Source organism: Cibotium barometz, chromosome 63 (assembly GCF_041138505.1).
Source record: "Cibotium barometz isolate CiBa-2024 chromosome 63, ASM4113850v1, whole genome shotgun sequence".
Lineage (NCBI taxonomy): Eukaryota > Viridiplantae > Streptophyta > Polypodiopsida > Cyatheales > Cibotiaceae > Cibotium > Cibotium barometz.
Genome location: NC_141108.1, coordinates 12,492,175 through 12,564,263, shown reverse-complemented (window position 1 = coordinate 12,564,263; position 72,089 = coordinate 12,492,175). Strand labels below are relative to the sequence as shown.

At 40.6% G+C, this 72,089-nt stretch overlaps 1 protein-coding gene across 2 annotated transcripts; it reads left to right on the top strand.

Moving 5' to 3' along the window:
* Positions 1-36,952: 36,952 nt before the first annotated feature.
* On the top strand, positions 36,953-61,463 carry LOC147603705 (Thioredoxin superfamily protein). Of its 2 annotated transcripts, XM_086796029.1 has the most exons (9): positions 37,034-37,064; positions 37,296-37,378; positions 38,996-39,137; positions 39,225-39,347; positions 39,783-39,826; positions 40,214-40,339; positions 43,147-43,231; positions 60,849-60,905; positions 60,994-61,463. In XM_086796029.1, exons 3-9 carry the CDS (start codon positions 39,003-39,005, stop codon positions 61,084-61,086), a joined length of 663 nt encoding a protein of 220 aa, XP_086652155.1. In that variant the 5' UTR covers positions 37,034-37,064; positions 37,296-37,378; positions 38,996-39,002; the 3' UTR covers positions 61,087-61,463. The 2 variants fall into 2 exon arrangements, with proteins under 2 accessions (XP_086652154.1, XP_086652155.1); XM_086796028.1 differs by lacking the exon at positions 37,296-37,378 and having other exon boundaries at positions 36,953-37,064.
* Positions 61,464-72,089: the final 10,626 nt, after the last annotated feature.

The window sequence follows — 72,089 nt, the reverse complement described above, 5'->3', positions numbered from 1 at the left end:
TGGCGGCGCTCGCTGTGGGCTGTTCACGCGGACGCGTGCAGGTCACCATACGGGCGGCGACGCTCGTTTCTTTTGCTGTAGCGTTGAGCTCTTTTTCTTGTGCAGGTCACGCCGGTCGCCTCTAGCTCTGATACCAGTGTAACGCCTCCGCTACGGCTGCGTCTTCCTCAAGCCGCCATAGCCTAGGCGTGGAGAAGAAGAGAGGGTGGAAGTCGGTTCACCTCCCAACCATATAATGACGAGTTAGGGTTTCTCGTTGGGTTTTATACCAAAACCCTGGCCTGTGTCCACACCTCCTAGCCCGGCCGCCCATCTTACTTAAGAGCCGTGCTAACTTAGATGTGTACACACATGGACCACGGGTAGGTGGCGGCGCTCGCTGTGGGCTGTTCACGCGGACGCGTGCAGGTCACCGTACGGGCGGCGGCGCTCGTTTCTTTTGCTGTAGCGTTGAGCTCTTTTTCTTGTGCAGGTCACGCCGGTCGCCTCTAGCTCTGATACCAGTGTAACGCCTCCGCTACGGCTGCGTCTTCCTCAAGCCGCCATAGCCTAGGCGTGGAGAAGAAGAGAGGGTGGAAGTCGGTTCACCTCCCAACCATATAATGACGAGTTAGGGTTTCTCGTTGGGTTTTATACCAAAACCCTGGCCTGTGTCCACACCTCCTAGCCCGGCCGCCCATCTTACTTAAGAGCCGTGCTAACTTAGATGTGTACACACATGGACCAAACCCTAACGCCCATTAACCCCTGAACCCCGCTAGCACTAATAATACTCTCGAGACTCCGAAAGCTATTAACTTATGCTAGGGTTCGACTTCCGTAGGACCATAGTCCTGACACTGACATACCCTTACCACCACTTGTCTTGCCCACCACAACCACCTCCACCAAAGATTACTCTAATCAATCAAGTTTTGGTCAAAGAACCACTAGAAGAAAATGAATATCCACGTGAGTTTGAACTTAATTATAGTAATAACCCAGAGACCCCTGACACAATGTTACCATTGACCTCATTGGGTAGCAAAATGCCCACACAAATTGGGAATCTCCACAACAAGTAGACTCCAGTATCTATATACAAAGTGTGGAGTGGATCATCAACAAATAAAGGACTACCTATACAAATCAAGCAGGGCAGCCAACAACTTCCACCAATCCCTATAACAAGCCTTTGCTTGCAACAATTAGGATGTTTCATAGTACTATTAAGTGTACTAACTTGTGCCTAAGCCCACCAGATGAACAAAGACAAGGTGGATGTTCTTTAGTCATTGGCTTCTACCTTTAGAAAAAGGTAAGAGGAGATGACCAAAAAGGGTAGGTAAGGGTGAGTCAATGGTCTTGATCCACGATAGTTTTGACTAAAGCACAATAGAGACATGGTCAACAGGTCGAGTCAAGAGAGTTTGCCTATACAAAGAGTCCCTTAACAAACAGCCCTGGAAAGGTGAGCTACCCTAAAATGCATGGAAGAGTGTCCGAATGTAGAAAAGAAAATTGGAAAACTAGAATTAGCAAAGGATTTAATTTGGGAAGCCTAGGGAAAACTAGAAAAAAAGCTAAGAAGTGATAAAACCCTTGAAATAGTATAGCCTGAAGGAGAAGACTTAAGACAAAAAAGGGAATTAGATATTCCAGAGCCAATTCGAGAACAAAGGGAGGAGAAATACCTTAGCTCCAGAGGATAACCTCATGAATAGAATGTTTGAAAAACAATGGAAATGGCATCGAACATCTAGTTAAGGATAGCAAGGTAGCATACGTGGGCCATGGGATATGTAGCCAGCCTAATGGAATTCTTCTTGTCACATAGAGGTGAAAATGCCTATTAGATCTTTGCTTTTCGCAGTCCTACATTGTGGAGGGATGTAAAAGAATGAACGGAAACAATTTTAGAACCACACGTTAGACCAAAACATAACCAGAGTTTGAGACCTCACAACAATTAAGAGAAAATTGTAATTCTCCTAAATTCATACAAATCCTAGTCGAGCAGTTTTTGGGACATTACTATGAAAATGATGTCACGAATGCAATCATTTCTATCTACCAGAATGAGTATCAAGCAACTACAATCCTAGATGGTGGAGTAGGAGTGAGCATTATCACCAAGAAAAGCTTGGGAAAATGGGACAAACTGACCTTTGAATGAGCAGGCCTTGTTGTAAAAATGGCTAATGGAACACATGTAAGTCCCATGGGAGTTTTGTAGTGAACTACATTAAAAATCTTTTTATTCTACTATCATCACACATTTATAGGTGATAAAATTCCTGTGCCCAAATTCTTACTTTATCATATTTATTATACCTTTTCATGAGAGAGGTGAGAGGTTGGTGCATGATTGGGCCTTAGATCAAATCTATTTACAAAAAGATGCCTAAGTTCTAAAGATAGATTTAAAAACTTGGAAGACTCATCTTATGGAGGGTTACCTCTTTGGAAATGAGTCTATCACCACTGTGATTGCACTACATGAGTGAAAGTGTGCAAGCCAAAAATTATTCCAAACAAAGGTGGGGAGGAGGAATTAATGTTTGCCTCACTCCCACCTCTAGATTTTAGTGAAAACTAAATGCACGTACTATTGATGTATTCCCTAGTCGAGGAACAAAGTACATGGAGTTGGATGCAATGGCTCACAGCGACGACGAGTCCTTCGACTTCTATCCTAGTGATGAGAGTTGGGATTGTTGCTGAAATGTTAGACAATGAATCATCGCCAAGAAGAAAACGCATTAGAAGGAAATAAGAAATACAATGGCGAAAGTGCTATTAGGCTAGGAGTAACAATATGTTATGAAGTCAGTGGAGGAGTTTTTTTAAGAACCGGGGGGAGAGCTAAAAAATATTAGTATATTTGGTAAGGAAAAACAGGGACCCCAAGCCCCGAAAAAAGTTGTACTAATACCCCTGCAACATTTTAGTGGGCTAATGTGTACACAGCTTTTAATAAAGAATATCTACTATAGGAGCAGTTGTAAGTTTTTAGTGATGATTTGTGTGCTCACTCCAAGTGGAAAGACCACCTAGCTTGCTTGAGAAAGGTATTTCTAAGATGTCGATTGTATCGAATATCCTTGAACCCATTAAAATGCCAATTTTGGGACCCACAAATTTTAAGAGTACAAAGGTTTATGGGAAACATTGGGTACTACAAAAGGTTTATAGTATTCTATGCATATAGAAAGAGAGAACTCACATTTTAAACTAACAAATTAACTCTTCCTTTAAATTGATATTACAAAACATCTTCCAACACAACCAATTGACCAAGAAACAAATTCCAATGTTGCACTATGCTTAAAACTTCTCCAATCTTGATTTTATCCATTAGACTTATTCTCATTTGTGTACTAGCATATTTAAAAACTCATCTATAAGTTTTGAGTTAAATTTGAGTTGATGATTAGCATCTTGGTGGCTAATGTCGCACTATGCTCAAAACTTCTCCAATCTTGATTTTTCTCCATTATACTTATTCTCATTTGTGTTCTAACAACTTTAAGGACTCATCTATAGGTTTTAAGTCAATTTTGAGTTGATCTGATCAACCTCTTGGTATCCCAAGAATATGTATGAATTTGAACCACAAATTGTGAGAATTCGTCGTAATCCAGATCTTCTAGTTTACTTCCATTGTTGTATTATTATACACTAAGGTATAGGGTTTAAATTTAAATATATGGTAATCCAGATCTTCTAGTTTACTTCCATTAAATTTAAATATATGGTAATCCAGATCTTCTAGTTTACTTCCATTGTTGTATTATTATACACTAAGGTATAGGGTTTGTCTATCAATAAAAATATATGGTAATCAAGGTCTTCTAGTTTACGTCCGATCTTGTATTATTATACACTAGGTGTAGGGTTTTCTATCAATAACATCAATAACACAACATTTTAGATTATCATCAATGTGCTCTCACTAGTTCATCTTCAAATGAGCTTCTAAGAGGCACCTAAAAAGAGTTTATTCACTTTCCTTAATATTCGATCAAATCCCCATCACCCTTTTCCTTTATAATGTGGCATTACCAATTTGAAAGCAACATGGATATATAAATAGGTATAGATCATGATGTCTTTACTTACCTTGAAATTATGTTTATAGATGTCTATTAGCATATTCACATGAGAAGTCTCCACAATTGAATTGCTATGCTAATAAAAAATCCATTATTGTGACTATGTTATGTGGAGGGAGGCAAAAAATGTAAGATTTTAGCTATATACTTCACTCTAGGCTTAGCAAATAGTGGGTTAATATTTACGAGGCAAAATAGTACGAGTCATCATTTTGGGGTAGAAGTTTTTTTTTTTGTCTTTTTGTGAACAAATGTGAATTTAAATAAGTGTTTACGGTGTAAGTGTGAACACACCATTTTAGTTTAATCGTACTACATTTTAATTAATCCATACTTGTTAGAGAGAGTGTGAGCATGTATGCATAACTTCTTGAAGTAAGTGGGCCACCTTGAGATGTGTGATATGCAAAATGTCTAAGTCGACTATGGTTACTACGTGTTTCTACTTTCCATTTTAAGGAGCCAGTAGGAAGGTTGAACACCGATCTTATATTGATATGCAAATTAAAACACCTCATTAGGCTCTACTTAAAGGTAATTTGGATTATGGAAGGGAAAGCTGTTGGGCCCCAAATGGATTAAATTTTACCACATGAACAACATGATTGGTAGACTATAACTATCTTTATACTCCTTGAATTGATGGTGCTTGGTTATCTCAAATGCATAAGAACACTAACAAAGTCACAAGGATTTCAACCTCTAGGTAACGGCTAACTTATAGGAGCCATGATTGGAAGGAAAGTGTCTGTCCAACAAAAGAGTATGAAGGTTTAAGAGAGACACTTGAGAGAGAGAGAGAGAGAGAGAGAGAGAGAGAGAGAGTAATTATACATATAGAATATAGAATAAATATGAGGATCTACTATCAAATAACTTCATGAAATGATCTCCCCTCCCCCAGCTCCCCCCCGCATGTTCCCTCCCCCTTCTTAGGGCAGTATATAACCATGTATGATCTCCCCTCCCCCAACTCACCCCCGCGTGTTCCCTCCCCCTCCCCCTTCTCAGGGCAATATATAACTATGTATGAGTAGGCTGGTGTTCAAAAAACCAAAAACCCATATTTTTACATTTTTTAAACATAATTGCTTAACTCCCTCTTGGATGTATACATGTTTAAAATTTGAATTTCAAACCCCTTATGTAAATTTACATACATGAATTACCATAGTAAACAACACCCTCTCCGCGGCTATGTTACATATACATAAGGTGCCCCCCTCCCCTCCCCCCACTCTCCCTCCCTCTCGAGAAGGTCACTTTATAAAACCCATGTAACCATGTGCAAGTAGACTTATATTTAAAATAACGCATATTTTTATTTTTTTACACAATTGCTTATCGCCCTCTTGTATGTATCCATGTTTAGATTTTGCATTTCAAACCCCCTATGTAAATTCACATACATGAATTATATTTAACAATTATTTGTTTAATTACCTCCTACATATGTACATCATGTAAGGCCCTCAATCAAGAAAACCCCCTCCATTAACTATCGTGCTATGTTACATATACATAAGGTGCTCTTGCCCCGCCTCCCCAACCTGAGAGAAATGATGATAGAGACCAAAACAATATTGCAAAGGTAAGGATCTATTCTTGAGAATCAGGAAGGAATAAAGTGACCAAGGTTAGTCTTGCCACCCATCTTCTTCTAATGATGCATAGTGTATGAAATTTGAGTCTTACATGATGCTTGTGGCATTAAAGGTTTATAAGGATATGGTCAAATCTATTAATGTGCATAAAGCATCAATCTTGATAAGATCTAGGATCCACTCTCTTTCTCTCTCAATCATTGTCCTTACAATTCCCACCTTGAATGTAATAGGGATCATGTATTCTCTCACAAAAATATCGAATCTATTGACACCCAAATGAGGACACAAAGCAAGCCTCATCACTTAATAATCAAGCAATAAATAGTGGGATTACTTTTTGCTTCCTTTTCGCTCAATAAATAGTGGCGTTTGTTTTTGCCTAGTGATACATAGTTATCAGAGCAATAAATAGTGGGATTACTTTTTGCTTCCTTTTCTCTCAATGTGAAGTGGCCTTTGTTTTTGCCTAGTGATACATAGTTATGAGGGGACAAGGCATATGCTCAAAAGTGATTAGGCTAGTGGATGATCATTGTTGTGTAAAAGGCATGTATAGTGACACTTAGTTTGTTAAGGGAAAAGGCATGTGCTTAAAAGTGATAAGGGTAGTGGACCATCATTATTGTGTGGCAACTGAGGTCCTGTATATAAGGGCAATAAGGGCCATAATGTATAACCATAGGGACTTAAGACATGATACTCCTCCCTAGGTAACCATATTAAGGAACTTACCTAGGGCCATAATATATAACCATAGGGACTTAAGACATGATACTCCCCCCTAGGTAACCATATTAAGGAACTTAAGACCTACCTTTCTCTCTCTCCCTCTCTCTCTCTCTCTCTCTATATATATATATATAAACGATGTGGAAATATTGGAAATTCTTAGTAATTATTATATGGCGAAGAGGGGGGCCGGATGCTGCAGCCGACGCTCAACGTTAGCTGTGCAGCAGCAGGTGGGGTGGCGCATTGTGTTTCAAGGGCGCGAAGCAGGCCTACGCCTTCACCTCCGACGCCGCCCTTCTATCATCGCCAGCAGCTTCTGCTTTCAGCTGGCCCCGCCCTCGGCCTTCTCCTCCTCCACGAAATCTTTTGACGTCCCTGGCCTCTTGTTCGGTCAGTTCTGCCCCAGTGTCGACGGGTACAGCACCGGCCTCTCCCGTAGGCGCGGAGGTCTCCAGCTGCTGCTCCATGTTCAGCAGGTGCTGCTGCGAACTCACGCGCTTCTTGCCGGAGAGCAGCTGCTGGACGGACTGCTCCGGCACATTGCTGTCGGCATTAACGCTCTTCCCGTTGCAAATTACCCCATTTAATGCTTTACGCTTCTCATTAGGCTTTCTTAATAATTACCCATTTAAACTAAGCTTCTTCTTATTAGGTTTTCTTAACGCTTTTTCATAATAATGAACAAGTTTGCAAATACCCATTTAAGCTTCCTATTTAGGTTTTCTTGAAGCTTCTTGAGAAGAATAAACAAGTTGCAAATCATGCCTTTGTTTTTTATTGCCACTTTTTTGAGGCGTTTTTATTTATTGTAAACAATAATTACTAGATAAAAGTTAATTACTCTAGGTCAACTCATATACAAAGATACTTGCATAAATCAGTACAATCAAGTAAACAATCAACCCATATACAAAGTTACTTGCATAAATCAAATACACTTAAATAAACAATTGACCCATCAATTAAGCTAGTTGCATACGTTGGTGTTTTTTTGCTAGAGACAATATTTCATTCATTAGAGACAATATTTCATGCATTGAAGTAAACAATTAACCTATGGACAAAGTTAATTTCAGGCATTGAAGTAAACAATTGACCTATGGACAAAGTTAATTACATCGATCATCACATATAAGTGGAAACAAATACATGGGATTCATCATATTTGTGCCATTGCATGCAAGGCTTCTTCTCTTTGAAATCTTGGAATTAAATTTTAATGGTATCAAAGAACTTAATGTATTTTTAGATGGTAATATTTGGGATCTCTTTAAGAGGAAATAATAAAATGTGTAATCTGTATGTACATCTACTCTTCCGTGGGCCGAATGATAGGGATTCAAATTTTAGAAAGTTATGGTAGAATGGATTGATATTCTTTTTTGCTTCATATTCTTTCCATTGCATACACTTGCATAGTGGCATGTACATATATTGCCCACCAACAGTCCGAGTTCCTAAGGTAGTGGAGCTGCCATCTTGGTTGATTCTTCATTCCAGCACTATTAGAGGCTATGTCATCACATGACCAACCTCTTATATCCTCCTACTTCTTCTATTGGGGTCTTTTGTAGCCATTCCTTAAAAGATCTCTCTAAGTAAAATTGCATCAATGGGACCTCAAGCATGTGCATGGTATGGATGGGCTCTCTGTATAGCAGGGAAGGGACTTTGCCAGCTTGTAAATGATAGCATCATAATCGTAGGTGGGAGAGGTCCTATGGGAGTTCCTCCCTAGCAATCTCTCTTTGGCCTTCAAAGAAGAGGTTTGGGGGTTGAAAGTTCATGGGAGGGGATCTCGTGCCCATTGAGCTATAGTTCTTTGATTAGGTATTGGTTAGACCTCACCCTTTTCTAGTAGCTTTTGGACTTCTTGTGGTTGTGGTGGTGCATCAAATGGTTTGTTGTTGAGGTTAAGGAAGTCCACATCCTAGGGCCCCTCTCCATGGTCCTTACTAGCCCTTTGGGATGTCTTGACATTCTTTTATTTTTCTTCATTAAGTGTTTTGGAGAGTGGCTCCTTGTCCCCCCCTTTTTTGTGTCTTTCTCACCATCTTCATCATCTTTTCCCACAACTCCTCTTGGCCTCTTGACTTGTGGTACTTCTTGTCTAGATCATTAATAAAGTCCAATGCTTTGTCACCTTCCATCTTGTGGAAGGTGGGATATGTCACATGGTCTGTGGTAAAAAAGAAGAAGGCATTGGCTTCCTTTTGCACTTCAATTTAGGCTACAATCTGATGGTCGGGGTTATAGGTTCCAACCAAGGGACCAACTTGGATTGATCTAAGCAACCCCCCCATCACATGACTGCAAGACCTTTTCTACCACTATTAACCCATTGTTCAGCATGGTCCATGATCCCATTTCCCAAAGCAGTAGGCTTAGGCATTCAATATAAAAAATCTCAGTAGGATCATCGATGTGGCAAGTGGTTCAGATCGGTAATTTGACTGTCCAACAATTTGAACTTCTAATTTTTGGATCAACAATCCGAACAACGTTAATCTAAAATGAGATCGATGATCCAAAAATGTTAATCTAAAATGAGATCGATGATCCAAAAATGTTAGCAATTTGATAATTTTGGGATCAATGATCTAAAATGAGGTGGCAATCACAAAATGGTAACGATACGAGACCATGCATCAAGCTCCATGATGGTCTGATCCCACAGCATTCTACAACATCATTTTACTAAGGTGTGTGAGCAGTTGTGAGTTGGCACTTGATGCCATTCTCCTTGTAGAGTAGCCATCAAATTTTGCTTAAAGAAATTCTCCTTCTCAATCTATACAAAACTTTTTCACCTTCTTTCCAGTCTCATTGTGTAAGATTCCTCCCTCCAGCTTTTGAGGTGTAAAGGTGTAAAAACCTCCCCTTCTGTTTTTGTAATTATTCCCCTCTCTGAAATAGAAGAAAGATCTTGTTTTACCTTGTTTTGGCCTAGAGAGAGAAAAAGTCTAGAGAGAGATAATCCTAAACAATCACTTTTGAGGGATTAGTATTTAAAGCAAATTTTGTGGTGTTAGACCTCCCACCAGCTAGAGGGGCCTATAGCTTGCTCATCAGAAGGCCTTGGTTGAGGCAGCTCAGGTGATCCATGATTGGAGCCGAGATAACTTGCATATCCCTAACCCGGGGGGAGACGGTGACCTTGCCCTTGGAAAAAGACCCCGATGAGAGTGCAAGGGGCACTGCCCTACATGACATGATTCCCATTTCGGAGGAAGGACCCAATGACAAGGCATGGCAAGGATTCCTAGTGGATGAGGCATGGGATCCATTTGGCTCGAAAGGAGAGGCGATAGAACATCTATGGAATTGGTTAAATTCCTATGAGGGGTTCCAATGCAATATGGTGGACATAGTGGAGTTGGACCTAGACCCCATTCAAGAGGTGTCAACAGGAAGAGATAGAGGTCATAGGTCTAGGGGAACCTAAGTTTTCTCGACAACCTCGCAAGAAGTCTTTGAAGAGGAGTCATCAAAGGCACCTATAACGCCTCCTAGACGCACTTGCAAGGAGAGGCGGGCCGAGCACCTCAAGACTAGAGAGGAAGCCTTACCAGTAGAAGAGATACCTGCTAGTTGGATGGAGGAACGTATGGGTGACTTCCCTTTGGACATCACCCCAACCCAAGACCCCTTATCTCCCCATCGGGTAGCACTCGTCGATGGCATGTTGATTCCTAGGTTTAAATGGAAAAGAGAATGTTTAAGAATATTTTTATGCGAATATTTTAATGAAATGATCCATGCATATTTGTTGAAGGATAATTTAGAAAAGAAATATCCATGTTTAAATTCCATTATTCGAGTAGAATTATTTATAGTTCTTTTATATCCAAAGTAGAATGAATTTTCATATTATTGGATGTTTATCCATGTGATTAGAATTCACATTTATTTTATGAGATAAATAGAGAAATATCCATAAGAAATAAATCTAGGAATAAATTCAAGCATTCTGGAGCTAGATCATGACCACTTGAGAAAGGTGGGATAGTAAGATGCCTGCCCATCTCTTGAATCGTAAATTAAGCCAAAGACTTGTGACCATTCCCATTTCCTCAGTACGAAGAAGGGATACCCGCCTGATTTAGAGAAGTTTCCCCTAAGACCTGAAATCGGCTAGAAATAAGTTAGAAATTCGTTTTGATTTGTATTTGATGGATGGATCATCCGAGATACAAGATTCGTGATTTTCATTTTGCGGAAGTCTGAGTTTTGAATGAAAGGTCTTGTGAAACCAATACTAGAGATGTTTTCTCGTGAAATAGCTTTTTGTGAGATGAAAACAAACTCAATGGAAAAATCCTACTTGCATAGAAACTCTGGTTTTTTGAAAAGGACTGTCTTATGCCAGAATGCTGGAGGAAGCATTTGGTTTATTGTTTAATCTAAGGAGAGTTTACGTTGCACAGCCAGTGGTGGCAGGGAGTCAGTGAAGGACGTCTCTTCGTGGTGGCAAAGCCTACCAAGGTCTTGACCAGCCTCAGTACGGTTAAAAATGGTGTGCTCTTGGTACAATGGGCGAGGGATTGACGAAGCAACCTCTGAGTGAAGAGCTAGGATACCTAAGAAGGATCCTAGAGGGTTCTGACTAGACGGTGCTGGGCTCGTGATTACCTAGGACACCCAGGTGTATGTCGAGGGAGATTTCAAGGAGTTGGAGCGGTGTGCTATGTATATATTTAAGTAAACTGGAAACTATGAAACTGGATCTTGTTGTAGTTCTTACTACCAACCCTAAAATCTTGCTATATACATAGAAGGAGGACCTGAAAAACAGAACCAGATCAAATAGGTGAAAGGGGAGTGTACTTCCTCTCAGTAAAGAGTAGACCAAGTGAGCGAAAGATACCAAAGTATTCATTGCTATGTAACTAGTAAACTTGCACACAATTTCTAAGGAGCAACACTCCTAGAGCTAAACCGTGTAGGTTTTGATAAGATGTTACTATTTGAAACAGACTCTCAAAGCTAAATAAGCCTATAATAGTCTTAGTAAGATTGTAAAAACACTTGTGAGTGAAGATCTAAAGTATGTTGAGTCATGTTTGAGTTAGATAGCATCAACTGAGAGTCATCAGTGTCTGATAGGGTCAGGTGAGTGTAAGAACCCATCATATCTAAGGGTGTGGAAGAATAGAGTTAGTCTTTTTGGGATGAGAGAAAGTTATTTTGAGTCTAGTCTAACAGTGAGAAGTCAGTCTAAGTCAAACAGTCAGAAGTCATTCTAAGTCAGTCAAATAGTTTGTGGGCTGAAGGAAATCTAATAAAGTCAGTTGGAAGATAAGTGGTCGGTTTAGGGGTTATAAGGCTAAAACTTTGTGAGATTTAAGATTTTGGAAGGTTTTTAAGCCTTAGAGGATACATAAGTGGAAATTTTTAAATCAGATCAATCAACTGAATCAGATAAAACTTAGGCAGTCATCATAGTAACTAAAGGTAAGTTAAAGTGAGGTTAGAGACTGTAGTGTTCAATCTTTGTAGGATCTGAAAGTGTTTGAAGGTCTATGAGTGTTAAAGGTCACAGAGGTAAGGAAATCTGAATCAACTGAATCAATTTAGTCAGACTTAAGTCCAGTAGTAAGAGTCAGTAGAGGACAACTGACATATTCAGTAGGGTCCTAAAGCTAAAGATTTGAGGATTGAAGATTGCTGGTTCTTAAGGAAAATCTGAGAGTCTAAAGGAAAAGAATCTAACAGAGGTCAGAAGATTCAATAGTTAGGTGAATCAGATTACACAAGTAGTGGAGTCAGCTGGGGTCAGTTTAGGTCCACAGGTTGTCAGAGAAGATCACCTGAGGAGATAGGGTTGAAGATCATAGTTGTTCAAAGTCATATCTGACCTAAGAAGACCTTCTAGAGGATCAGCTGATTCAAGTTGAGTTGGGTAAGGTGTCAGATTGTATCAAGCAGAGATTCAAAGGATAGTTATAAATCTGCCATGTGCCCCAAGTTGGGCAACTCATAAACCATCTGTAGCATATCTTTACTATGAGACGATGTAGTCTAAACAAGTGATGATCATGGCTAGAATGAACCCATGTTCATGACCATGTGTATTCATAGCTCAAAGCAACACTCTTTCATTTTTCTCAAATACTTACCATGTTCATGACCATGTGTATTCATGGTCATGAACCCATGTTTATGACCATGTGTATTCATAGCTCAAAGCAACACTCTTTCATTTTTCTCAAATACTTACCTTGTGGAACAATTAAGACAAAGCTTTGATTTAGCAATATTCAGAGCTAAAACACATAATGATGCCCGTAAATATAGTTCTTGCTACCAATCTTGAAATCTTACTACATACATAGAAGGAGAACCTAAACAAAACCAGATCAAATAGGTGAAAGGGGGGTGTACTTCCTCTCAGTAAGAGTAGACCAAGTGAGAAAAAGATAACAAAGTATTCATTGCTATGTAACTAGCAAACCTGCATATTCTAAGGAGCAACACTCCTAGAGCTAAACCGTGTAGGTTTCAATAACATGTTACTATTTGAAACATACTCTCAAAGCTCAATAAGACTGTAATAATCTTATTAAGAATGTAAAAACACTTGTGAGTGAAGATCTTAAGTATGTTTGAGTCAGATAGCATTAGCTGAGAGTCAGGTTAGGTGAGTGTCAGAGCCCGTCTCATAGCTGAGGGTGTGGAAGAATAGAATCAGCCTTTTTGGGTTGAGAGGAAGTTGTTTTGGGTCTACTTCAACAGTCATAAGTCAGTTAAAGTTAGCCACACAGTTTATGGACTGAAAGGATATCTAACAGAGTCAGCTAGAAGATAGCTGATATTGGTTTAGGGGTTATAAGGCTAAATCTTTGTGTGATTTAGGATTTTTGAAGGCTTTTAAGCCTTAGAGGATTCATAAGTAGAAAGATTTGAGTCAAATCAATCAGCTTAATCAGATAAGAATCAGCAATCATCATAGCTAAAGGTCAGTTAAAGTGAGGTAAGAGACTGTAGTGTTCAATCTTTATAGGATCTAAAGTGTTTGAAGGTCTGTGAATGTCAAAGGACATAGAGGTGAGGAAATATGAATCAGATGAGTCAGCTGAATCAGTTTAGTTATATAAGATCACCTGTTTTGTAGGCTGAGAGCTCCACGACTTCTCCACCAATTGTCCACAACACGACCCCTCTAAGTTTGGATTCTCTCACTTTTAATAGCCTATTGCCCCTTTTTAATGTGTCCAGCCACTTTTACTAGTACTCGACCACCCTTAAGTACCATACGTATTGGCTCCCTAAACCCCGCTCGTGCCTTGTCCAGATGATTGAGCTCTCTAGGCTCCCAGTATTATCGTTGTCGTGACAAGTCAAACCTGAGTCAAGTAAGAGTTAGTAGAGGACAACTGACATGTTCAGTAGGGTCCTAGAGCTAAAGATTTGAGGATGGACAAGAATCTAATAGAGGTGAGTAGCTTTAGCAGTTAGCTGAATCAAATTAGAGGCAGGTAGTGGTCAACTGAGAGTCAACTAGGGTTAGTTTAGGTCAACAGGTTGTTAGAGAAGGTCAACTGAAAGGATAGGATTAAAGTTCATGATTGTTTACAGTCATATCTGACCTAAGAAGACATTTTAGAGGATCATCTGATTCAAGTTGAGGAGGGTAAGGTGTCGGATTGTATCAAGTAGAGATTCAAACGATAGTTGTAAATCTGCTATGTGCCCCAATCTAGGCAACTCATAACCATCTGTAGTGTATCTTTAGTATGAGATGATGTAGTCTAAACAGAGTGATGATCATGTGGCTAGAATGAACCCATGTTCATGATCATGTGTATTCATAGTTCAAAGCAACACTCTTTCATTTTTCTCAAATACTTACCATGTAGAACAATTAAGACAAAGCTTTGATCTAGCAATATTCAAAGCTAAAACACATAATGATACCTATGAATATAGTTCTTGCTACCAATCTTGAAATCGTGCTACATACATAATAGAAGGAGGACCTGAATAGAACCAGATCAAATAGGTGAAAAAGGAGTGTACTTCCTCTCAGATCAAATAGGTGAAAAAGGAGTGTACTTCCTCTCAGTAAGAGTAGACAAAGTGAGCTAAAGATACCAAAGTATTCATTGCTATGTAACTAGCAAACCTACATACAATTTCTAAGGAGTAACACCCCTAGAGCTAAACCCTATAGGTTTCAATAAGATGTTACTATTTGAAATAGACCCTCAAAGTTGAGTAAGACTGTAGTAATCTCAATAAGACTACAAAAACATTTGTGAGTGAATATGTGAAGTATGTTCAGTCAGGTTTGAGTCAGATAGCATCAGTTGAGAGTCACGAGTGTCTAATAAGGTGAGGTGAGTGTCAGAACCTCGCGCTAAGGGTGTGGAAGAATAGATTTTGTCTTTTTGGGTTGAGAAGAAGCTATTTTGGGTCTAGTTTGACAGTCAAGAGTCAATCTTAGTCAGTCAAATAGTTTGTGGGCTAAAGTATATCTAACAAAGTCAACTGGAAAATAACTGATGTCGGTTTAGTAGTTATAAGTGAATCTTTGTGAGATTTAAGATTTTGGAAGGTTTTTAAGTGTTAGAGGATACAAAAGTGGAAACATTTAAGCTAGATCAGTCAAGTAAATCAGATAGGATCATGTAGTCATCATACCTGAAGGTCAGCTAAAATGAGGTAAGAGAATGTAGTGTTAAATCTTTGTAGGATTTGAAGTGTTTAAAAGTCAATGAGTGTCAAATTACACAGAGGTAAGGAGATCTGAATCAGCTGAATCAATTTAGTCAGTACGAGTCAGTAGAGGGACAACTGACATATTCAATAGGATCCTAGAGCTAGAGATTTGAGGATTGAAGATTGTTGGTTCTTGAGAATAATATGAGGGTCTGGAGGACAAGAAGACAGAGGTCAGCAACAGTTAGCTGAATCAGATTATAATCAAGTAGTGGTTAGCAACAACAGTTAGCTGAATTAGATTATAATCAAGTAATGGTCAGCTCTACTGAGAGTCTCAGCTGGGCTAGTTTAGGTAAGGAGGTTGTTACTGAGGAGATAGGGTTGAAGATCACGATTGTTCACAATCATATCTGACCTAAGAAGACCTTTTAAAGGATCAATTGATTCAAGTTGAGGTCGGTAAGGTGTCGGATTGTATCATGCAGAGATTTAGAGGATAGTTGTAAATCTACTATGTGCCCGGGGTTAGGCAACTCATAACCATCTGTAGCGTATCTTTAGTATGAGCAGATGTAGTCTAAACAGAGTGATGATCATGGCCAAAATGAACCCATGTTCATAACCATGTGTATTCATAGTGATGATCATAACCATGTGTATTCATAGTGTTGAGAGGATTAAGTTGTTCTTAGTACATGTGCATCCCTATGCTTTATGAGAAAGAGTATAGAGAGTGAGACATGTGTGTCCTTGCAAGAGTGCATGTGTGTGAATGTATGTACATGTATGTGTGTGTGTGTGTATATGTATATTTATGTGTGTGTCTGTGTGTATGTATATGTATATATGTATGTATATGTGTGTGTATGTATGTATGTATGTATGTATGTATGTATGTATATATACATACATACATATATATGCATATATATGTATGTATATAACATATACATGCATACATATATACATATATATGTATGCATATATATGTATGTATATATACATACATACATATATATGCATATATATGTATGTATATATACATACATACATATATATGCATATATATGTATGTATATAACATATACATGCATACATATATACATATATATGCATATATATTTGTGTATGTATGTATGTATGTATGTATATATACATACATACATACATACACAAATATATATGCATATATATGTATATATGTATGCATGTATATGTTATATACATACATATATATGCATATATATATGTATATATGTATGCATGTATATGTTATATACATATATATATATATATGCATATGTATGTATGTATATATGTATATGTTATATACATACATACATACATACAGATACATACATACATACATATGTATGTATGTATGTATATATATATATACATACATACATACATGCTAAGTATTGTTTATTTTATTATGTAAGTATTGTGCTTGTAATGTATTAAGAGAAATAAAAGCTAACCTTAACATATTTTTGTAAGGAATAAAAAGAGGCAAAAAGCGACTAGAACAAAAATCACATACGTTCCTATGCTCCCCAAACTAGGTAAAATGCAAATATCATGCAACTGTGTCCATTTCTGTAGCTCCTAGTGCACTGCAAATCACACAACCTCCTATGCTCACCAATTTGATAAAAATGCAAATTCTATATAATTGCATCCATTTCTCTAGCTTGTAGGAAAAGAGCCTATCAACCAAGGCTCCCAATCTATGCTAGTGCCAATTTGTCAAGCACTTTTAATGGGCTTATTTTTACATTGTACTTAGGAGGAAGCAATGTGCCTTGTGTTTATCCTTTTGATGATTTTTTTAGGGAATTAAGTTGCCTTGTGTTTGGAGACATATGGATGTGTTGTTCCATGGACACCATATTCTTGTGAGGTAAGAACCTCAACAAAAGAAAATGCCCATCATAGACTTTGAGTGGTCTACACTAGTTGAGAGCATCATATGCACTGGTCGATGATGCATAGAAAACCAAGTGGTTTAGTAGGCAACAAATAGATTTAAGGCTATGTGCTTTAGATACACAATGCTTACAAGGGTGGGGTTTTTTAAATCTCTCTCTCTAAGGATAGTTGAATAGGCTATCATTCAGTGGGGTTTTGAAGATATCATCAATATTAGGCAAACTCTAGTTCATAAAAATGGTACACTCATAGTGAGACGCTCTTTCTTAGAAAAGTACCTTTTTGCTTGTCTCATAAAATTGATCATCTTGATGCAGTTCTTGCTCATTGTGAGGGTTTTCTTTTTCTCAGTGTATAAATATAACAACATAGTGTAAAAGGAAATGAGTAATTTATAATTTATTCTAGAAGGTTCTCTATCTTCAAACTGCCTCTATCTTCCCAAAATGCAAATATAACCTAGTGTAAAAGTGTGTTGGTCTGAATGAAGAGAGGGCAAGAGAATGATTGATGGGGAGAGAGTTACAGATGGTGGCAAGCAAGATAATAAGCACATTGATTGGGGTTAAAGGGAAGTACGAAAGACTTGTGGAAAGCATAATTGCATTATTATATTTTACCCTTTTTATAGGAGACCCCTGTTTACAAAGGTGAAGCATATGCTGTAACCACATATGCCATATGCCATATGCCAAACATATGTTGCAACCACATATGCCATATGCCAAACATGATGCCAAGTGTCCCTAATAGGTGTCACTTTGCCACACATCACTCTTACATAATATCCTTCTAAGAGGCTATTCCCTCGCAAAAGAACTCACACACACTAGCAATTGTTCACACATTGGAAGTGTAACCTTACACATAATGCATTGCTAGATTACACAACCACCTAGCAATTATTTATTCCCACATTAGTCACTATTAATATTTAGCATTCCTCTCCATGGTGATAATGTGGCTAGAAAGCCAAATCATCATTGACTAGGTTTGCTTTTTCTTTTGGCTACTTCTTCTTGCGCCAGTGGTGGTAGAAGCAACAGAGTTTGTAGAGTCTCAGTTTCTAGCATCGAAGGAAGAACTTTTATGATAGTCATATCAAACTAAAGAATTTCAACACCGTTTTCTAGCTTGTGGTAATAGTAGTGAAACTTTATTTTCTTCTTCTTGGTTTTACATTGTGAGACGAGTCCACTTTAGCTTTGTCCCTAGAGAAGAAGGCTTGGTCATCACCCCTGGATCTATTCTTCCTTGTCTAATCCTCATGGAGAAATAATCTAGCCAAATCCTCAAAGAAAATAGGATTGCCTCTCCTCCTCTCATAGAGAGATTTAGAGAAGTGTGAAAACTCTATTAGGACTCATGTAAAGAATTAAGAATAGTGGTGTTCTTCTTATTAATTATACTTTTGTTCTTTAAGGTATGTTACCTTGGTAAGGTAATCTGCCATGGAACCTCCTCGTTTATGGTTATGTTGTCTAGCTCTTGCATTTAGTACATGATTTGTGCTTCATTACAGGACTAGAACATGGTCTCAAGGACCACCTAGGTAGCCCTTACAAAGCTACAGTTTGGAAGAAGGCTTGGTCCCTAGAGAAGAAGGCTTAGTCTCCTCTTCTTGCATCACCTCTAGATTTTTTCTTTACTTATCTACTCCTCACGGAGTAGTAATCCAACTAGCTCCTCAAAGAAAATAGGATTTCCTCCCCTTCTCATAGAGAGATACTGAGAAGAGTGAAAAATCTATAAGAAATGGGTAAGTAATTAAGAATAGTGGTGAACCAAGTTTCTTGATCAACTACCTCATCTATATTTAGCAGTTGTTATTTAAGGTTTGTTACCTTAGTAAGGTAATCCACTATGGAATATCCCTCGTTCTTGGTCAAGTTATCTAACTCCCGTATTAGGTACATAGTTTTTTCTTTATTATGGGATTGGAACATGATCTCAACAAGGACCATCTAGATAGCCCTTGTAGAGCTGCACTATCGGATCTGAGGAATAATGGATTGCTTAATTGAAAGAGAAATCATGGCCATTGCTTGGGCATCCCACCATCTTTGATCTTCAATGGGGGTGAAATGCTTGACATCACGTGTGCCATAGTTTGAGTCCCCCTTGGTGCTACCATGGAGGTGGTAAGAGTTGGTGTTATAGGATGAGGCTCTTGCACCCCATGACAATCTCCCATGGCCCATGGCCATCAATAGACTCTTCATCACATGAAGGTCCATAGTGTGAGTAGTTGGGAACCATTAAACCGATCTCAATTCTCATGAACCCAATAAACACATAAAGATCAGTTCCATGTGCTCTTTGTGACATCCTCATAGTATGGGTGCAAGGAAGAAGAAAGCCCCCCTTGGATGTGAGCTCTTGGGAAAGTAAGGGAAAGAGACATGTACTAGAGTGTGTAAGGCACATGGATATGATAGGATGTGAGGTGTGATTACCAAAAGTATACCAAAAATAGGGTACAAGACTCCAAGAGTGTTACACAAGTTGCAAAGGCACACGAGTGCCTAGATGATGCTGCAAAGGTGCAAGAGTACCTATGGATTCTTCCAATTCAAAGTTTTTCTCCTTTACAAACAAGAATCCCAAAAAATCATTGCACAAAAGCTTTGACTCGGGCACTTAAAGTTGCCAAAATCGTGGTTGGCTAAGTAAGGCTCAGATATGGGACCAGAGGTGGTGGTGTTCCCTCAACCACTAGAGGTGGTGGTGCCACCCAACTATTTCCCCCCCTAGTGGGCTGGGTGGAGCTGCGCAGGTGATGCTGCCAAAAACTAGTTGAGCTTGAACTAGGGTACCAATCATCGGGCTAAGCAAAGAATGATGATGAATAGGAATGGACAAAGCTAAAGAAAGAGCATAGGGAGATGTAACTTTGGACTAGACGTATGCCAAGTAAGGAGATGGCAAACTAGAAAGAGCAGAGACACATGATAGTTGCACAACATTGATACCACTGTTGGTCTCGTCGATGTAGAGCGGGAAAGAGTACGGCTAATAGTGATGGTGAGATAAGCAAGATAAGTAGCACATTAAGCAAATGATTAATTATGGATTAAAGGGAAGTACACAAGACTCGTGGGGGAAATCATACTAGCATTATACTATTTTTTCCTTTTTATAGGAGAGACATCCCTTTACAAAGGTGAAGCATATGCTACCTCTACAAATACCATATGCCAAACATGATGCCAAGTATCCCTAATAGGTGTCACTTTGCCACACATCACTACTTACATAGTATCCTTATAAGATGTTTGCCATGTAGCCTGTAAACGGTGCATGGGAGCTCGACTGGATGTGGAGCCCGAACGTTAAAGTGCGGAGACGATGAGTGCATCCGCCGGGGTTTAGGGGTGGGGGCACCCAAGTCGGAGCACTTGGGTGTCCGGGGTAGAATTATGGGTAGGCATGCCCCTATAAGTGCTTAGGAATGTGGTGTTATCCACACTCCCCTCTATGGCTAGGGAGCTTGAGACCCTCTTGGCTATGGAGACTCCAGGGGATGTGACATTGGTATTAAAGCGGTACTTTGACGCGTTGTCTCTTTTGCTTCTTCACGCGACAAGACTCAAAAGAGATAAGGGTATTCTTAATTGTGTTTTTAAATCGCTCTCTCTCTCTAGTATGCTCTCTGTGGTAGTAATATTCTTTGTGTATGTGTGAGCTTGGGAGAAAACTATGTGCTATTCGCTTTGATTGTGGAGAACATGGGTGTGTGTATGAAGCACAAAGGAAAGTGTGTCAATTGAGAGAAATTTAATTGGTGTAATTAAAGCCATCTGCGCCAAATTGGGTGCACAAGAGGTCATAAGTAGAAAATTTAAAAACTATGGGTGTGTCTTGCAAACACACACAAAAGGGCAAGTACAAAAGAGTGTGTGTATAGCCATAGAGCAATGTTGAGGTCAACGGCCTCGCCCACTGTGTGCGTGTGTATGCTCTCAAAAGGGGCAGCCACCATGATAATGCTTTCCAGGACCCCACCATGCGAGAGCGCCCTCTCTATTCAATGCTCAACATCGTAGCGATGTTGTAGAGGAAACACTAGCGTGGTAGATAGAAACTCTCAACCACACAGTTAAGTATCAACAATATTATCCTTTAACTTTAATTTACTAAGGTAAATTAAAGCTTGTTCCCATGCAAGAACAAAGATGAATATGTAAATGGTTAATGTGACCACCTTTATACCTAGTGCGTGGTGCTCTTGTGAATGCTTCGTGAAGAGTGTGTAGTTGATGGACATCGTTCTAAATAGGTATGGGTGACTATGTGGACTTTCAGAGTTGTTTCCAAAAGCCATGCTTAATTCTCTATGGCAAGAGGAACTGGTAATGTACATGTATGTCAAAGTTATAGTCACATCTATGCTAGCATGTTAAGCATTTATGTGTCAACAATTCTATGGTCTCTAAGCATCGGAGTATGCAAAGTGATAGTGTGCTATGGACATGCTTTGGTACAAATTTTCTACTAAATATGTAGTATTGTGTTTGTCTATATTATTCTTAGTAGATAAGAAAGAATCATAGCAACTTTTTGGCAGAATGTGTAGTATTGTGTTTGTCCATATTGTTCTTCGTAGATAAGAAAGAATCATAGCAACTTTTGGAAGTGACATATCTGCAAAGCCTATGTATGTATGCAAGTGAGCGAGTATGAGTTCCCGGCATAGACTGAAAAGATTTTAGCGTAGCGATGCAGCTCGTCTATAATATCCACGACATAGACGATACCTTTGGTTACCTTTGGGTGAACTTTGTGGCTTTAGAATTGTCGTTGCTCTTTGAATGCTGCAAATTTACTCTAAAATAACCTGGAGATGCCAAATTGGTATATTTCTTAAATTTTTGTATCTTTTTAAAGATTTGTGCACACAAACATTAGTTTCTGCGAGTTGGGATTGAAGATAGCAACCCCCTGCACTTCTGGCCTCTTTATTATAATTGATAGTTTTGTCAATTAGTTTTTTATTTTTTGCAAACATCTTTTGCAAATTTATGGCCGAGGAAATGTGCTTGTATGGGTCTAAGAGACTACTCTGAAAATACAAAGTATTTAACTTATGGTCGCATTGTTGAAGTCAAAGAAAGTATATCTTGTGGGATCATTCATCATGTGGTAGACAACAACAAAGGGAAGTTTCTTGTAGTTAGAGTTTTCTCTGCAGATTTTCGGCTTGAAGAGATGAATCCTGTTTCCATCCACCAGCAAGAGTTTAAAGATGCAATGATTACTTTGCAAACGGGCATGGATGTCTTTCTCTTGACCTTTTTTTCATTAGTGTTAACAAAATTTCTTATCTTTGTGTATTCTGGAATATGTAGCGAACTGTTATTCTTTTTCAAGTTTGTTTGAGTCATGTCTTTCCAGCTCATATATTGGAATATGTAGAGGTCTAGTCAACTCTAGTTTGTATGTATTCTAATATACATGAAGTTTATCTAGTCTAGTTTGTATGTATTCTAGTGTACGCATAGTTCATAAAACTTCTTGTCTTTGTATATTCTAGAATACATTGAGAACTATTCTTTGTTTTTAGTCTATTTAATTCTTGTCTTTTTAGCTCATATCTTGAAACACTTAGAGGTCTAGTTAAGTCTAGTTTGCATGTATTCTAGTATACAAGAAGTTTGTCTGCTCTAGCATATGCTAGAATGCATTCTAGTATACAAGAAGTTTGTCTTGTTTAGTTTGAATGAATTTTAGCAAGAAGGAAGTTTGGCTTACTTTTTATGTCTAGTTTAATGAGTTTACCATGTATTCTAGTATACAGAGAGATGGTTATAGTGTTCTTACTTTTGCATAAGTTACGCTTTGGTTCTTACTTTTAAGTTCACTTTATCAAGTCTTCAAATCCTCTTCTACTTAGAATGATTTTTTCTTTTTTTTATGATCTTTTTCTGAAGCATTTCAAGAGCATCATGATAATTTGTACAATACCAACCACTCCACTAATGATTTTGATTATGAAGAGAATAAAGGTACAGACATAGATGACTCAGAGGAAGATGTTGAAGTTCTTGAAGAGACTTCTGGGTCAAAGTCTCAAGATGTGAGTAATACTTTGCTTTCTGGACCTGGAGCTCCAAAGTCTGATCCTTCAGAATATTTTGGTCTTAATACCATAAGAAATAAAGCTAAAAGGTTTCATATGGTTGATGAGAGACCCTTAATTTTACTAGTATCTAACATAGAACGTCCTCCATTGGATCCTGTTTCAAATAAGAGACCACTAGAAGTTCGAACCATTGTCCTTGGGCATGTGAGTAATCTTAAAGTAATGATGAAGGAGAAACCAACAACAAATGTTTTACCCCTTCTTGTTCTTGTGGATAAGTCTTCTTGTGTTAATAAAGAGAGTTTTGAGAGATCAAAAATCAATCAATACAAATACTTTATCTTGGGGGGAACTCACTCTCTCATTGTTGCTAAAAAAGAGTTATGTGCTGAGTATCCTCATGTAGAGAGCTATAAGAAAGTCCTAGCATGGGTCTATGCTGGGTTAAGTGATGATGATGCAAAGCTACTTGCCCTTGATCACAACAGTGATTTCGAGATGCGACTATCCATGTCTTTCTTACAAAAGATAAGATTTTTTCACAAAACGAGTGGATCAATCATATTCAGCAAGGTCATAAAGTTGATGAAGCTTTCAAAATCAAGCTTTGTGAGCAAGTTGGCCTTGTCACAAAGAAGTCAAGCAAAGCTGGACGCTCTGGAAAAATAAATGTTCGAAGTCATGACAATTTCTTTCAGTTGGCCTTTCGTGATGGAGAGATATGGGATCTACAAGAAGACATTTTCAAGCTTTGGGAGGAAGGTAAAATCAAAGGGCAAAAAGTAAAGCTCCCACCTAGAAGTCAAAAGGGCAAAGGAACAGGGAATGAGGACACTTTGAAGCCAATTCCTGAAGAAATGTGTATCACAAATTGGCGAGCAATGCAAGAAATACGTGAGAAAAATATTATCATACCCATCTTGGCACGAGTGAAAGGAGGTTCTTTGACACTCGATATGAAATGGCAAAGGAATTAGAACAGTACGTTGCTAATTCTTCTTTTTAAATCTACTTATTTTATTTCATCTAAAGTTGTTTTTCCATTTTGTGTTTTTTTGAAATAGGCAAAAAGACTTTTTTGTACATGCAAATAATCATGATTGAAAAACTTAATTGCAAGGATTGGGAGGAGGTTCAAATGTTTCATCCCATCACTAGTCAGTCAAGCTCCTTAGAGCGTTTCATTTATCTTTTCAAAAATGCGGTAAGTAAACTACATATTTGAATGGATTTTTTTTTTTAATTTGAGTGTTTTTGAAGGTTTTGTAAAAACTTAGATTAAATATTTCAAAATTTTAATTTTGATTTTTGTAATCCAGTCAATGTGTATTCTAGAATATTTACTTATTTTCATTTAAACAAGTCTCGAGCACCTCGTGCTCCCATAAAGAGCATTCCTCAAGAGTTTGAGCAACATTTGAGTCGCGCAAGGGTAGAGAGGAAGAGATTAGAAGAGACACAAACTTTGGAGACCATTCTAGAGGCAAATATTTTCATTTCTGATGATGTGTCTGCAGAACCAGCTCAATATTTTGTTCATGAAGGCAAAGTAGAGAACATGGAATCGTTTGTGACTTCACAACATTTTACTTTAGCCATTGCTGATACTCCATATGGATTTAAGGCACCACACTCAATACAGGACAAAGTAAAGTACGGTGTAAGTGCATATAAAAGAGTCATCGACGCTTTCAAGAAGGTCACAACGGCTGAATCATGGGCATTGGTAATTTTTCATGCTCATGATCAAATCTCTACTACATTGGTAATTTTTCATGCTCATGATCAAATCTCTACTACAGAGAAAGCATTCATTTTGATAATCAAATGGTCCATCAGCTATGCATATGGTATGTTAAATTTCAAAGATTCTTTTGCAAGTTATAAAAGCTTAAGTTAAAGCCTAACTTTTTATTTTGTAGGACAAAGCCTAACATCAAAGGCTATAAGCTTGACACTTTCTTTTGCTGCCGAGTTTGCTACCATTGGTTTTTGGTCTCCTGCAAGTTTGAACAGTAAAGGAAATTTTAATTTTGCTTCGAAACCTAACCGAACAAATATTTTTGATAGACTAGGCATGTGTCGAAAGCTTAGGGATCTTTTTGGTGATTCAAATGAGATCATGAATCCTTATCAAAAACCACAACTTTTGATGATGGATTTAATTGAGCTTTTATCTTTAAAAGGAGAGTGGATCATGGATCTTTTTACGGGGATAGGTAATCATGCAACCTTAACTTTTTACATATTTTATATTGCTCGTTTAAGTGAGCTTTACCATGTTGATTCTTTTTTTCTTAGGAACAACCACTATTAGTGCTTTTAAAAAAGGAAGGAATGTTGTTGCTGCTGCTGTTGAGCTAGATCCAGTTCAAGTTCGTTTTATTATTCAATGAGTCACTGTAATGAAAGAATTACCGAACGAGTTTCAAGAGGACTGAAAAACATGGCAACAAACCCAAGAGTGGTGGATGCGTCTGGAGAACCTCAGCCTCCCTTTGGACCTGATGAATGAAATGCAATTTGCAGATCTTGAGCCTTATGAAGATCCACATACTGTGGATATTGATATTCCTCTTACGGAGTTAACACCACTTATTGTAGGACGCGAGCAAACTGATGAAGAAGTTAGTCATGAAGAGGAGGAATTTCCTGTGCTAGAATAGATTTAGACACTTGTAGTTTCAAACAATTTTTGGTATTTAACTCCTCATTGGGGGTGTTCAAGGATTTCTAGGTTTTAAGAGTGTTTTGAACAACGTTTGTTTGTATTCAAAACTAGCATCACAAATCTTTTTGAGGAGCTTGCGTTTTGATATTGGTTCAAAAAATTGGTCAAATGTTGTCACTATTGAAGCATTTATAGGAATTGTCTCATAATTAGACTTGTTTTTTTAATCAATGAAGATTAATTAATCATGACATAACTACTCTATTTTATGTAGACGGTTCTAAGGTTCCATCTATTGATAATGACATGGTATGTCATTTTGGGAAATATCAATTGTGATTTTCCTTGCTTTCGTCTTGTAACTCCGTAAAATTTAGAATTCAAGTGGTTGGGGTTATAAGAGGCCCAAGATTTATCGGATTAATTTTACAGGTGTACTCTGGAGTGAGTTGTAAAATTTTAAGATTGATTTTTAATCTCCAAACGGTGAACACATGGCTAAAATAAATTGTGCCTTATATACAACTGGTGATATTTTGTATCCCTCTTGGGTTTTGAAGGTGTGGAATCATCTAACCAAAATAAAGAAGGTTCACTATTTATGTCATAGTAGTTTTCATAATCATTGGATGGTATGGGACATCAATTGTTCTATGTAGGACTTTGTGACCTTGGTGTGGTATGGGACACCAAGGAAAACACGTAAAAGTTCACTTTCTTGGCTTTTGTTTTCATGGTGCATAGCTCACTGCATAGATTATGTTCGCATGATCTACATCATTAATAGACTTTGTTAACCGTGGTTGTGGCCATATGCTACTATGTCTAGAGAGGGTGCTGATATGGAGTGATCAGAGGGGTCTCTTAACATGGATATTGAGTTTAGAGCTAAACAAGAAGGTTCAAAAGTAAACTCAAGGTTGGGAGTTGATCTGGAGAGATAAAAAACAAACCATATAAAATTTGGTGTTAATTTAGAATGATTGCACTCAAATGTCAATCTTTATGCTAGTATAGAGTGCCCAATACTTAACTTGATCGTTCCATTTTTAGGCATGGCTTGATGTATGCACATGCATTGTCTAGCAATAATCACCTCCCTTGCTAAAAAGGTGTGGTGTTGATCTAGAGAGATTAGCCGAGGGTAGTGGTTGTTCACACACATTGGAACCACCTTATTTAAAGCCTAAACTTACGCATAATACACTGCTAGTTTACACAACCACCTAGAACTTGTTTATTCCCACATTAATCGCTATTAATATTTAACAAAAGAAATGAGTAATAAAATGGTGTGACATTAAGAATTGTCATTAATAGAAAATGCATTGATATTAGTTCTTAGAGGGGTCTTAGATCAACCATACTTGTGTGCATAAAAGAAGCAGTAACGGCATACCAAAGATCAACATTGATGTGCCAAAAACTTATATGTGATTTCATTTCTCCTTAAAGAGAAAGAATTAAACTTACAGTCCAAGGGCAAGTTATAACATCCATTCTTGCCCAAGGAGACAAAAGCAAAGGATAAAATAGCAAATGTTTCAAATGAGATTTTTAATATATGCTACTAAATTGACTCATTTAGTGATCAAAGGACCATGCATAAAATTCACATCTTAGGCTTTAAGGGTTTTCATCTAAACATGGAACATGAGATATTACCAAGGTCAACATGGGAACTAAAGACATAGACTTCTACAAGAGTATTGAAGCAACAAACAACTAACCAAAGCAATGAGGATATCAACTGCATCATTGCTAGAACTAAGAGGTTGGCTTATTATGCTACAAAGTATCAAGGACACAAACATACTATGAGCTTCATAATCATTTCAATTGCAACCTAAACATATAAGAGTCTAGACTCTAGATGTTAACTAGGAAGGGGAGATGTTAACTAACCAACTAACCAAAGCAATGAGGATATCAACTGCATCATTGCTAGAACTAAGAGGTTGGCTTATTATGCTACAAAGTATCAAGGACACAAACATACTATGAGCTTCATAATCATTTCAATTGCAACCTAAACATATAAGAGTCTAGACTCTAGATGTTAACTAGGAAGGGGAGATGTTAACTAGGAAAGGGAGATGTTAACTTGGTCAATGCTTTGACCCAAGTTAACAAGAGTCAACAAAGTTGAAGGTCAACATGGAAGTGGATTTTATTAATGCTAAGAATACAAGGATAGCTAAGAGATTAATGTGGGTAATATTTAAAAGTATTCCAAAAGGATTGAGCACATGGATGAAGAGTGCCCAAGATGGGTCCTCATAGTGAAAAGAGCCAATACTAAGGCCACATAAGGTGATTAGAGGTGGATTCATGGTCCACATCAACCAAAGACGGGTTCCTAATGCATGAAGATTGAAACCCAACGGCATGATGAAAAGCCATTTTTGGCTCAAAGGTTCATTATAATGGGTAATTGTAATGTTAGGCACCCATGATGGCACTAAGGTATGCTCAAGGATGTGCATATGCATTATTTTGATGAACTATAAGCTAGGATAATAAGGAGCTAGAGAGGCTGGGATATAGGCGAGTTTTGGGTGGTGGACAAGTGTGAATACAATACCCATAACTTAAGTTGTGTTTGAGTCAAAATCTCAAAGCTCATTATACTTTTACATGTTTTTTTCAGCTTTGTGAGGAGCTCTTTTTCCCTCTTTCCCTCTTGTGGGTGCTTCTCATTACTCTCCTTATGGTTTTTCTCTCTTGGTAATTCTTATTCCATGGTACTTTTTAGTGTCGTAGCTCTTATCATGTTGGTTTTTGCATGTTTATAGATTTTCGTTGTGATTTGAGATTGGTATGACTGTGGGAAGCTTGCATAGGGTCCTCTTAAGTTAAGGGGAAAGCTTGATTTTGAAATATCATATTAGGGTAGAAGAGTGAAGCTTGAGTATGGAAAGGGAGTGGAGCTAGGAAGATAAGAGAGATATGGGTTTATGAGAGAAAGATATGATACCGAGATGAAGTGTGGGGCTAAATAGTGGGATTGTGGAAAAGTGTTATGAGAGTTCAATGGTGGATAAATCTTCATGTATTTTTCCAATGGTAGATTAAGACATGATAACAAGATGAAGTGTGGGGCTAAATAGTGGGATTGTGGAAGGGTCATGAAAGTCAATGGTAGATAAAGCTCCATTGTATCTTGCCTTGTGTAGCTTGGAGTAGGGATTGCACAAGGAGGCATAGTCTTGAGGGTAAGGAGAGTGGAGGGCTGCCTTGCTCTCCACACAAAACTTGTTATAGTCTTGAGGGTTAGGAGAGTGGGAGAGTGGAGGGTTGGCTTGCTTTCCACACATAATTTTTGTGTGGAGAGTGGAGGTTTGGCTTGCTCTATTCCACACATAACTTTTGTGTGGAGAGTAGTAGAGGGTTGGCTTGCTCTCCACACAACTTTTGTGTGTGGAGAGTGGAGGTTTGGCTTGCTCTCCACACAAAACTTGGTGTAGACACATCACACAAAAGTATGTCACATCATCATACACTCACACTATACAAAGTGTGCCACATCATCACACACCCATAACATCATCACACACACAAAACAAAATAGTGTGCCACATCATCACACACACTATATAAATAGTGTGCCATATCATCACACACCCACCACACAAAATGTGTCACTATCATCACACACACTATATAAAATGGTGTGCCATATCATCATACAATATAAAATAGTGTGCCATATCATCATACTATATAAAATAGTGTGCCATATCATCACACAAAGTGTGTCATGTCATTGTACAACACTATACAAAATAGTATGCCACATTGTCACACACCCACCATACAAAGATCATCACACACTACAACTTAGTATGGCACATCATACACCCAAATTATCCAACGTGTGTAATGTCATCACACACATGCTATACAAAATAGTGCACCACACCATCACACCCCCACCACATAATGTTTGCCATGCCATCACACACATGCTATATAAAATAGTGTGCCACACCATCAGACTCCCACCACACAAAGTGCGTCATGCCATCATACACACAAAATAAAAAAAATAGTGTGCCACATCATCACACCCCTACCACACAAAGTGTGCCATGCCATCACACACAAAATAAAAAATAGTGTGCCACATAATCACACATAACTTAAACACCATTTCACATTCACACACCTCTTTTTATTCACATTCACATCTCATCCACACACACACACACACACACACAACACCCAACACCCAACACCCAAGTTTTAAACCAAGAGCAAGTAGGTCTATGGAACTCCCTCAAGACCATGGGCACTTGTGCAAGAAGAATACAACTTAGCACGGGCATATCATACACCCAAAGTACCCAAAGTGTGCAATGTCATCACACACATACTATACAAAATAGTGTTCGCCACACCATCACACCCCCACCACACAAAGTGTGCCATGCCATCACACACATACACACCAAAAAATTAAACAATAGTGTGCCACATCATCACATATAACTTGAACACCATTTCACATTCACATCTCACCACCACACAAAGTGTGCCATGGAAATGCCATGCCATCACACATGTCTTTTCAGTCACATTCACATCTCATCCACACACACGCACGCACGCACGCACACACACACACACACACACACAACACCCAGGTTTTAAACCAAGTGCAAATAGGTCTATGGAATTCGGTACTCGGATTCCCTCAAGATCGTACACCACCACCACACAAAGTGTGCCATGCCATCACACACACACAAAATTAAAAATTAGTGTACCACATCATCACATATAACTTGAATATCATTTCACATTCACATCTCACCACACAGTGTGCCGTCCACATTCTCTCTCTCTCTCTCTCTCTCTCTCTCTCTCTCTCTCTCTCTCTCTCACACACACACACACACAATACCTAGGTTTTAAACCAAGAGCAAATAGGTCTATGGAATTCAATACTTGGATTCCCTCAAGACCATGAGCACTTGTGCAAGAAGACTTCAACCCAATGGACTCGCCATAGGTTAGTGTAGGTAGGAAAAGAGGAGTTAGGGACACAATAATAAGAGTAGGAGTAGGTAAGACTATGGTATTTTCATCCCCCTTTACTAAGTCTCTTAAGAGTTAGAAGAGGGAGGAATAGGAAAATCCAACGGCCTCATCCAACCAACCACAACAATGGAGCTGCCCACATAGCTAGTGACTATGAACCTTGAGAAAGACACGTGCACTTATGCAATGACGAGTTTAACAATGAGGAACAAGGAAGATAGACCACAAAATCCAAGCCCCATTTTTTAAATGGACTATAAACAATGATGGGGTGAAGAAGAACCACTAGAGAGTTGTCACCTTCTAGAAGCCTCTTAGCACTCTTTATAAAAGCAACACCCATGATTGCACTTCCTTATGGATAGTAGGCCAATAATATCCCAATATAAGGATCTTTCACACTCTCAGGTCATGTGCAAATTGTCCAACACAAATGTAATCATGGCAAGCCTTCCAAATTTCCTTGGACTCATTCCAGCCCACCACTCTTCCATGAGACACCCGATCTTTACTCACATGGTAGAGGTCCTTGAGTTGCCTTTTTCCTTGGATTGTGTGTAAAAACTTAGGAGAAGATAACATTTTAGCAAGTATTTAAAGACACGGTAGAGGTCCTTTAATTGTCTTTTTTATGAGAAATCTTTGCTTGGCTTGTGTGTAACAACATGGGGTAAGAGCACCTTCTAGAAAGTATCGCAAGAGAAAATTCCTCAAGGTTTTGAGTTGATGTCAGTGCTTTGATCACCTTTTACTTTTTGGAATCTACTACAATTGTGGCGAAGGGGACACACTACATGTCATGAGAGAATGCCTCTAGCTATTGTGAAAGCACACTTAGATGGATTCAGGTCAGTCATCACAGTGGGGCGAAATGGAATCTAAGTGTGAAAGCACACTTAGATGGATTCAGGCCAGTCAGTGGGGCGGAATGGCATTTTTCTAAACACAGGTACAAAGAGAGACGAGGTACTCTAACGCTTTGCTAAAGACACTAAAATCAAGAAATACTGGTATAAAGGTGATCAAGTATTCCTAAAATATTTCTTGCACCGTTCTTTGAAATTTTATAGGAGCATACTTAAGCCCAAAGGTTATGATATTAAAAGAGAATGTTCCCCATCTTGACACAAATGATGTTTTTTCTCGATCTTCAAGATCCATCAAGACGACCTGATTGTATTCGCTAAAACTATCTAGAAACGAATAGATCTCATAGCTTGCTAAGCATTATCCAATAAGGAATATATAAACGGGATATTCATCATGTAACGATGCAAGTATACATGCACGTGCACATGTATGGGGTTGGGCCTAAGCACATGGACCTTGGGTCCCTTGGGCATAGATTTGGGGCATGGGCATATTGTTAGCCAGTGTGAAATGGCCAAGCACACTAACCTTGGTCTAGGCTATTGTACCTTTTTGACCCGTTTTGACCAATATGCTACCTTTAAACATCTTTAGCTTTGTCTCTAATCCAAGCTAATTAAGGCTAAGCCAAGTTAATCTAGACATAGCTTTCTTTTAGTGGTATCAGAGCTCTAGGCTTAGATCTTGATATTTTGATTAGAGAATGATTAATTCTTAATCTATGTTTGGATTAGTGCTTTTAGACAGCTTTTAGATTTTGATTTTCTTCATTTTGAGAGAATTAACGATGAGATTAACTAGCGATGAGATTAAAACTTAATTATTTTTGAGTTTATACTAATCACTATTTTCAAAAACCTTAATCTACATAGTTTCTTGATAATCTTCTTGATTAGTGTTTCTTTCCATAAAACCTATTCATTAATCTTAGTTTTCTTCTATACTTACATAGATTCTGGGAGATCTTGGCAATTTGGAGGATATTGAAGGTGGTTGTTTAGATCTTGGTGTAGTTTTCGGGAAGAAAGTGTGCAGATTGAAGATGAAGATTTTATGAAACTTTCATGCAAATTACTATGCAGTTTTGATAGTTCAATACAAATTTAAACAAAGTTTACTATGTCGAGCCAAATTTCAAGAATCTTGGTGTAGAATTTTTAAAGTTTACAAAGATTATTGTGCATAATTGAATCTTGGTGACACTAAGTGATTCTTGATTAACCTTTCATTACTCTTGGTTATTTCTTGCAAGATTCTGGTTCCTTTAGAAAAAATTATTACAAACTTCAAGAAAACAATGGATATTAGTGAAAGTTTATGCAAGAAAGCAAGACTACTGGGATAGGTTATTTGTCAAGAAAGTGTGCAAAGATTGAAGTTCTTACACAAATCAAAGTGATAAGCCAACAGAATCAAGACTATTAAAATAACTCTACACGAAGTATAAGGTTGAAGAAAGAAGAAAAGTTATGGGCAGGGACTCCAATCTTGGACATTTCTCACTTGAAAAATAGTTGCAGTTAACTCTCCTGCAAAGGGCACCTTATCTGAGAGCAATTCAGAAAAAGGACTTAATAATGAAATGAAGAAAAGCCAGCTTAGAAAAGAAGGCAGACAAGCAGAACACACAAGGTAAAGCAAAGGGGCACTGAGAATGAGAAAACCAGTCAAAAAGCAAGTAGGAGAAACAGAAGGTCTTCTTAATGAAGAGAGCATGCAAGGGTGAAGGAGTCGCGATTGCTAAGCATCAGAACAAACAAATTTAGGGTTTGTGGAGCACATCAGATGTAGGTGATTCTCAGCAAATTAGCAAATCAGGAGTGCACCTGCAACATAGAGGCTGTGTAGATTAGAGGAAACTCTTTTGCATGGCGATGGAGATTTGCACCAACGGTCAAGCAATCTCAGCAGTACAGAAGTTTGCAAGCAAACACCATAGTTAGTAGAGCAGTTTGCAAGAAAACACCATAGCTGCAACACTTTGCAAGCAGGGGAGCTATACATATCAACAACAAACAACAGTTTCTCAGAGCTACTCACGACGCCAGCTATGTAATACAGTGCATTGTGATCTACGCAGCTTCCGTTCAGAACAACTTGGGCGGCGTCCCAGGTGATCTGGGACATTTCGCTGAACTGGGCTTTGCAGCAGTTGACAGCAGAAGCAAGGAGATTGATGCTTGGCAAAAGGAGACGAGATTGCCGCACACACGTTTGCTTAGTACAGCCATGGTGACAGAGGTGCAGCACGTTTAGTAGCGTTCAGCATTAGGAGAGCAGCATTTCATTGCAGTGTCCATTGCAGCGTTCAGCATTAGTAGTATTTCATCGAAGAAGGTAGCTCGTGCTTGATCACCTTTCACGTTAGGGTTTCCTTTCCCCCCCCCCTTTTCACACTCTTTACCCTTTCACACCTCCTTTCCCGCCCATTCACCCATTTGTCTACCCTTTTTGTCCTTCTCATGGTGGCTGTTCACACATCTCCCATCTACATGCTCATTGGAGCATCGTTGACCTTGTTCCCACTCATTGGCGCATTGTTGAGCTTATTCACATGTGGTGTGAGTTTCGTTAGCCGTTGTCCGCATACGACCATGGTGTTGTACTACTATCCTTCGGCTACCTGCCATGGTCCTTACGCTCTTCGGTGACGACATCATTTCGTCACTCTCAATGATTGGGGATGCATGTGTGATGCTAGATTTGTATTGGGGATTCTTCACATGTAGTACCATGGATGACCTGACATGATTAGATTATACATCACCTTTGCCAACTTTGTACATACATTTGGACTTCGGCCATTCATCTATCTCTCGTGTGATGAGGAGAGTACATTCAGGCCATAGATGGAGGATGGGGTTGCAGAGTTTATTGTCTACACATGTTCATCATTTATGGGATGAGAGAGATTGGCACATTCGACGATTCCTTGACTATTGATCATTAAAATACTTCTTAGAGGCAGATGGGTCAATTTTTCTCAGTTGGGATGATTCCTATGGTCGTTAATTCGAGTGTCCTACATTCTTAAGTAGTCGTAATTATATTATTGAGGATATATACCACATCGACCTTGGCACATATGATGATGATGATTTATCTCATATACATACACATGATGATGTACCACACACACACACACATGATGATATTGATATACGTGCACATGATGAAACACATGCACATGATATTTCAAAAAAAAATAGAAAACCATAAAAAAAGAACAAAGAAAAAGTGGGATTTCTAGCTTACATGAATTTCTGAGAGCTTTCCTTTGGCTTGATGGTTTGAGGGATCTACTCTTGTTTGCAACAAGAGTGGCCACCAATTCTTTAGAAGAGGGAATGGTCAAAAACAGTTAATGAATTATTAAGAAATTCACAGTTTTTGGCTCTAGGGAGGAGTAGAGTAACAGTGCAAAAAACACTATTACTTGTTTCTACAAAGGGGGAGGCTTCTATTTATAGGAGAAAGTGAGCTTCTAACCAAGCAAACTGATTCTAGAATTTTCCAGATCAATTTGGTCAATTTTGACCATTTTTGGGTCAGTTTAGCTTACTTTTTGGAAATAGTACATGCATATGATACTATTACACATATGTACATGATGATGATGTATGTGATAGTGATGTGTGTGAGTTGGATCATGTGGGCATGATCTCAAGGAGGAGGGTAAAGATGGCAGCGAGCACACCGAGCATCAATACTTCTACGCCTATCTTTCTTCCTACGAATCATGCGGATACATTAGTTGATCATGGGGGCATTCTAGAGGATAGTGTGCATTCGATTAGTGATACATCCATTATAGCACACGAGTTTAGTGATACTTCACATGTGGGTTCACGGGATACTTATGGGCATAGGCTTGAGTTCCTTGTGCTAGATATGATAGGCTATTCTTCTAGGACTTTCACATGTGGGGACATTCACAATTCGACCATTGTACTCCTAGTTCTCATAGCTTACCTGGCAACATTTGCATGGGTATAGTACACATATTAGAGCAGATATGAGAGTAGTGTGGACTTTATTAAGGTGGAGCCTCATAGGAGGGTAGGTTGACACATACAGATCTAGAGAGTTTTTCATTTGACTTAGGTTTTTTCCTAGATCCAATTATTAGAGAGATTGACCTAGCAGAGGGTATGTTGCATAGTTTGGATCATGTTCATACACAATCGATGTAGTGGATCATGTTGTTGATTGTTCGAGTGGCACTCATGGGACGAGGGCATTGGTTCACATTTGATCTTACATGATGTCGACCTCGAGTTGTGTTCATTCAGCCTCCATGGGTGTTGACACGATCCTATGTTCTTTGGAGCTAGGGCATTTCTCTTTGGGTGCATTCTATGTCACTTGAGATGCATGGTGGTTGATTATGTGGTTCAACATTCACATGCACCTACAACACATCATAGTCTTGGTCTACACGATGGTTCTTTTGCACTAGGACCATTTGACATTCCGATTGGGAGTTTTGAGCTCATTTGGTGGATCTCTCGAGTGTTGCCTCCGATTATGAGGATGGGCTTGATAGCATTCCCTCATATTTGAGCTTTTTTTTCAACCCAGGAGCTACTTCTACATCGGCCTTGGAGGCTCGAGATGTGTACCATGCATATCCATTTGATCCTAGAGGATACATGGCTAGCTTCGTCAATGGTGGTTCTTCATCTTTTCTATTTGATTGAGATCACCACGGAGCCATTGTCTCGGAGTTTACATGCTTCAGTTTTTTTTTTTTTGGATCTAGGTGGTGGGAGCATAGCTAGCTTCATTCATCAACATTGGTTCTCTACATTTTCCATTTGACCCAGGTAGTTGGAGAGTCGTTGTGTTGGATTTCACATGGCTTGGACTTCCATTTGATCGAGGCGGTTGCATCATTACACCCCTTGCTATTTGGATGTCCATACCTTAGACCAAGTCGAGGGCCTTTACTCTTGCTGATGGTTCGTCATTCTGATTGAAAATGGGGTCAGCTCTAGATCCAAGATACCCAGTTCCCTACAGGTCATACTACAAAGAGCGGGTAGGGGTGTAGGGGGAGGAGATAAAAGGGCACTAAATTAAATCTCCAGCAAAAAAAATTGCAAAATAAAGCCTCTACCCTTGGATCACTCGATAATTGACTTTTTATTATTATCAACAATAACTATACTCAAAGAAACAATAAATGTTAAGCAACATTAAAATTTAAAGAATTTTCAATTAAAAAAATTGCAAAATAAACTTCCACCTTACTATAAAAGCTTGTTAGAATCTTGCATTGTCGGAACTCTGCAGCCTAATTTTTTAATTTGGTACATGCATCTCGTCCGCCATAGCCACCATCTTGGAACCTTTGTTCACTGCACCAGGTATTCCACTCTGTTAGCATTGTTTAATTTTCCTGTTAAGAATCTGTTCGGTTTTTTCAAATTCTAACGCATAGCTCATTCGAAGAATGATTTCTATTAGAAAATACAAAATTACAGGATTTTTTTTTGGGGGAAAAAATTACAGGAAATTTACAATTTCGAAAGTCAGCCTGTTTAAACCTTCAGATATTGTCTTGGAAACCCTAAGAATGCTGTTTTCCGCCTGTGTAGTCGAGTGGTTAGGGGTTTGAAGTCTCAACGCGGAGGTTGTGATGCAGTGGCATATACATGTAAATATACAGTAGCATATACATGTAAGTATACAGTGGCATATACATTAGCGGCTATGTAGTGGCTAGAATCCATATACATGTTCTTCGGTGATGTGCTAGATCACATATAGAGTTGCATGTACATGAGCTTCGGTGATGTGTCATAGGTGGTATGAGCACATAGAGAGTGGCATATGCATGTGCCTTAGGTGTAAGCACATTTGATGCATGGGTTTTTGCATGCCATGGTTTCAACACATCAAGAGGGGCATGGTTGATTCCCGTTTTTTAGTCACGGGCACATGCCCAAGAATTGTAAGATGTGGTATTATGGGAATTATACTCCAGCTCTTGTAAAAATTGTGGTTTTGTTAGTCTGTGGGGTTGTCGCCTAGTGGTGAAGGTGTTTGTCTTTCTGTTATATGGACTTGAGTTTGAACCCTGCTAGCTTCACCCACTAATTGTCATTAATGTCTATCATTAAATGCTGTATACAACTCTCTCTGAGTGGTTCTGTGTGTGTTGGGATCATATGGGATTGAGGGGGAGCATAGCATCCTTGTTTGATCTAGATATATGGTTTGATTTAAAGTTTATTTGTGCTATAAAAGAGGTCACGTGGAAAAGTCCAAAAAGTGTACAGATTATGTTGGTGATGGAAGGACTTACATGGTTAATGTGTTGACGGAGATGATCCATTTGAATCTAGCCTCTTGGGAGGCTATAATAACTTGTACTTGCAATCGAGTATTTAGACGAATGCAATTAGTGTGATGCTTCTCCTCCCCCCCCCCCCCCCCCCACCAAAGAGAAGATCCTTTAACTAGTTAAAAGAAAAAGCATGCCACAGAGGCAGAGTACAAGCCAATATATACAAAAAAACATGAAAGGGGGAGCTCCATCCATGGCTGGCCACTCTCGGAAGGAGGTTACATCAGAGGGAGAGGGGGGGAAGCCACACTGGGGGCTGTAATGTGAGGAAACTCCTCCGTCCTTCTTGGAAAGGAAGGGTCCAAGGTCCAATTGGGAAGGAATGCCTCTTGCCTCTGCTGCACCCATATGGCTCGGATGGTCTCTGCAGGTGGGATAGTCACTCCATCAATGGTCTCTCTGCAGCGAGCACACCAGATGTGCCATGCTGCTAATGATGAGCTCCCATCGATGGCTGGTGCTGCCCCGGCCTGGGCTCCCATGGTCGAACTGGAAATTAGTGTGATGCTTTAATTTATATTTTCATGTTCTATAACTACTTCCATTCTGTTCATCTCATCATTATGGATTTGTGATTGTTAATCTTTGATCCTTTCTAGCTTATCAATGACCACAATCTCGAGTTGATTAGTAAGCACTCTAACTGCACTACGCAACCCAGTAGTTTGGGAAAAAGGTGTCCACCATTGCTCAACCAAAGTCGCAAAAATTATGATGGATTAAGCATAAGGCTTGGAACGAGGTATCCATCCATAGATGTCGATCACAAGAACGTGAACATGTATCCCATGCATGCAAAAACATATCTGCACCTAACCATGCATACCTCATGTTTCCCACATCCCACTATACACAATGATCTAAGAATTCATCTTCTTCATGAACTTTGCAGGTTTTTTGTGTTTTATGACATATGAGCTACAGTAACACCAGCATTACTTTTTACAGATCTCTAATGGCGGAAACAGGAGCAGTGAAACCCCTTATTCGAATAGATGTGACCTCAGATACAGTCTGTCCATGGTGTTTTGTTGGAAAAAGATACCTTGAGAGGGCCATGGATGCTTCAAAAGATCGATACAACTTCCAGGTTGGGCGCTTAGAATTTACAGTTTTCCGCATTATTTTTCTCTACGACTGTGGAAAGTTTATGGGCATTTGTCGATGGTAATTGCAGGTCAAATGGCATCCTTTCTTCTTGAATCCAAATGCAGACCCTAAAGGGTTGGATAAAGTAGAGTATTACAAGAAGAAATTCGGTGAAGAACGCACTGCTGCAATGAAGGATCGACTCACAAAGGTAATTTGTATTCTTATGATCTGCTAAAATATTGGAAATGATAGAAGGTTCTGATTCTCTTTCACTTTCTCTCTCTCTCTCTCTCTCTCTCTCTCTCTCTCTCACACACACACACACACACACACACACACACACACACACATGCACACACACACACACACACCCCTCACGCATATCTATGTATGTATGTGTGTCTTTTACACACACACGCGCGCGCGCACACACAGTATATGTATACCTATGTATGTGTAGTATGTAAGTATGTTTTTGCACTATATATGTATATATACACCCTAAGTTGATGGTCGGAAGCTTTTGAGTTGGCTCCCATAAAGTCAAGATTTAACTCTCTTTCTGGTGTTTGTGTAAATTCAATCATTATTATAAACATAAATAGGATGGAGATTTTGATCGAGGAGGTGTCAATGGTTGCAGGTGTTCCAAGAACTTGGGTTGTCATTCAAGCTGGGTGGTTTAACGTGAGTTGTTCATTTCGAAATTGCTGCTCAAACTTGTTTACTCACCAAAGATGGCTTTGATTTGACAATCAATATGGCATAGGAATAAATAACTTTTGGTTGGTGGCAGTCTGAGTGGCTATTGCACCACGTTGCCTAGTACGGGGCATGAGTTCGAACCTGGAAAAAAAATTATAATTATATGTTTTGTAACTCACCAAACAAGAAGTAAATGTCTTTTTTGTGAGAGTTTTTTTCTATTATTCTATTGTGGACGAGTTATAAAAGTTGTTGCCTGGACATATCTTTGTGCTAATTGGGCTAATCAAGCAGCTGGTGTTTGGTTTTGATGGTATTTATAATCAATCTGGAAGTGCTGCATATGACATTAACTTGTATTTAATGCAGAGGCTCCACAATGGATAGTCACAGGTTGATTGCACTGGCCGGGCAGCAGGGACTAGATAAGCAAAACACACTTGTGGAAGAACTTTTTGTAAACTATTTTACACAAGAGAAGTACATTGCTGACAGGTATGCTTATCTCAAGCTTCTTTGGGGATCTTTTCTCCGTCTTGGTTTGCTCAATAACAGTTCATTATCTCTAGATATCTGCTAACTTGAGTTCTATTATGACCATATGATGACACTAAGCAACCGCTGTATTGATGACATTCAAGTATGGGCGAGCTAGCTCAGATCAAGTGTATTCTTGGCCTGCCTCCTAGTGGTATTTCTGAAGTTTGGCTTAGTAAAGGTACTCCCAAAAGAATCTCATAGCTCTAACCTTGGTTGAATCAACTTTAGAGAGATGGTAGGTACCAAGCAATGTGAGGCTCGAATCTCCAGCAAGATTTTTACAAAGGAGGGTCTTCTGGGGTTTGGCAGCCTGTGGATACCTTTGGGGGACTCAAAATTCCCTGGAAAGTATGCCTAAGTGTGTAGGCATCAGGCTGGGTGCTACAAGACATGTTGACATGGCTTACATAACTGCTATTCAGCTGGGTGCATCCTGATTCCTGATTGAGAATGCCCAGGCGGAAGCATAAACAAGACGAGAGAGAGTAGACAGAGCTTGTGGACAAGATCACCACGAACAACAAGGAACTTTGCTTGGCCATGAATTCCCACACAAGTGCACAGTGAACTCAGGGAATAGATGATGAGCTGTTGGACACACCGCACCCATAATCCCCAACAGTGGATGGAACACATCATGTCCCAAGGGCCAAAAGCCTCGAACAATGAACTCGGAACAGATCCAGTCCATCTGAATCACGGTCCCCATGTACCATTAAGTGGAGCTGTAATCAGCCCCCTCTCCCGCCCACAAGCCTTCTCTGGCTGGAAGCACATGGGGGAAACTGCATGTGTACTAGAGAAGTACACCATCTGGGTTTTGAGCCGCTAGCGCCTTGGGAGCCCTAGAAGTGGTACTAGAATTTGTATCACTATTGTGTGTCGTGTCTTTGCCCTTTCTCTGAGATGAAGCCTTGCCCTTGGTCTTGTCCTTCTTCTTGGACAAACAATCCTTGGACACATGTTCGCTTTTCCCGCAAGAGAAGCAACGACTCCGACCTTTCTTTTGAACTGAGGAAAGTGCCTGGTTAGAACTGTTGATTGATTTTTCTTTTTTAATTTGTAGTTATGCACACTAATGTGCACATGTGCACCCAAGGGTCTCTGTTTTTTTTGCCTAGACCTTAATTTATCTGAAAAAGACTTTAATATTTTTATTTATACATTTTTCTCAAAATAATGAATATAAATACTTTTCATTAAAATTTACAAAATCCGAGTCATATATTAGATGATGAACATGTTGCCTTTCCCGCTCAAGGGCAAGTGGAACTTGAACTTGAAGGAGTTTTGGATGTCAAAGAAAAGTCTCTTAGAAATCGAATCTTGAAGGAGTATTTGATTTAATAGAAGTTTTCCCTGTTGAAGATGCTTCCTGGGAAAAAGAAGAAGATATAATAAGAAATTATCTCTAATTTATGAAATGAGATACCAATGTGACATGCTAACTATGCGGAAGCATAATTAATGATGATTAACTACATAGATTAACATTAAGCAATGATGACAGGGGAGAAGTAAAGAGAAGTAGAAGAGAGAGAGAGACACTTCACCTAACCTACTCCTATTGTATATTACCAGAATGAATATAAACAATGATTGCTCAATCAATCTAAAGTAGACCTGGATAGTTGAATGCTGTAAATTCAGATTTGACACTAGATCTGGAATTCTCAACTATTGTGCGTTGATGCTACAAGGCATGACACGAACTGTACTTGCTTCTACTTGTTGCTGCAAAGCTTTATAGGGCTGAAACCTGCTGTGCTGGGGCTGATTACTACCGATCCACATATGGGTTTGCCTTTCCCATGCTTGAATGGATGAAGAATAACCGAGACCTCCTTTTTATAGGGATTTTGATGGCAAGTTGCAGGGTGGTCGGCCAATTTCCAGGTCCCAAAAAAATGTCATTAAATATGTGCACTTGTGCCCAATATGTGTTCCAACCATTGGTGCATGTCCGGGGCACCTCTGGGTACCTTTTGGCTGCCAAAACTTTTCCAATCTGCTCATATACGGCCTCTTAACTTTGCCTTTTAGGTGGCTGCAAGTAAGATGCATGTCCACGTGGCACCATTTTAACGTGTGCACATGACACCGTGAAAGAGAAATATGAATGTGCTTCTTGCTTAAAGGGGGAGTAACTGAAATTCCATCAAATGCTATTGGTATTGATATTTATATTTTGGGCCTTGGCTGACTTTGGCTGTGTATGCATGGCTTGGAGCTAGTGCATAGTGAGTTTCTCTGGCTAGGCAGTTGATGTACAGTATGCAATGGCTTTTCTTCTTACTGTCTTGGGAGGAAAACCAGCCCAGTTCTTTCGATCCGCAGTGTGGTGTGGAGTGTATTTGCATAGAATGCTGTACAGCATTGTTGTGTTGTTGATTTATTCTTTTTCAGGTTTCAATCTGAAGTAAATAATAGATCTTTAGGGGGCATGGCTTATTACAGTTTGGAACACGAGTATACACAGAGAAGCTTGTTGTCTCTTTCTTTGAAAAGCCTGGTAAAAGACATGTACAATGGAGAGAGGGATTCTATCTATAGACCTCCAAAAATAGGCCAACTGTTTTTGTTTGGTTGGCAGCCTTCTGTTGCCATTTTGGGCAGTGTTCCTCACCTCTTTTATCCTTTGATAGATTAGAGTCAGCAACATGGGCTGATTCCTGTGCTAAACTGTAACTAGTAGCTCTAGTATGACACATGGATTTGGCTAATGCATGTGTATTGATGACTGTTCTTCGTGAACTGTGCAGAAAAGTTCTTTTGGAGGCTGCCTCAAAGGCAGGTGTTGTGGGTGCGGAAGAGTGGCTGAATGATCCGAATGCTGGTGTTGAAGAAGTAAGTCTTCTGCTTAACGCTTTGTTTGGGTGTACGTTGCTATGACTTTTTGTGGCCCAAAAGATATGCTCAATGGAGGTGCCTGCCCAAACCCCATGAAAATAATAAGGCAAATAGAGCACGTATGAAGACCTTAGGAAAAGGGATGTTGCATGGTCACCAACCTCAAGTAAACAACTGTTAACTGCTGCAGTGAAGTGAAGCTAGAACTTTTGCATGTGCATATGGCGGTGTGGTAGTTGACAAAGACAAGCAATAGCTGCGAGGCGCAACATAGTGGTGGACATTCGGGCGAATTAGAGAATTGGGAAACAATTGGAAGATATTGGTGAAGAAGGGACAACATTGAGAAGGGGAGGAGACCCAAGGTTTTGTTTTGGATAGCAGCTGTTGTTTCTTTCTGGTTCGTGTGGATTGACGTGGGATTGATTTGAGGAGATTTGGGTTGGTTTAGAGCAGAGAGCGCATAGACGTGACAGAGGATCTTGTAAGAGGATTGGTGCCCTAGGATTCTGTCACCAATTGGCCGACCATTTGGTCCATCTCCAGTTTTTGCGTCTCGTTCACTTGAGGCCAGGCCGGTGTCTCATGTGAAGAGGCCAGTATTTTGCTGACATGGACGGGAGCCAGACTGGTGCCACCCGTGTGTTAGCAGGATGGTGTCGTATGGACGGGAGCCAGATCAGTGCCACCCGTGTATGACCTGGACTGTGTTCGATCCATGGGACTGTCACGCCATGGAAGAGCCAGTATTCGTGCCGTGTTTTGCCTATGGGACTGTCACACCATAGGGAGACTCGTGCCTGGAACTGTGTCTTACCTATGGGACTGTCACTCCATAGGAAGACCAGGTTTTTTATGTTTTTATGTCGTGCCAGTTTTGTGCCGACAGATATTTTGTACATGTTCCATGAACGGGAGATATGTCCATGTTACTATTTGCACATGCACACATATTTTGCATGTTTGAAACTGTTTTCGCATGACATGTATTTGTGTGTTTGCCTGCTTGACGTGTTACTTACTGAGCGGGGACGCCTGCCAGTGAGTCGTGAAGTCTGCTCTGTATTCTGACGAGTTTTGTTGCATGTGAACAGGTGGTAAGTATGTCGCACTTGTTGTTTTAATGTTTTTTTATTCTAACCCTTTATTTTTTAAGGTTAGGTGTTCACACTTATTTAAAAGTGGGCACCCCCTTTGGGCACCCACTTTGGGGCCAAGGTGGGGAGCCCCACTTTTAAGTGAGTGTGGGGGTGGGCATGGTCACCTACCCCCACTAATCCCCCACATGCATGCGTGGGTATCACTACGGTTAACTCCACATGAATATTATTAAAAAAAGCTCCCTCCTTCAAGCGTGAAAACCAATCGCTTCCTTCAGGCGTTTATTTCACCAACCTGCGCTTCCTTTCTTACAAGCGATTGTGGCCCCTGCACTACTGGCTGCAACCAAACATGCTCCCAGGCGGCTGCTGCTGAATCTATATGCGCCTCTGCTCCTACAGCAACCAGGCTGCGGGCTGTCTCTCTGAATAACCAGGCGCATGATCCTATCTCTCCCTCTGGCGCATGTTCTTCAAGAGGGCGACTGCTGCAGTACCCTCTGCTGTTGGCTGCGCCTCTACAGGTGGCTGATGAACTGCTGCGCCTAACCCATACAGGCAATTGCTTCTACCTCTCCCACACAGGCGCATGTTTGTACCTCTACTGCTAGCGACTGCACCTCTGGATGCTGGCTGCGTTTCTGTACAACCCGGCAACCAACTCTTGCATCTACACCACCTTCCCTCCTGCAGGTGACTGTGCGCCTCCATCTCCTCCATCAGGCTGCCTTTTCTCCACTGCAGTCAGCAAGGCATTTCTCTCCTAAGGCGGCTACTCCAACTTCTTTTTGGCAAGAGGTTGTGTCTTCTTTCATAGGCGGTTGCTCTCTCTTCTTCAGGAGGCTATATCTTTCTACAGGCCACTACTCCCCTCGACGTGCTGTTGCATCTTGGTGTCCGTCACTAGTAACTGCACACATGGGTATTGGTTTCCTATCAACCATCTACAAGTAAGTGATTTTCAGATTTGAGTAAAGTATTATATGTTTAAATCTGATAAAAGATTCATCCCGCTCGGCCAACACCCGTTCGGTGCCGGGTTGTCCAAGCTGTATTGGCGAACCTCGGTCCAAAGGTGCTGAGATCGGGAGAGCCAGGCGTTAGTACGAGAGCGCCTGTTTGTGCGTGGTCTCGGAACACCAGTGAGGCGCTCTCCGCGGAGTCCAGTGAAAGCACAGGACCGTAGAGATTGGACCACACTAGTGGTCGTTCTGCTTCGAGCTTCTACATCGAAATTCGAGCCTATTTGTTTGGTACTGTTTTCATATGTACATGGACATTATCTGGTTCTTGGAACCCATGGAGCATTGTATTTATTAAATACTCCCAATAAATATATCAAATATTGAGGGGGGGGTCGGCCCGTTCCGGCCCCAGTGCTGGTGTCCATCTTTCCATTTCATTTCATTTAAATTTCAAGTTGTTTTAAGTTGTCCATTTCAAATTTGTGGTTTTAAAGTTGTGCTATTAAGCGTGTGGGTGTCCAACGGAGTCTTTCCCACTTGACGGGATCGGTTTCATTGGTATCAGAGCACGGTTGTTTCCCTCTTCCTAGTGGGGAAACGAACCTGTGTACTGGACATCCCGCTTTTAGCAAACTTAAAACTCAATGGACAGCCAAGGCAACCCTTTGGAAGTACCAAATTCGAGGGGTCCATCTAGTGCCTCTCGTGGGTCTGATGCCCTGCGTGGTAGACACAAGCCCCTTGAAAGGGTTATGGATAGTGAATCCAAGGGTCAACTGTCTCCAGGAAAGACAGTTATGCTTGAACAAGAGCCTGAAGCTATGAGGGCTGAAATGGAACATATGAGAAAACTTTTGCAGGCTCAAGAGCAAGAGTTAAAGTTTTTACATGAAGATCCACATCTGCAAAGTGCTATTGAAGCCAGGAAGGCTGATGCTATGGTTGATGTAACTTTTGAATCAATGGCTCGTGAAGTGGGCAAGAAACCAAGGGAGTTGGCACTTGCCTATCTCCTTCGCAAAGGTGATATCAAAGAGGGGGATGACGGAGAGCTGAAATTCAGAAATCCACCTCGTTTGAAGCATGGAGATCCCGCATCCCAAAGGCTGAAATCTTTTATGCAAAAGGAAGAGGTGACTGTCACCTCTCGACATGCATCCTCTCCCCAAGGCACTAAGCCTGACAGATATATGTATGCCAGTGCTCATGGAGGGCACGAAAGTCACATGCATGCAAGATATGTATCTCATGGTGACAGGTCTACTTCCAGAAAAATTTTGCCTTCTGAGTTGTCTCATGGAGAGACCATGCCATATGCAGGTAAGTCACATGCATCTGAGCTTCGAGTTCGTGGAGCACATGCCACCGTGCCCCATGAAGCTTCTATGACGGCCCATGGAGCCCATGCAGACAGGGCTACCCCGTTGGATAAGGGGAAAAGAAAAAGAGAGGACCATGAGCCTCATGCCAGGAAGCTCAAGGAGTTCAAAGCAGGTGATAAATCTGTCAAATTTGATGTCTTTCATGGTGAACATGATGCTTCTAAGGTGTTAGCATTTGTGGCACAGTTCGACATTGCTTTTAGTGATGAGGACTTTACAGAAAAATCAAAGGTGCGCCATGCTAGCATGTTTTTGAAAGGGACTGCTGTCCATTGGTGGATCACTGAAAAGATCACCAAGGATCCCATCTCTACTTGGAAGGAATTCAAAGATAGATTTTATGCTCAGTTCTTGCCACCCAATGCGGAGCAAACTCTCACTCAAAAGTGGGACAGGCTGGAACAAAAAGATAATGAAAGTGTGCAACAGTATGTTAACAAATTTTGGAAAGTGTTGCTGGAAGTGACTCCCTTTATGCAAATCACAGAGGATGAAAGAAAGAGGAAGTTTTCGTTTTGGACTGCAACTAGCATATAGATCGGGTATTGAATTGCACCCGAAACATACGTTGCAACAACTCACAGCTTCTGCTCTTGCTACAGAGCAATTGGTGCTCAAGATTAAGCAGGATCAAGGAGGTTCCAAGGGGAAGGACAAGGCTGTCCCAAATCAGCAAAAGGGTGGACAGCCACCTAAAAAGAACTTCCGGGCGCCTTACAAGGGTGGTAAAGCTGAAAATAACACATCTAAAGAACAGGGCCCAAGAAAGAACAAATTTGGATTAACCCCGGAGCAAAGAGAGCAATATGCTAAGGATGGAAAATGCTTTTCTTGTGGTAGCAAAGACCACATGTTTCGGCAATGCCCAGATCGCAAATCAAAGCACGAGGACAAGCACACCAAAGCAAATGTTCATGCAGTTCCTGATGTGCAAGGTAATACAGGTCATGATGCTAAAGAGAGAATGGTTTGCAAGGCTTGGGGGCAAATCAAGGATCAGCCCGCACTCTTCATGTTTGATGACTGTGCAACTGATAATTTCATCTCTATGCAAATGGCAGCTGCATTGGGTATTGAGGTTGAAAACATGGGACCTCAGATTGAAGCCGAAGCTGCATTTATTGGTAAAGAGGTGCAGGTTACCCCTTTGATTGGGAAGTTGCGTATCCATATTCAGGGCTACCTTGATAATGAGCATTTCCTAGTTGCTCCACTGAATGGATGTGATGTATTGTTGGGCAAGCCGTGGCACCATAGGCTTGAACCCCGCAAAGACTACAAGTCTAATATGATTTCTTTTATGCATAAAGGCCGCATGCATTTCATTGATGCTGGCAAAGAAGGGGATTCTATCCCAGTTGTATCACACATCCAAATTAATAAAGCAATGAAAAAGAGTCTTTCAGCGTACTCGGTTTTTGTGCGTGATAGTCTTGTGCCAAATCATCAAAATGTGGATGCTATGTCTAATGATAGGCTGAATTTTCTTAATGCATTCAAAGACTGTTTTGCTGACTCATTGCCAGGTGAATTACCTCCCCAAAGGCCCGAAGATCACCGCATAGATCTTGTGCCAGGTAGTTCTCCTCCTAACAAACCCGCATACCGAGTGAGTGCCGCACAACAAGAAGAAATTATGAAGCAGGTAAACGAGCTTTTAGAGAAAGGTTTGGTTTAGCCCAGTTCCTCACCTTACTGCTCTTCTGTGCTTCTTGTTCAAAAGAAGGACGGATCATTCCGTATGTGTGTAGACTATAGAGCTTTGAACAAGCTTACCATCAAGAACAGATTTCCTATTCCACGTATTGATGATATCTTGGATAAGCTTGATGGCTCAGCTTGCTTTAGTAGACTTGATTTGAAGAGTGGTTATCACCAGATACGCGTGGTGCCACAAGATGTCCATAAGACTGCATTCAGGACAGCCTTCGGATTATATGAATTCTTGGTAATGCCTTTTGGTCTCACCAATGCTCCTGCTACCTTTAATCGTATGATGGATAGGATATTCCGACCCCATCGCAAGTTTACAGGAGTCTTCTTTGATGATATCTTGGTTTTCTCCAAGAATGAGCAGGAACACAGAACTCATTTGGTCACAGTGTTCGAAGAGTTGCGAAAGCATAAACTTTTCGTCAATGCCAAGAAAAGTGAGTTTTTCCTTTCAGAGATTCATTATCTGGGACATATTGTATCCAAGGATGGAGTTACAATGGATCCTGCAAAGATAGAGACTATTCGGAATTGGCCCGAATTGCAAAACGTACATCAAGTACGTAGTTTTCTGGGATTATGTTCGTACTACAGGCGTTTCATAAGGCATTTTGCTATGATTGCCACTCCTCTACATGATCTCACGAAGAAGAAAACTGCTTTCAAATGGACTTCAAAAGAACAAGATGCTTTCTTGCAGCTCAAGCATGCGATCATATGTGGTCCAGTATTGATTGTTCCTGACTTGCACAAGTCATTCGTGGTTGAATGTGATGCTTGTGGAGATTGCATAGGAGCTGTCCTAAATCAAGAAGGGCATGCAATTGCATACGAGAGCCGTCGTTTGCATGATGCTGAGCTTCATATGGATATCTATGAGAAAGAGCTCTTGGCTGTAATTCACGCCTTAAAGATTTGGAAACACTACCTTCTTGGAGCTGAATTTGTAGTCAAGACAGATCATCAAAGCTTGAGATACTTTCTATCTCAAACCAAGCTTTCAGAGAAGCAGATGAGAATGGCAAATTTTCTTTCCATGTTTCATTTTCAGATTGTGCATACTCCAGGAAAGAAAAATGTGGTGGCCGATGCACTATCTAGGAGGCCTTATGTCGCTGCAGTCTCAGTGGCCTCTCATGGAGACTTATCTGCTATGAGAGATTTGTATCATTTGGATGCTGATTTTTGCCATATATGGACTGATTTGATGGCTGGTCATTCACATGCCTCTTATGTTATCAACGAGGGTTATCTTATGAAGGATAATTGCCTATGTGTGGTGAAGGATTTCCGTCCAAAGGTTATGGACGAATGTCACGCTCCACCATATGCTGGTCATCGAGGTATTATGCCTACTACTCGCATGATTCAGAGGTACTTCTTTTGGCCAAGCATGCGTAAAGACATTGAGGCTTATGTGCGTGCATGTATTACTTGCCAAAAGGTGAAATTTGACAGGCAAAAGCCTCCAAGTTTGCTTCAGCCATAGCCTATTCCCTCGCAACCTTGGGAAAGTATCACGATGGATTTTATTATGGATTTGCCTAGATCCCAGCATGGGAATGATGCTATTTGGACTATTGTGGACAGGTTTAGCAAGCAAGCTCATTTCTTGCCCGTCAAGAAAACCATTAAAGCTGATCATATGGTAAAGCTTTTTCTTGCTAATATTTTCAAGCATCATGGTATGCCTAAATCCATTGTTGGGGATAGAGATCCCAGGACTACAAGCCTATTTTGGAGGGCTTTGTTTGATAATATGGGTACTAAGCTTGAGTTTTCATCAGCTTATCATCCCCAAATGGATGGCCAAAGTGAAGCTGCAAATTCAGCTGTGTTGGATTTATTGAAATGTTATGTGGCAGATCAAAAGACTGCATGGGAGAAGTATCTTCCACTTGTTGAGTTTGCCTACAACAATACGATCCATGCTTCCACAGGAAAGGCTCCGTTTGAGATTATTTATGGCAGAGTGGTCTTGCCACCCATCCTTCGAACAAAGGATGAGATATTTGCAGCTGATGAATATGTTCGTGACTTGGATGTTGCCTTTGGTCAGGTGCGGACAGCCATTGCAAGATCTCAGGATAAGCATAAAATGGCTGCTGACAAGCATAGAAGGGACATGGAAGTCAAAGAAGGTGATTGGGTATTGCTGAAATTTGAGAAGGCTAGGCTTCGGAAGAGGCCAGGACGAGAAGGATTATATCCTAAGCTTTCTCCTCGCTATTATGGACCCTTCAAGGTGATTCACAAGATCAATGAAGTGTCCTACAGACTTGCTTTACGTAGTCATTGGAAGATTCACAATGCTTTTCATGTGAGTCTATTTCGGAAATATGTGGGGCCAGATCCTGATGAGCCTGTCACAGAAGATCCGCCAGAAATCGAAGAGCTTGAGGAGATCCTCCAGCCAGAACAGATTGTTTTTCACAAGGAGAGAAAGCTACCTGCAGGAAAGCTTTCCAGGAGATACCTTGTGAAGTTTAAGAATTATTTGCCTATTGATGCCAAGTGGGTAAATGAGGATTATTTTGCAGATTATCCGCAATTGTTGCAGGCATATCTTGAGGCTTTTCAGTTGAGGTCAACTCTTTAGAAGCCCGGGGGGATGTCACCAATTGGCCGACCATTTGGTCCATCTCCAGTTTTTGCGTCTCGTTCACTTGAGGCCAGGCCGGTGTCTCATGTGAAGAGGCCAGTATTTTGCTGACATGGACGGGAGCCAGACTGGTGCCACTCGTGTGTTAGCAGGATGGTGTCGTATGGACGGGAGCCAGATCAGTGCCACCCGTGTATGACCTGGACTGTGTTCGATCCATGGGACTGTCACGCCATGGAAGAGCCAGTATTCGTGCCGTGTTTTGCCTATGGGACTGTCACACCATAGGGAGACTCGTGCCTGGAACTGTGTCTTACCTATGGGACTGTCACTCCATAGGAAGACCAGGTTTTTTATGTTTTTATGTCGTGCTAGTTTTGTGCCGACAGATATTTTGTACATGTTCCATGAACGGGAGATATGTCCATGTTACTATTTGCACATGCACACATATTTTGCATTTTTGAAACTGTTTTCGCATGACATGTATTTGTGTGTTTGCCTGCTTGACGTGTTACTTACTGAGCGGGGACGCCTGCCAGTGAGTCGTGAAGTCTGCTCTGTATTCTGACGAGTTTTGTTGCATGTGAACAGGTGGTAAGTATGTCGCACTTGTTGTTTTAATGTTTTTTTATTCTAACCCTTTATTTTTTAAGGTTAGGTGTTCACACTTATTTAAAAGTGGGCACCCCCTTTGGGCACCCACTTTGGGGCCAAGGTGGGGAGCCCCACTTTTAAGTGAGTGTGGGGGTGGGCATGGTCACCTACCCCCACTAATCCCCCACATGCATGCGTGGGTATCACTAAGGTTAACTCCACATGAATATTATTAAAAAAAGCTCCCTCCTTCAAGCGTGAAAACCAATCGCTTCCTTCAGGTGTTTATTTCACCAACCTGCGCTTCCTTTCTTACAAGCGATTGTGGCCCCTGCACTACTGGCTGCAACCAAACATGCTCCCAGGCGGCTGCTGCTGAATCTATATGTGCCTCTGCTCCTACAGCAACCAGGCTGCGGGCTGTGTCTCTGAATAACCAGGCGCATGATCCTATCTCTCCCTCTGGCGCATGTTCTTCAAGAGGGCGACTGCTGCAGTACCCTCTGCTGTTGGCTGCGCCTCTACAGGTGGCTGATGAACTGCTGCGCCTAACCCATACAGGCAACTGCTTCTACCTCTCCCACACAGGCGCATGTTTGTACCTCTACTGCTAGCGACTGCACCTCTGGATGCTGGCTGCGTTTCTGTACAACCCGGCAACCAACTCTTGCATCTACACCACCTTCCCTCCTGCAGGTGATTGTGCGCCTCCATCTCCTCCATCAGGCTGCCTTTTCTCCACTGCAGTCAGCAAGGCATTTCTCTCCTAAGGCGGCTACTCCAACTTCTTTTTGGCAAGAGGTTGTGTCTTCTTTCATAGGCGGTTGCTCTCTCTTCTTCAGGAGGCTATATCTTTCTACAGGCCACTACTCCCCTCGACGTGCTGTTGCATCTTGGTGTCCGTCACTAGTAACTGCACACATGGGTATTGGTTTCCTATCAACCATCTACAAGTAAGTGATTTTCAGATTTGAGTAAAGTATTATATGTTTAAATCTGATAAAAGATTCATCCCGCTCGGCCAACACCCGTTCGGTGCCGGGTTGTCCAAGCTGTATTGGCGAACCTCGGTCCAAAGGTGCTGAGATCGGGAGAGCCAGGCGTTAGTACGAGAGCGCCTGTTTGTGCGTGGTCTCGGAACACCAGTGAGGCGCTCTCCGCGGAGTCCAGTGAAAGCACAGGACCGTAGAGATTGGACCACACTAGTGGTCGTTCTGCTTCGAGCTTCTACATCGAAATTCGAGCCTATTTGTTTGGTACTGTTTTCATATGTACATGGACATTATCTGGTTCTTGGAACCCATGGAGCATTGTATTTATTAAATACTCCCAATAAATATATCAAATATTGAGGGGGGGGTCGGCCCGTTCCGGCCCCAGTGCTGGTGTCCATCTTTCCATTTCATTTCATTTAAATTTCAAGTTGTTTTAAGTTGTCCATTTCAAATTTGTGGTTTTAAAGTTGTGCTATTAAGCGTGTGGGTGTCCAACGGAGTCTTTCCCACTTGACGGGATCGGTTTCAGATTCCTTGTTGCAACTCTGTTGGAACTTGAACCTGTCCGAAGATTGCTCAATTCCTTCTCTACTGTGCTTGGTCGTGGCCTGTAGGTGTGGTTGCAGAGCCTTCTTGTGTTTGGTTTTGTAAGATTGAAGAGATGAGACAATCTTGCTGTGGATCCCCCCTTGCTCTTGTTGCTTCTCTTACTGTTGATATCCTTATGTCTCAGGGATGTTGAGACCTTGAAGTTTCTTTGTCTATCGTTGAAGTTCTGTGGCTGAATTCCGAGGCAGAATTCAGTTTGGTTCAGTCAGAGGTGGTCAGAGGAGGGTCGGCAAGACAGGCAGGAAGGTCTAGGGAGTGTGTCTATAAGTCCGCGGACGCTGGAGGATCGAAGCGAATATTGGAGGATCAATTTTGGAATGGATAAGCCACCCGATTTCGGAAGCGGAAGACAGACAGAGTCTGACTTGTCTGTTGCAGCCAGGAGAGTATATTGTTAGCTAGTGGTCAGCTGAGAGCAGCAGCTTAGTTCTGAGGGGTTATAAGACAAGGATTTGGAGCTATCTGACGGTGGAGGACACTTTGGGACTCTGGAGAGCAAATTTCTGACAAGATACAAAGAGAGGACTTGGGAGGGAGAACCAGCCCTTTCTGTGTCAGGTAGAGATGAGTTTGGTCAGCTGAGTATCATATGTGGTATCAGGAGAGCATATAGGTGGATGTTCAGAGGTGCTGGAGGCTTGAGCTGACCTTAGAGGACAACCTGAGTCAGCTGCTGGAATGATTAGGGAGGCTGGGAGGGTATTGAAGTATCCCATTGGGACAACTGAGGAACAAGGGATAGTGGCTGGGTGTTCTGGTGCCTTCTATTGTTATTTTTTGTTGGTTGTGGTGCTTGTGGTAGACTCCTCTCACGGTAGTGTGCTTCTCAGACAGAGCTATAGAGGTAGTATCTCTTGAAGCCATCATTGTTTTGGTGCCCCCACTAAAGAGGGCTTTCAAGGCACCCTTGAGTCAGTTTACAGGTCTGACTCAAGCCTTAGTGAGCATGGAAAATGTTTGGTACTTTCATGGTCATGGACATGAGAATGTCCGTACATTTGTTTAATATGTTGGCAACAGATGTAGTTCAGAAGATGATAGGAGGAAAGCACTCTTCCTTAAACAAAGTTTGAAGGATTATGCTCTCTTGTGGTGGCACAATTTGCATGCTGAGATCAAATGCAGCTGGAGACTTTTATCCAAAGCTCTCATTTGTAGGTTTGAAGTTGGTAATGATCAATATGCAGCATGGTTGGAGGTGGAAGACTTGATCGAGGAAGATGATGAACCCATCAACGACTTTATAAACAAATTTGAGGAGCTTTGGTCTGATTATGTTTATTTCTTTGATGAGACAGATCATGTGCATGAGGCGCTTCAGTTGGTTCGCTTCATTCAAGGCTTGAATGACGAGTTGCAGGAAAGGGGGTTGCGTCAACGATGCCATACTTATGCGGAGGCAGTACATCATGCATGTTACCAAGAGCAAGCAATCTTGAAGAGGAAGAAGCATGCTAGAAGAGAAAGTCCATAGGTGAAACATGAAGGAGGGGTTCTTTTGGAGCAAAAGCAGATGATTGAGGAAAAAGGAGGAGAGGTGGTTGATGATTTCACAGTGTGTTGGTCCACAAATCCAACAAAAGATGATGAGTTAGTAGTCACAAATGCTTCAGATGCATGTATTGAGTATGAAGATCTGTCTGATGGTGGATTGCATGGTTTACTTGATGAATCTGGAGACGTTGAGGTTACATGCAAGGAGTTGAGTGTGTTGCAGGTTGCTATCTTGTGTGATGACATACATAAGTGCATATATGAATTTGATGTTTCTTGTAAGTACACCAGATGTGGACATTGACTCAGACTTGGAGAGGTGTCTAGATGAGGCATTGCGGGACATGATAGCTTATGAAGGTAAGAAGAAGACACTTCTATGTGATAACACCCTAGGATATGATGTGGTAGATTCTACTGATGATGGCATAGTTGTCTGTGAAACTAGTCCTGCTCATGAGGTATGTAAAAAACGGTACGGTACGAAACTATGCAAGCGAAACTAATGTGAAACTGTTTTTTTTTTTAATGGCCGTTTTTTTTGGTTCCTTTTTTATGCCTGTTCCTCCTGTTTTGTTTTACTGTTTTTTATGGCTGTTTGGGCTATGGGGACTTTCTACCTTGCCACCTTCTCTCAACTTTGCATCTCTAAATGTGTACAAATATCTATTTTTCAAGTGTTTTTTAAAGTCGACCGTTCCTCTATCGAACTTATTTTTTCGAAATAAAAAGTCTTGTACTACCGATACTGTTTCTTACAGCCGGTACGGTGGTTGGTACAGCAAGTACAGAAGCTGGTACAGCCAGTACAATGGGTGATACAGCAAGTACAGAAGCTTCAGTATTTCTTCGCGATGGAAGCCTCCAAAACAGTCCCCAACAGTCGGTATTCTTCATGGGCAGCCTTAAAGAGAGAGAGAAAGAGAGTAGCCATCATTAGGGCAGCCTGTAACGGTGGTAGAGGCTAGTGTGCAGCAAGAGAGCCTCTATTAATGAAGAGAGAGGGCTCCAATTTATAGATTTGGGCCTCCCATGAGCTAAAATGGCAAGAGAAGGTTACGATGACAAGTGGAGAGCCACACAATAGCTGAAGTGACAAGTGTGAGGCCACTTGTCTCACTTTGATCCTTTTTCTAACAAGTGTCAGGCCACTTGTCTCACTTTGGTCCACTTTCTTGCCACATGTCCCAATCTAAGAGATGGATCCTTCCATAATCTCTACCTCTAAAAATATCCCAACTGGTAGACATTCTGTCATAGGTACTTTGCCAACTCGTGGTATCTGCTCAATTCCAGATCTAATGACGCGAACAGAATTTCCATCGGAGTCGGGCTAAAAATAGCAACTCTCCTAAATTTTAGGAGTGTGGTCCTTTGTATTCTAGGATAATCCCCCATTCCCAAAGCTTGTACTTTCCAAATATTTAGACATCCTGGAGTCCACCAGACTCCTTTCATACTGGGAAATGTCCAGGCTGGTGACGACAAAAAACAGTCCCATAAGTCCAGATATCATAATCATGTCCCAAGTAAATGGGCGAGACAAATCAGTCCCATAAGTCCAGATATCATAATCCATGTCCCAAGTAAATGGGTGAGACAAAACAGTCCCATAAGTCCAGATATCATAATCCATGTCCCAAGTAAATGGGCGAGACAAAATAAGTCTCCTGCCAATAAGACATCGGTCCACATGATCCTTGGCATAGACATAAGTCCCGTCATGTCCACTTTACCACTTGCACTCCGTGTTGGTACTGTGACCACACACCTTGGATGAGAGGTGGGCTCAAGTAACAAGATAAAACAATCACTCGCAGGCATAGATAACTTGGTGTTCCATAAGCATTTCTGCTACACATAGTTTATAGGTATTTCGGCCACCAATAGTTTGTAGGCATTTCGGCCACCAACTCACACTACCCTCTCAAGTGTCCATGTTCCCTTCCATCTGCTCTCTATTGTTCCACCCACACATGGTAGAAACAATCTTCAAGAGAGCACGTAGGACAAGAGAACACTACACAGGGTATGTTGTGCTTGTCACTACCCTTTGAAGTGCCCATGTTCCCTTCCATCTGCTCTCTAATGTTCCACCCACACATGGTAGAAACAATCTTCAAGAGAGCACGTAGGACAAGAGAACACTACACAAGGTAAGTGAACCATGAGTTCCATAAGTCCAATGCATCCCAAATAAAGAGAGCCAAAAAGCATAATCCATCCCAGTAAAAGGGAGCCATAAACATAATCCATAGACCTTAGGATGGATCCAAATTCCTAGAAAAGAAGTCCAAGAATCCATAGACCTGTATACCATAATCTTTGTATACCATAACTCTTACCACATACTCCGTGCTAACCACACACCTTGGAGTAGAGGTGGACTTTATCCATAAAAGCATCATATCCATGAGATATCCAAAGATTTCTTCTCTAAAAACTCGGACAGATTCATCCATAGAAATTGCTTGTGAAGCCCAATATCTATATAAATCTCGTTCAAGAAAGAAATCTCCATAGATATAATCCATCCCAATAAAGGGAGCCATGAAAAGAATTCGTCCTATTAAAGGGAGCCATAAACAATGGTTCCTTGAAACCATCTCAAGGCAAACAACAACACCTTTCTTCTTGCATAGCTATACAAGGGTTAGTGAACATCAAAAACACTTCATAGCTAAAGCACTAACTTTGCAAACTCAAAGTATACTTAGCTTTTCTTTGCCAGGTTGGTCATGAAGCCAGAAGAAATATCTCGTCACCATATCCTTAAGATATCCTAAGATATATCTCCATATAGCTTGCCTGTAAGCTTGATAATATAATCCACAATATCCATATGGAAAGAGTGCTAAACGTGTGCACATAAGGCCAACTCCATACTTCCAAGATAAATTTTGTGAATTCATAAATCCTTAGATCAACAAGCTGTCTACTGCTCATGCTCTTGCTTCATAAGCTATGAAGCGGCTGGCCATGCTTAACAGCAATGATGGTAAGTGTGGTCCCCACTTGAGATCTTTTCTCTTCCTTATTGATAGAAGGAAGCCTCCGCTTCCAAGAAAGCCTATGCTCTGATACCAATGAAACTCGCTGCGGGTGCCCGGGGGACTAGGGCCTTTGACACACTTGTTGATACCATCAATGCATATTAAAACATTTAAACATGGCCACAGCCTTAACACATATCCATCATCACTTTGCATAAAACATAAAGCTGGACGAAACATCCATAAATGCTGCAAATGGAGCTTGCACGTGTGACACCGCATAGAGGCCGGAATGGGCCGACCCCCCCTTGGAGTATTTTATTACCCAAGGAGAATAATATTATGTACAAGCTTTGAGAGCCTAACTCTCCCCACGGGAGATGCCGGATTATCCATATACAAATGCCATAAGACAGCCCAACACGAGGCAACCAAGCCGGAACATAGGCTGTAGAAATGCCAAGCCAACAATATAATCCATATACCTCCGTGTGGGTACTGATTCTTTCCCACAAACCACGGGTCTTCATGCAATAGAAAGGCTACAGCAAGTACAACTCTCTATTTAGCCGGTACAGCAGGTACAGTGGTTGGTACAACAGGTACAGCAAGTACAAAAGCTGGTATAGCCGGTACAATGGGTGGTACAGCAAGTAAGAAGCTGGTAAGCCAGTACAAGGGTTGGTACAGCAGGTATAGTGGTTGGTACAGCCGGTACGGTGGTTGATACAGCAAGTACAGTAGGTACAGAAGTTGGTACAGCCAGTACAATGGGTGGTACAGCAAGTACAGAAGCTTCAGTATTTCTTCGCGATGGAAGCCTCCAAAACAGTCCCCAACAGCCGGTATTCTTCATGGGCAGCCTTAAAGAGAGAGAGAAAGAGAGTAGCCATCATTAGGGCAGCCTGTAACGGTGGTAGAGGCTAGTGTGCAGCAAGAGAGCCTCTATTAATGAAGAGAGAGGGCTCCAATTTATAGATTTGGGCCTCCCATGAGCTAAAATGGCAAGAGAAGGTTACGATGACAAGTGGAGAGCCACACAATAGCTGAAGTGACAAGTGTGAGGCCACTTGTCTCACTTTGATCCTTTTTCTAACAAGTGTCAGGCCACTTGTCTCACTTTGGTCCACTTTCTTGCCACATGTCCCAATCTAAGAGATGGATCCTTCCATAATCTTTACCTCTAAAAATATCCCAACTGGCAAACATTCTGTCATAGGCACTTTGCCAACTCTTGGTATCTGCTCAATTCCAGATGTAATGACGCGAACAGAATTTCCATCGGAGTCGGGCCAAAAATAGCAACTCTCCTAAATTTTAGGAGTGTGGTCCTTTGTATTCTAGGATAATCCCCCATTCCCAAAGCTTGTACTTTCCAAATATTTAGACATCCTGGAGTCCACCAGACTCCTTTCATACTGGGAAATGTCCAGGCTTGTGACACTTCTCATGTTGGTTTTGTAAGATTGAAGAGATGAGACAATGATGTTGTGGATCCCCCCTTGCTCTTGTTGCTTCTCTTACTGTTAATATCCCTATGTCTCAGGGATTTTGAGACCTTGAAGTTTCTTTGTCTATCTGATGGAATCTGAGAGGTTGGTTTGTGTCTGTTGTGAGTGAATACAGAGCCTTTTGTTTTGATGTATTGTTGTGATATGGTGTTGTTTTGAGTGAGTTGATGGAAATGAACCACTGGGGTGTATTGGTTTGATATCTGGATGTTGATTCTGAGTCAGTTCTCACTCAGTCAGAAACTGTTGGGAGGTACAGGGTTAGATGTTTGTCAGTTGGCCATCAGAATGATCAGAAGGTTGTTGTTCTAACTAGTATTAGTTGAGGGGAAGTGATTTTGTGCCCCAGCTGACTGTTTTGGATCTTCCTGAGGACAACTGTCAGAAAGCTTGGGTGTCTTACAGGGTTTCTGTGGCAGCAGTTTGACATTTGTGGTCAGCTGATTGTTGCTAAGGCTTGGTTCTGGGTTTTTTTAGGTGTTTTGAGGCTCCTGTGGTATTAGCTGATTCAGAAGAGAGAATCTGTGTCAACCAGGTCAGTTGGGTAGAAACTGCCCATTCGGAGGCGGTTGTGGGCTTGCTATAGTCAGTAGAGAGATTTGGAGGTAATATCTTGCTAAGTTTAGAGACTTCTGAGCGTTTATAGCTATCAAAGTTCATTATGGGAAGTTTCAGAATTACTGTAGACCTCGGAGGCAGAAGGTTCTATGGCTGAATTCTGAGGCAGAATTCAGTTTGGTTGAGTTAGAGGTGGTCAGAGGAGGGTCAGTAGGATAGTCAGGAAGGTCTAGGGAGTGTCTATAAGTCTGTGGATGCTGGAGGATCGAAGCGGATACTGAAGGATCAATTTTGGACTGGAGTAGGCCACCCGATTCCGGAATCAGAAGCAGAAAACAGACAGAATCTGACTTGTCGTGGCAGCCAGGAGAGTATACTGTCAGCCAGTGGTTAGCTGAGCTGAGGGCAGCTGCTTAGTTCTGAGGGGTTATAAGAGAAGGATTTGGAGCTATCTGATGGTGGAAGACACTTTGGGACTCTGGAGAGCAGGTTTTTGACAGTATACAAAGAGAGGACTTCGGAGGCAGAACCAGCCCTTTCTGTGTCAGCTAGAGATGAGTTTGCTCAGCTGAATATCACTGGAGAGCATAGTAGGTGGGTGTTCAGAGGTGTTGGAGGCCTGAGCTGACCTTAGAGGACAACCTGGGTCAGCTGCTGGATTGATTGGGGAGGCTTGGAGGGTATTGAAGTATCCCATTGGGGCAGCTGAGGACCAAGGGATAGTGGCTGGGTGTTCTGGTGCCTTATATTGTTATTTTTTGCTGGGTTGTGGTGCTTGTGATAGACTCCTCTCACGGTGGTGTGCTTTAGGCGGAGCTATAGAGGCAGTATCTCCTGAAGCCATCAATGTGTGCATGCGTATGCGTGCATGTAGGTGTTGCAAGTCAAACTCTTGCCCCCTTATGTATATAGGTGTTGGGAATCAAACTTTTGCTCCCTTCTAGGCATCATGGCGTTGAGTGGCATCACTCATCTTTTTAAGTAGTTCTAACCTTACAGATCCAATATTACTACAGGGTGTTAGTAGCCAGCCTTTGCCTGAGTGGCTATCAGTCATCTTCAAGAAGATCTAATGTTCTCTTTTTTGGTTTACAGATCCAACATGACCTACAGACATATGCTCAAGGCGTCTCAGGGGTTCCAAATTTTCTGGTACTAACACATCAAAGGCAGGCTTTTGGCTGTGTGTTTAGTTTGCCACTAGAGTCATGTTGCTCACATGATTACAAAATGTGTGCAGATCAATGGGCAGCAGCAACTGTCCGGCGCCCAGCCACCGAGTTCATTTCTGAGTGTCTTTGAGCTTGTGTCCTGCACTGCAGCTTCAATATAGGTTTGTCTATCACGGTACAACAAGGCCGCCTTGTCCTTGTTAAGATACAAGTGCTCTATGCTGAGGTAATGACATTGTACATGCATGGGCTCTTAGGATCCAGTTATTATCCTTTGTCACTTATCAAGAGTGGAGTCGAGCTAAAGCAAGATGTATGCTAGTGGTGGTTGCTATTGCTAAACAACGTTTAGTGCTTTGTAATAAGCATGTACATAGGTTGGCTTTTCTAAGGCATCATCAGTAAGGATTATATATATTATTAAAATTTACCTATAGGAGTTGCTAATAATTCAAGATTTATCCCTTGTAATACAACTCCATCATTGTCTCGTTTTATCGTTAAAACTAATTATTATACCATCCTACACAATTTACCATGCTCATATCCTTCATACAAATGAGGGAATCGATTTCCACTTTCCTCAACCCTACAAAAAGGAAATTGCTACCATTTGTATTTCAACCACTTGGGATACAGCTCACCAAGCTTGAAGAAAATAAGGGCTTGCATTTGTAAAGGATGTACAAAATAGGTGTGGCTTTTTAGCAACAATTTTATTGCATCTTATCTGGAAGCTTACCAAATTGACAGCTCATTGACATACCTTGCCATAATGCCAATTAAATATAAGTTTGAATGAGGTTTTGGTCTAAGCGTTTGTAAAGTGCTACGTCGTCAGTTTCAAACATTTGGTCTTGAAAGGAGTATGTTTCATTTTTGAGAATTGACATACCTTGCTACAATGAAAGTTTGAATAAGGTTTTGGTCTAATAGTGTCAAAACAAAAAATGCAATGCAATAATATGCTTGAGCTCTATTTTTGCAAATAAAACAAAAGGATGAAAACCATCGACTTAATATGCGATAACATCTTGAAACATTGATCATGTCCCAAACACATACTAGCATGATGTTGGATCTCATAATCAATCCTTGACATATAAACCACAACTATGGTCATGGTGTTATTGTTTATAGAACAAAATTGTTAAATTCAAAATGGTTTGTTATGCACAAATGCTTGTTTTTTTGAAAGTTTTTAATTATTGTCATATGATGGTGATGTAGAAAATGGCCTAGGTTTTCCAACTATGTTGCCTTGGGTGTTGAAATAGTGATAGGAAGTCTTCGAGTGGCGAAGTGCTACCTTAAGTTTAAAATTGTGAGATACAATAGTCCATGGTATCTAACTCATGCATACGTTGATGCATGTTAAAGTGATACACGGTACACCAAACACACTAGCGTTGTAGGAACATTGCTATATCTTGTCATGCTTGTGTTGCCCACTTGCACGCACAAAAGAACAAGAATCATATTCCATGGGAGGATTTAGAGATGCCAAAAAAGAAAAAGCTTATGTGGCCATGGTGTAATGCTTGAACTAAAACTAAATGCTTGAGTGATTTTTAATTAAGGTCCACTCATAAGGTCTAATCTATGTTTCTCCAACTCATTTATGAACCTTTGCAAGATAGGCTTAATTGCCTCAACATGGCCCTCATGTTGGTGTTCCACCCTTAGCATTATGATTGTGCAATGGCGATTGGTTGCTCTATTTTGTAAGGCCCTTTTCATGAGGAGTAGCCATTGTGGGTCAAGCATGCATGCATGGGGACCCGAGTTTACCCAATTTAGACATCGGGGTTGGCCAAAAGTGATTGGATGGTTAGGAGACTACTTATGTAGACTTGGCACCATGCCAAGTAGGATGCATGTAAGTGCAGATTGATAGACCACACTCTAAGGAAGGAGATTTTTATGGGAACACCTTGTCTTCGGGTTGTGGGGCTCGGAAGGGTGCTCATACAACCTTGGATGGGCTTGGAAGCTTGACCCGATTGGGTGGCATGTTTAGTATAATATTATCGGGTGTCTTGTTTAATTTAATTGTGTCAAGTGATTTGTTTAGTCAGGCGGCCTTTTTAGTCTAGTGCGATGTGGTCAGTTTGGTCCATCTAGATGAGTCATAGGAGGGTGGCCAAGTTGGGCCAACCTTCGATACGACTAATCTTGAGTACTATATATAGATGGTTTTGGTAGCCTTTTTGTCATATTAAATCATTGAGTTGAGATCTATTTTCATTGCATTGTGCATCCTTGCTAGTGCATGCCATCCTTTGTCTTAGAGCCTCTAGATCACGATCGGTAAGCAAGCGTGTCAATGCCTTCTTGTGAGAAAGGGACTTCAACCTTGACACTAATGGTGTCACCTCCACTAGTGATTCCTTGATTGGATGAGGAGCACAGAAAAAAGGAGCTATGGAGAGATCAACCTCTATTTGAATGCTTTTATGCATTCAAGAGGGTAAGAGAATGAGATGCAGAAAAAGAGGGTGATACAAAGAAGTAAGAAAGCATACATGTCATTGCACATACCACAATCCACAAGTAAGCATACAATAAAAAAGAAAGAAAGAAGCAAGTATACAAGCAATTAGCACAAGAGCTTAAGATAACTCAAACTCAAATTATGATAATGGGATTGTGTGTTCTCATTACTCAAAAGTAATTTATATATAAAGCACAGTGCCCGATTGCCCACCAAGGCGCAAAAGCTAGTGAAGCTAATGTTCTAGGCTATGTATCTACAACCAAAATTGCACAAGTCATAAGCTTGATGATATCCCAAAACAAAAGATACATAAAGAGCCTTGCATAGGTATAAAATGGGTTACAAAAGCTATGACCATGCTTAGAAGATAGTGGCTAGGTAATGTTAACCAATATGGTTAAGATTGCACCAAAGATGTTCATTGAATAGTGAAATCTTGATGCCTTGTACAAGGGGAAGAGAATAGAAATGTAAGAGTGTAGAGACCTTCTTGTGAGGAAGCTAGGGGCTTCAACCTTATCACTAATGGTGTCACCTCCACTAGTGATTTCTTGATTAGGTGAGGAGTAAAGTGAGAAGGAGCTATGGAGAGCTCAACCTCAACCTCAACCTCAACCTCATTGTCTTTGTGCATGTAAGAGGGTTAGAGAGAGAGAGAGAGTGAAGATGAAAAAAAAGAGAGATGGAGAGAAGCAATCAAGCATAGGGCCACATTTACATACCACAATCCAAAAGAAAGCATGCAATCAACAAGAAAGAAAGAAGAAAGCATGCAAGGCATTAGAACAAGAGATAAGACAACTCAAACTCAATTTATGATAATGGGATTATGTGTTCTCATTATCAAAAGTAACTTACATACAAAGCCTCATATGTACAATGCTTGGCTGCCCAAGGAATGTTTTAGGCCTAAAGCTAGTGAAGCTAATGTTCTAGGCATTAGAACAAGAGATAAGACAACTCAATCAAAAGTAACTTACATACAAAGCCTCATATGTACAATGCTTGGCTACCCAAGGAATGTTTTAGGCCTAAAGTTAGTGAAGCTAATGTTCTAGGCTATGTATCTACAATGGGCATTACACAACTCATAAGCTCGGTAAAGAGCGATCAACCGACATTGCACAAGTTATAAGCTTGGTGATATCACAAAACAAAAAGACATGAAGCACTTTGTGTGCAGTTTTAATAGAAGATAGTGGCTAGGTAATATTAATAATGTGGCTAACATTGTGCTAAAGATATTCACCAAACAGTGAAATCTTGATGCCTTGCAACCTCTACCTCAATGCCTTTGTGCATATAAGAGTGTGTGAGAGAGTGAGTGATGGTGGAGAAAAAGATGGAGATGGAGAGAATCACGCACACACCTCATTACACATACCACAATCCACAAGCAAGCCGCTGCAATCAACAAGAAAGAAAGAAGCAAGCATGCAAGCATCAGAACAAGAGCTCAAGCCAACTCAAAATCAGATTATTATGACTGGATTGTGTGTTCTCATTCCTCAAAAGTAACTTACATAAAAAGCCTCCCTCATATGTACAATGCTCGACTGCTCAAGGGGAATGCTCAAGGGCCTAAAGGCTAGTGAAGCTAATGTTCTAGGCTATGTATCTATGCAAGTGATAAGCTCAATAAAGAGTATCAATTGGCATTACATAAGTCGTAAGATCGATAGCATTACAAGTAGTTATAATCTTGGTGATATTGCCATAGGGTCACAAACTTGTGGCGGCACCATTGAAAGTGAGAGGAAGGCCTTGGGATAACATCTTGTGGGGAGCCCAGAAGCATGTGTCAAACATGTCTCCAAAGATGATGATGCTGTGGGTTGGGAATATCTACTGAAGAATCGACCTTTGGTTTATATCAAAAGCTGAACCATGGATTGGATGTGAGTGGGAGGTCCATTGGGGGGGAAGGTGTGGATGAGGTCCTTGATGAGCTTGAAGAACCAGATCATGGCTACGATTAATGGATTCGGAGAGGTTCATGGTGCAGATCACCCAGCTCTCCATGATCTATTCCTTCTCGCTGGGGGGCATGATATAGGGGAAGTTATAGAGGAGCTTACCTGTGTCTCCAGCTCCAAGGTGAGATGGGTGAGCTTGCTTGGTGATTTCTGCAGTTATGGGGGGTCGTGGAAAGACAAGCTAAGCTTTAGGTTCAGAGGGGGACATCCTGTGAAAATGGTGGTGGTGCCAAGTGGTTCTGAACAAAATAAAGTATTTTCCCAAGTGATTCTGGTGCCACGTGATTCTGAACAACAGTGTTCGAAATAAAGTATTTTCCCAAAGAAGTGGAAAACCTTTATCTAAAAATTGTGAAATTATTTATAAAGAAAAATCTTGAAATCTGAAGGTTTTTGTTCTCTAACTTCTCAAGATTTGGAGGTATTTGTATTTTTAAGTTTTAAATTTGAAAATAATTTTCAAAATATGTAGGTGCAAATTACGCTAAACTTGGGTTTTTTCGAACACTGTTGGCAAAGAAAAAAGAGACTCTTTGATTGAAGGGGTTTGCTATGGATGTTATGGCACTTGTGGAGGGAGTGTGTGGATCTTGTGGAATGGGAAAGTCAAGTGGACCTTCACCACCAGGCGGCATCACAGGGTCCTCCTTGTTCCTTGGGGGCTTGGTCACCTACATGGGCACCTCCATCCTTTTTTTTTTCTTTTCGCGAAAGCTCCCCTTTCGAGGGGATGTAACTGAGCTAAAGGCTACACCACTCACACACACAAACCCGTACCGTGTCAAGGCTCGCCCATGACCTCTTGGATAGGGTGGGTCATGATGAGCTCAGACACTTGGGCAAGAGCCCACAGTGACCACCTTCATCTTTTGGGTTACTCTATGCTCATAAAAGCATCTAGGTGGTCATATGCATGTGATAGCCACCACTGCACTACCTCATGGAGTATCTCCTCTTTTGTTGGATAGTATATAAGGCCCCTCTGCTTCTTTGATGTTAAATAATCATCGTCATCAAAGATTGTGCATGCTGTGAGGACATGGCTTCCTGCAACTTGACTATCACTTCATCTTTTTGCTTGAGGGCTTGGTTGTGGAGCTTTTCGTGGTCAAATTGGTTACATATTTAAACTCTTTTTACTCTTGGCATGATCCGGTTGCATAAGGGTCAACACCTGGGACTTGTGGGTTTTTGGGTGGTAATGTGGCCATTCGTAGATAGACGTGGTGTGATCATCCTCTTGGGTTTGAAGGTACTGAAATGTACTTCCTCCCTAGGAAAAGTCTTTGACTTGAGAAGTGAAGCTTCTCGAGGAGTTGGGTAAATGGACTTTTAATCCATGCAAGGATTGGCCATATCATCAAATACCAAAGTGGTGTGACTTAGATAAGTGTCAATAGTGTGACTTAGATAAGTGTCAATAGATAGAACTAGGTTGGTTGACTCACCTCTTGAGGGTGCTTGGGATTCTGCATCATTTGAGGCACTCTCTAAAATTTTCCCATTACGAAGTTTTATTTTAGATTTAGTTTACTGGTTCAGCAAATTGGGTTCTACCCAATTTAGGAGTCAAGTATGAGTGCTACATCTGAATCTGTCGATAGAGGGAAAAGTTTTGAGGTAGTATTGATGAATACTTGTTTTTTAATAAACAACGCATGTCTTGATGAAGAAACTCACATATTTCTTGGAAATTGTGAATGCATAGTTTGACAAGAAGACATATTTTTTAACAAACAATGCGGCTTCGGTTGTGGGACAACTGATTTTTGATGAGCACCCTTGCCCTTCAAAATTGACGGGTTTGGTGAAATATAATAGGTTTTTTTATATTTTAGTGTAAATGTGATGGGCAGTTTTTTTATATTTTAGTGTAAAAGTGATGGGCATTTTAGAATTTGGCAAGTATTTTACGACCAAAATGCTAAAAAACAAGCGTGACACCCGTCAAAAAGCAACTATGGCTAGGGATTTCATGTTTTTTTGAAGAACTTCATGTTATTCGAGGAAGAAGAATATGCTTTTGAATCACCCGTAACTCCTGAGGAAAACTATGTTATTCTTGAACTTGGTGTTTGTATTTCTTGGGAAAATCCTCGCATGATTCAATGGAAAAACATGTGTTTTAGCAGGCAATAAAGCCTGTGTAGTTTAAGAGAAAAATGAGTATGTCAGGCCTATTTAGTGATTTTTGTTTTTTTTTAAAATGAGATTTTTCACAAGATAGACAATTTTGTTTTGGGACCATACACACACACACACACACACATTATTGAAAAAGAAAAAACATTATATCCTTTCAGCCCACCAACCACAGGCAACAACTAATTTATCATCCTCTATTAAGCAAGTTACAAACCAGCTCTCATCTATCATCCTCAAATACAAAGGATGACTCTTTCCAAGAAATCTGATAGCCAAGCAAAATGCTAGCTTCCACCATGGCTTCAGTGGTGCAAACCCTAGGAGCCCGTTTCTCCAACTCATCCCCCTTCTTGAACCATATTTCGACTATTGGTGCTAGCTGGGTTCTCAATAAAGGCAACAAAAGTGTAGCTTGCTTGCTTTACCTTCTTGTACCATCTCTTAGTTTTAGGTCCATATCTGATTGGTTTGACATCCAACTTAAGCTTTGTAATACCCTAAAAACAAGAGCACCACATCATTAGGTAGAGCCCAATATGTCTGTAGGTCACACCCAAAGGGAAAGGGATCAACTAATAGCTAACTGCAAAGATTGAATCAATTGAACCAGCTCTACCCCATTCAACTTGTTAACCAAGCATATAGACCATCACATACATATACACTTATGCATCAACCCACTCACATCAATTCCTATGTCACAAGCTTTCTGAAAAACAATGCAATTTTTGGAATTCCAGATCTCCCACAAATAGCAAAAACTGACAATATTTAAGATCAATTCAACATGTCGTCCATTTTTTGTCCATCTCCCAATTAACTAGTCCCCCATTGACCTTGCACCCCTAAGTTACTATGGATCCATTTCCAAATCGTGGACTAGGCACCCCTAATGGCAGGGTAGTCCCAAAATGCATGCTTTCCATCTTCCAAGGTAATCTTACATCTAGGGCATCATGCACTGGTAAAACTCCTGTGTACCAATTTAGAGCCTATAGGCAGAGCTCCCATACATACTCTCCATAGAAAAACTTGAGATTTAGTAGATAATTCACTCTCCCATATTGCCTTCTATTTCCTTCTCCAATACCTGGAGCTCTAACTCACTCTCCATATTCTATTACAATAAATGACATTATCCTCACTCATTCTTAATGCATTATACAAGACTCTGGTTGTACCTCTGTCCACCTTAGATCCATTGAACCAGGCCTAGTCCCTTACCCAACAAGATTCATCCACTACAGTGGAAGTCCAACCTTTTTGCACCTCATCCAACACATATTTGAAAAGTTGTGCTTCCCTATGAGACAAGGCAAGACCTATGTACACCTTAGATCCATTGAACCAGGCCTAGTCCCTTACCCAACAAGATTCATCCACTACAGTGGAAGTCCAACCTTTTTGCACCTCATCCAACACATATTTGAAAAGTTGTGCTTCCGTATGAGACAAGGCAAGATCCATATCCAATTGCTCAAGCTCCTTCGACCCAACTGAAGTCCCATCCCAGTAGTCTGAAAATCTCCTCAGTCCTTTGTTGTTCAAAGTCTTGGCTAGCCTGGGGTCTTGTAAACCTAAGGGAGGGTTAAACTTGTGAGTCCACCAGATTCCTAGACACATCAAAAAGTGTCCTGAAGCTCTACCACATCCATCCCAAACCATTAGTTCGAGCACTTCTTTCCACTTAGTGCAAAGCATCCTGCAAAAGGAAGACCCTTTGATTTTGAGAGGCAGCATGAGAAAACAGTTTGTCCTTCCACCCTAGCCCTTGCCAGACTCCATCAAAATATATAGTTGAACAGTCCACTAGTTCTTTCAACATCCTTGACCAAATTTCCTTTTGCTGCGAACACTTGGGTAGAAGCAATGCCAACCTAGCAATTGTATGGGAAGAGAAATGAAGAATGCCTAAACCTCCATCACTTTTATGAAGAGGAACTCTATCCCAATCAAGCTAGGCCAATGCCTTTTTACTGGATCCAACATTCCTCCGGCACAAAATCTCTCACAAGTTTAACAATCTTGTGCCAATGCCCTTGTTCAAAGTCCAACACTGGGCATAGAAACATTATATAGGCATTCAACAAAGTGTTGCATATGGCCACCCTATCATGGAAGGGGACTATGATGCCTTCCCATTTCTTGAGTTTGAGAAAAAATCTGTCGAGTGCTCAATCTGTCAGTTGTTTGTTGGTCACCTCAACCCCAAAAGGAACCCATAAGTATCTTACAATTTGACCTCTCTTCACTACCTCACACCCCCATCTTTCTAAGTCAAAGTCATTGTCCTCAGAGAGGTTGATTAGTTTAGACTTATGAATATTGCATTTTGAGCCAGAAGCATCAGCAAACTCTTGTATAATGCTTATAGACAATCTGACATTGTCATTATCAGCTTCCAAAAAAAGTAAAGAGTCATCTGCAAAGCATTGAATGACCAATTGCTCTCCATTGCTCAACTTTAGCCTAGTTACCCTCCCCTCAATAGAGGCATGTTCTAAGGCCACAATCAGGGGGTGAGAAAGCAATAGCAAATAACAAGGGGGCAAGGAGATATCATTCCCACGTAACTAGCTCATTCAATTTCTTATGTTAATTAAAGCCAATATTCCTTCCAAGATCGGAAAAGGATTTGAGTTTTCAAGAATTACATTTCTAGCTACCATGAAATATACGTACTTCATGACTGTATCTTGACTCGGGAACATGGGTTGTTTGATTATGATATATTTTTTGGACAAGAAGAGCTATGGGAATTGTTGGGCCATCTTGCACTATAAACTTAAAATCTTGCGAAGATTATTCCATTCATGAAGGATATGAAGAATAGACAATATATTATCGGGCCACCAACCTACACTATAAGCTCATCGTGAGTGGATTTGTTTCATGAGAAGGACATCAGCATGCCATTTTGAGTAGACAATCAACATGTTTAGGGTAATTTGAACATGCCATGCTTAGGGTTATTTGAAAAAACAATGTATCCCCCTAAATTGCAAATACTTTGTGCTTGAGCTCAAAGAAAATATGATGTACGGGTTTTGAATGGATCATTGTCACCAATGCTAAACTAAGCTTCACTAGCAACTTGATAACCCTAAACTTTGAAGGTTTCCCTAAAGGCTTGCAACACAAAGATGGTAGTATCATTGTTTCACAAGGAGGATCTTACACTAAATGATCTTTATGATGCTCAATGTAAAAGGCACATAAAAAAAGTTGCAAGGACAAGCCCTCTTCAAGTGTATTTGACAATAGTCTTTCAAAGAGGGAAGCTAGAAACCAAGCGTATTTGTTAACAATAGTCCTACAACAATAAGGAAAGCTAGAAAAAAGTTGATCTCATATGAAATTGAGATTCACACTCTCATTTTGATGTGATTATAACCTTCCTCTAGATTGCCATCTCTTCTCTTCCATTGCTAACAAGCCTTACAATCCTGCTAAACATTGTAACCTTGCTTTTGATTTCCAAAAAAGAAAGTAAGTAAAAATAAATAAAAACAAAGAAAAGATCCAATCGTTTGTAGACCCCATTTAGGCATTCTTGCCATCATGCACTAACTTTTACATTTTTCCATTAGTTTTGAAGGAACAATGCCATCAGTATTAGCTAGTATTATCCATATGACTAATAACACCATAACTTCTCTATTCTCCCCAACAATCACAATGACGTAATCGATATTAAGGCAAGGAAAAATATCAACCCACTTTGGGGTTAACATGAGATGCTACCATAATATTCTACATCAATCCACTTGTGGATTAACAGATGTTGCCACTAATATTCTACATCAATCAACTTGTGGATTAATAGATGTTGCCACTAATATTCTACATCAAAGAGAAAATATGACCACACTAAAAGGATCACCAAAAGGATATATGATCAAGCTATGAAGCAACAATGTCTATATCTATAACTTGGATAGATATGATCAAGCTATGAAGCAACAATGTCTATATCTATAACTTGGATAGGCGCGTAATGGTTCTATGGAATACTTATTGCAATTCCACTCCAAGGGAATATGGTAGCAATCTCAGATCCCCTATATGAATGTACTTCATGCATATATATCATGAGATTAAGTACTGTATAAGTAATAGGCCACTTATGAGATATGGGTGCTCTTCACACTTTTCATACATTGGAAATCCCAACCTGTAGTCTAAGAGCATTTTACATTATGTATGGCATGGGCCCTGTCACGTAGGCTGTAACGCCTGTGATGACCGACGGGGCGGACCGGATGGCCATGTCCGGGGTTCAGTGGGAGAGGACGCCCATGCGGAGTCATGGGCGGCCAGGCTGGTGTGGATGGCAGGCCACACACTATATAGCTTGGGGGATGAGGGGCAATCCTCATTCTTCCTCTATGGCTGGGTGGTGAGCCAGAGGCCGCCGTTCCCTCCTGTGGTAACGCCCGTATAGCGACGTTATGGATATCTAACACTGGTATCAGAGCGTGGTTCGATGGGGTCGTCAGGGTCCATGCGTGACTGGGGGACCGGAGCCCACTCAATGGTTTTCAAC

Coding starts and splice junctions, on each gene's coding strand:
- LOC147603705 (XM_086796028.1), top strand. CDS start 37,012: ATGCATCTCGTCCGCCATAGCCACCATCTTGGAACCTTTGTTCACTGC. Junction 37,065..38,995: donor ACCTTTGTTCACTGCACCAG/GTATTCCACTCT, acceptor TACTTTTTACAG/ATCTCTAATGGCGGAAACAG. Junction 39,827..40,213: donor TTCAAGCTGGGTGGTTTAAC/GTGAGTTGTTCA, acceptor TATTTAATGCAG/AGGCTCCACAATGGATAGTC.